The sequence below is a fragment of the Ovis canadensis genome, chromosome 15 (assembly GCF_042477335.2).
Source record: "Ovis canadensis isolate MfBH-ARS-UI-01 breed Bighorn chromosome 15, ARS-UI_OviCan_v2, whole genome shotgun sequence".
Classification (NCBI taxonomy): Eukaryota; Metazoa; Chordata; class Mammalia; order Artiodactyla; family Bovidae; genus Ovis; species Ovis canadensis.
Genome location: NC_091259.1, coordinates 52,470,400 through 52,542,488, shown reverse-complemented (window position 1 = coordinate 52,542,488; position 72,089 = coordinate 52,470,400). Strand labels below are relative to the sequence as shown.

At 39.1% G+C, this 72,089-nt stretch overlaps 2 protein-coding genes and 2 pseudogenes across 2 annotated transcripts; all 4 read right to left on the bottom strand.

Annotated features, from left to right (window-relative positions):
* Positions 1–40,254: 40,254 nt before the first annotated feature.
* LOC138420748 (olfactory receptor 10A6-like) lies at positions 40,255–41,203 on the bottom strand (annotated as a pseudogene).
* A 12,815-nt stretch (positions 41,204–54,018) lies between these two features.
* LOC138420693 (olfactory receptor 10A3) lies at positions 54,019–54,969 on the bottom strand. The gene has a single exon (XM_069554059.1). It carries the CDS (start codon positions 54,967–54,969, stop codon positions 54,019–54,021), a length of 951 nt encoding a protein of 316 aa, XP_069410160.1.
* A 9,882-nt stretch (positions 54,970–64,851) lies between these two features.
* LOC138420887 (olfactory receptor 10A3-like) lies at positions 64,852–65,776 on the bottom strand (annotated as a pseudogene).
* Positions 65,777–70,801: 5,025 nt separating this feature from the next.
* On the bottom strand, positions 70,802–71,746 carry LOC138420726 (olfactory receptor 10A3-like). Its single transcript, XM_069554150.1, has one exon. The coding sequence runs from the start codon at positions 71,744–71,746 to the stop codon at positions 70,802–70,804; it is 945 nt and encodes a 314-aa protein (XP_069410251.1).
* Between the last annotated feature and the right edge of the window lie 343 nt (positions 71,747–72,089).

Here is a 72,089-nt window from a genome sequence, read left to right as displayed (position 1 = left end):
AGTGTCTATCCCCTGGCCTATTTACATTTCCCTGTACATTAAATTTTTACATCCAAAGAATGCTGTGCATGTGTGATCCCTTCACTAAACCTGTAACTGACTTCTGATAACATCTATAAATCCACATTTGGGAACTAATAACAGATGCTTTCATGCCAACAAAAGAGAGGGCAGGGGAGAGAAGCTGATGAGTCATTTCTCAGACTCCATGGACATGCAGACTATTGCTTTACTTCTTTAAGGAAGAGAGTAAAGTCTTCAAAGTGCTTATGAACTACCCAGGAAAATGCAGTGTTGCCTGTTACATACAGTAGATGCTAAATAAAAGTTAACTAATTCTAGGCTTATTCTATTCTCTCATTCTTGCTCTCTGTCTCTGTCTGTCTGTCTCTTGCTCTCTCCTACACACACACACAGACACAAACACATATATCATCACCATCATCACATTCATAGAGACGCTCTGCTGGGACCGCAAACACAAAATCTTAATGATCAAGTTGATCATCTACTTCACAGCCGACTTCTGCTTTTCACAGTTTTATACAGGAGACTTTCCCTCAGTCACCTGAGTTCAAAAAAGCTATAATTACTTTGACCTCTCCTTATCATCTTCACATTTCAAAAAAGAGAGATCTATCCATTATTTATCGGTGCATTGATGCAAGATTGCTTATATTAATCCCCTTACTTTCCATTCCTATTACCATTCTTTTTTTTTTTTTCCTATTACCATTCTTATCATTACTTTGCACCTGGACCTCCCTGTGTCTTTGCTTCGAATCTCCCAACCTCAAAGACTCTCAGTAGCTTCACATATGTATAAGTATGATGTATGATAAAATCAGCATTCAGACCAGTAGGGAAATGATAGACTTATCAATAGATTAGTGCAAATGCAAACCATGAACACACTTTTATGTCATACATCTTGTATTAAAGTAAATTCAAATTAACCTGATCTTAATGTTATAAATGGAAACAAAATTATTTAAACAAAATATACATAAATATTTGCTGGTCTGGGAATAGGAAGAGCTTTTCTAAGAAAAAAACTAAGGTCATAAAATGTGAATAAAATGTATGACAGTTTCAGTTAAATAAAAATTTTAAATTTCTTTTACAATAATCAGTAAACACAAACATCAAATGAGAAAATATTCTCAATGTATATATGACAAAATTAATATAGACAAACAAGATAAATCAATGAGTACACATAAAATATGAAAGACAATATCCAAAATAAAAAATGTGGAAAAACTACACCTGAAAGATGTTCAATTTCATTAGTAATCAAGGAAATACAAAATAATACAACAAAGAGATCATTTTACATCTATCAGATTGAGAAAGATATTAAAGAATAATAATGACCAGGTGATAGTGTAGAAGAAGAGGCATACTTACAGGCTGCTTTGGGGAGTTTAAATTGGTATAAAATATTCAGAGGGCACTTTGATGATATTCACCAAAAGCCTTAAAATTAAATCTTTTTGACTCATTTTGATGGAAATGCTCCAAGAAAAGCACAAAATACCTATGCATTTTACAATTGACTATAATAATGTTTATAACAGTGAGAAATCTGTAGCATTATAAAAATACATCAATGAAGGACTGATTAAGTAAATTAATGAATAGTAATATACATAATAATATATAATATACATAATAATGTATTGATTAAAATATGCATTATTATGTGCATTATATGTAATGTAGATATACTTATTTTCATGAAAATGCTCATGATATATGCATAAAGCAAAGTACCCATATGACATCATTTTTTTTTTAAGAAATATGTGAAATATATAAATACAGACACGGATTGTTGATAGTAGGTGGTATTGTTTATTTCTAGTTGATAAGATCACAGATGCTTTTTACTGATTTCTTTATTTTGAAATAAACAAAAAAATAAGAAATCAATCCTATTCCAGATATCCATAGCCTTTATGTTTACCAAACTTTTTCTGCCTTATATATTTAACTCTAAATTACCTTCTTAATCCCAGGTGCCAAGCCTAGAGGCAGGAACTCAAGATAAAAGGATGCTACCACAACCCAGATGTATAGTTAGTGACTAAAGCTAGTGGGAAAAGAGGGGAAGAATGAGATGATGAAGTAAAAGATGATGCTGGGATTTCAGATCTGTCTGAGAAGCCACTGACCAAAACAGGATATGCTTTAGCAAAAAATGTGGGATCTTTACACACCCAACACAGAGCCTTGAACATAGCAGTGATCTGATACTTTTTAAATGGGTGAATGTGAATTCATGTGATCCTTGTTTCAGTTATATCAGTGCTCTATCCAAAATATTTTCCGGCGATTCCAAGAAGGCTCTAATGGAGGCAGTGTGATGCAATCGAAGAAGCATTAAAATAGGCATCATGAGACTTCTTTTCCCGCCAACCAGCTACATGTTACTTCGTATTTTCCTCTGCCCAGCAGTTCTCTTGTTCTGTATAAATGCCACTTTTTCAAAGAAGTCTTGCCTGACTTTCAGGTCTCAAGAAAAGGAAAGAAGTCAAGTCCTCTTGCACTTATTTCTCTGGTTGTCAGAATTCAGCTGATGGCTAGAAACTCATAAATCTCTGCCTTTCCTGTCTAGACTTGCCACCAACATATTTAATCTCTTAATCTCAGATTGGATTTAGGTAACATAAAGAATGCACCAAGAAGTCTGCTCAGACTATCCTGCAATATCAGCCCAAAAAAGCTAGTTCCCTATCACGGGTCTTAGTCCCTGTACTTAACATACATTGGACTCTGCTCCCCTTCAAGCACTGCAGGAGATGTATGCAAAGTGATTTGTTTACATGGGAATATTTTACATCATCATCACAATAACAGATGCTACTATGATTAACCATAAAATAGAAAAGTAAAGCAGAATCTAAAAAAACTAAACAACATATCTTAGATCACATAGTGTGCAAACGGTGGAGCTCAGATTCACCCATGGAGAGGAGATGGGTCATCTGCTATTACTTACAGAGGTGCAGGCGCTGCTGCAAGATCTGAGGCACTCCTGAGATGTTCTATAGCTTTCTCCACCAAATTTTTTTTCACTTTCCTTTTAAGAAAAAAAAAAAAAAGAAATACAGTGATCTGGCTTGCATGTTATTGGAGCAGGGACTGGATATAGCACAAAAGCCTTCTAGTTCATGCTGGGTGTTTAAGTGATGGAGCTGGGTTTGGAGGCCAAACTGCTTCTCAGAGGTGCTGTAGTGGGCTGTAACCTACTGTTCCTATGCCCACCAGCTTCCCCACTGTTCTCACCACCAGGAAGCCCAGAGCTGGGATTAGCAGGAAAGTCAAGGACAAGCTGGCCTGGATGTCAACTGTTCACAAGAGTTACCCTAGCACAGCAAGGCTACTCACACTCAGTCTGCCATCAGCACCAGAGGCCGAACTTGCTTTTGTCCCAAGTGTTCTTGGGTTCAAAAATGTAACAAGGAGCAGAATAAAGCACATCTGTAGGAGCCTGATGACTTTACATATTCTCTTCCAAACAACACACACTTACAGGCTCCCAAGGACAAGAGGTAGCTCTCTTCCCAGGGGCCATGCTGGTAAATCATTTGCATCAGAGTAGATGTCTGAGCGCCATAATTCCTTTTACTTCCATATTCTCTATAATTCTTAAACTACAGGCTCAGATTACTGGCATGATTGAAAAATCATTAGAGTGGACTCAATTTTTTTAACAGTTCAAATCCTATCTGAACCTCTCAGTTTTGTAGTGAAAACAAGTTTTTGAGATGTGATATACGAGGACCTAATAATTGCTAAAATTCTGGAATAAGAATTTAAAAAAGAGGGAACAGCCTCTAAAATATTACAAACCTTTGCTTGATTAGTAAAAGAGGAACAAATAATTCAGAAACCCCTGCAAAAAAAATAACTAAGAAGAACCATTTTCATTAAGAAACTCTAAAAAATAATGTTCCCAATTATAATACCTTAAAAAAATTTGCAGAATTCAAGCATATAATAATAAAAATATTGATTTTTAAATATTGATTTAAAATTCAAGTTGAACTAACCAGTTAGATGTATTACATATGCCTTTTGATGATCTCAAGTCCAACTTTTTAAACTTTCTTAAGACAAATTTAACACATGTGGATTATCATTTTTAAATAACTTTTCAAAAATATCTGAGGCTTTGCAGCCAGAAGTCACTTACTTGCATGTTTTGTTACCAGGTTCGTACTGTGGTATAAATGGGGGCAGTTTGTGGAGTCTGAATTTTAAATAACTTGAGAAAATGGTTTCTTGCAACTTTCCCTGGGGATTTAATACTAATCCTGCTATTGAGAAAATTACAAGGATGTTATTAGCAAAGTTTACAGCACATGTACCCCCTTGGAAAAACTGAGAATTATGGTTATAGCTTAGTCTAGGCTTTTCAGCCTTTGTAAACTCTATATAAGTCACATGTTATTTCTGCTTTCCATAGATGATTTTATTTGTGTACCTTTTTTACTTATAAAAGCAGTGATAGCCTAAAATTACAAACCTGGAAGAAGTAATACAGAAAAAATTTTAGGCCATGCTCAAAGGAAATTGCTGTTGTCTCTTTCACAGGCTTCCTCCATTGCAACCAACACCTATGTTGAAAATGGTAGTTAGGTGTCTCTTGCTGTCAGTGGACTTTAAGCTCCTTGAGGAAAGGAAATGCATCTTAATCATCTCTGGATGCTCAGCTTCTCTCATTTTGGTTGGTGTTCATTTCATTTTCCACTTATATACTATGGCCCTGGTTTTTGTAGAATAGTACACAGGATTCTTCATACTTCATATTCACAGAACAATTTAAAAGGGGAGTGTGTCAGCAAAGGAAGCAAGAAATTTGGCAAAACAACAGGTAGCAGTGCCATCTGAGAACCAGATGGCAGGAGAGGAGCCCTGTGGGTCCAACCCAAATACCTGGTCCTCCTGATTTGGAGAATGGATGCACCAAGACACCAGAACCTTCTGCTAACCTTTGCTACAGTCAAACACCCCTACTCTAATTCCAGGCTCACTAGAGAATCAAGAAAAGGAGTGTTACCAGGTCATCTGAACTTAGATTTCTAATTTTTTTTATTATAACTGAATAAAGTGGCATTGGAATGTATCTATAAGTCCCTTGTGAGCTTTGTGAGGGTGACTCAGAATCCATGAATCAGATCAGCTCTGGGACAAAGAGAGAGTTTCTGTGCATGGATGAAGCTGAAGTCACAAGATGGCCCCTGTTGGACGGCACATCTACCTCCAAACATTTGCTTTTGCATTTTCTCAGCCTGAGGCTTGGTGCTGCTTAGACAGGCTGAAGTAGACATAACCCGCGTCTAATTCATTCACAGTCTAATAAATGAAAAGAATATGGCAGGGTGGGGAGCAGAGAAGACTATAGTCCTGTGCGCTAAGATAGAAGATTGTATGGGGACAGTAGGAGCAAAAGAAGGGAGCTGTCAGTTCTACCTGTTGTGTCAAGGAGGAGCCTTGGGTGTTGTGGGAGAAAGCTGTGTTTTCATAAATATCCTCTAGACATGGGATAACATTATTAGAAAGCAGATGGGAGGAGGCACTAACTAAAGAAAACATCAGGGAATCTTGAGGTTGACCAACTTTATAGGTTAAGTAATGTATTTACAAGGCTGTCTGATTGAAAGTAAGTGCTTTAAATAACAAGCTGGAATCAAGATTGCTAGGAGAAATATCAGCTACTTCAGATATGTGGATACCACTCTAAATGGCGGAAAATGTAGAGCAACTAAAGAGCTTCTTGATAAGGGCGAAAGAGGAGAGTGAGAATGTCAGCTTAAAACTCAACATTCAAAAAACTACGATCATGGCATCTGGTCCTATCACTTCATGGCAAATAGAAGGGGAAAAAGTGGAAGCAGTAACAGGTTTTATTTTCTTGGGCTCTAAAATCACTGTGAATGGTGACTGCAGCCATGAAATTTAAAGACGCTTGCTCCTTTAAAAGAAAGCTATGACAAACCTAGACAGCATATTAAAAAGTAGAGACATCACTTTACCAACAAGAGTATGTACAGTCCAAGCTATGGTTTTTCCAGCAGCCGTGTATGGATTTGAGAGATGGACAATAAAAAAGGCTGAGGGCCCAAGAATTGATGTTTTCAAATTGTGGTGCTAGAGAAGACTCTTGAGAGTCCCTTGGACTTCGAGGAGATCAAACCAGTTAATCCTAAAGGAAATCAGTCCTGAATATTCATTGGAAGGATTGATGCTAAATCTCCAATAATTTGGTCACCTGGTACAAAGAGCCAACTCATTAGAAGAAACTCTGATGCTAAGAAAGATTGAAGGCAGGAGGAGAAGGGGGCAACAAAGGATGATATGGTTGGATGGCATCACCAACTCAATGGACATAAGTTTGAGCAAACTCATTTCAATTTCATGAAATAGGGTCAGTGATAGTACCAACTTTGTAGGTTTACTGAGGATAAATGAGAAAGTATGTATAAAGCACTTCCAGCAGCACCTGGCACATGATAAGCATTAAAAAATGCCCACTCTCCATGTACGTGTGGCCACTCCAATCTCACAGATTGTAGAATAAGAGATCAAGCAATTTAGTGCATGGGCTTCCATTTTTTCTCACTCACTGAGGCTCTTCACAGCCAGAAAATGGAATGGAATGAAGGAGGGTGGGGAGAACGGCATGAAAAGAAAACATTACCGTGCAAGTGAAAAGAAAAAAGAATCAAACAAAGAACAAGGAAAGAACAGAGAAAGGAAAACCAAAACAGAGAGTAAAGAAGAGAAATGACCCAAACTCACTCTGAATGGGACAAAAATGACGAGCAGGGATTGTGTAGTGACAGAGGCTAAAGAAATGTTTTTCCTCTTTCTTCTTGGCTTTACCACACCCAAGCCCCTCAGTTACTCTGAATTCCTTTTCTATATTTCTCAAAGTTTTATCTGTCAAGTTAACCATGCTCATTAGAGAATACCTGAAAATATAAGAAAGTATTTTAAATAATATAAATGACCTGTAATCTCATCAGGCCATAAGAACCCATTGCAAATAATATTGATTCATCCCTTCCATTTTTTCCCTAAAATATGTATATGACATAAATAAAATTAAATTTACATTTCTGGTACAACATTAGATAAAACCAGCTGAAAGGAGTTTTATAAAATTAGTAATACTTGTTTGGAATAGTCTAAGATATTGACTGTGTGGTTCACATAAAATTCACTTTTGAGTGAGCGACTCACAAAAAGTGAGAAAGCATCTCAAAGACATAATCAACCATTCTCTCTGCAGATATGACAGGCAGTGGAGTAGTTTTGTCTAAGTCTGAGACTCTGTGATGTGTTTCAGGATAAGAATAATATATTTATTCATTTATTTATATTTAGTATAGTTTTCTACTTTTATATCTATTGAGAAATTCAGGAAGACCTAGCAATGCTATAGTCCTAGAGGGAGGGCTCAGTTTTAATCAGAGGAAGTGACTGTCAGCTCGAAGCACAGATTAGGTGACATATAAATTTATGTACTCTTTTATATCCTGCTATATTACTTTACCGGAGAAGGCAATGGCACTCTACTGCAGTATTCTTGCCTGGAAAATCCCCTGGACGGAGGAGCCTGGTGGGCTGCAGTCCATGGGGTTGCTGAGAGTTGGACACGACTGAGCGACTTCACTTTCACTTTTCACTTTCATCCACTGGAGAAGGAAATAGCAACCCACTCCAGTGTTCTTGCCTGGAGAATCCCAGGGACAGAGGAGCCTGATGGGTTGCCGTCTGTGGGGTCGCACAGAGTCGGACACGACTGAAGCGGCTTAGCAGCAGCAGCATATTACTTTACACAATGTTGTGAAAGTGAAATTGCGAAAGTTGCTCAGTTGTGTCCGACTCTGCAACCCCATGGACTATACAGTCCGTGGATTCTATCAAATCATGAAAAAAATTCTAAATGACTGCATTATCTATCCATTATGTAGATTTTTAAAATTTTCATATACCAATTATTATAATTCACTTAGTTCATTTCCATCTCTTCCACTGTTATCAATAACATTGTAGGGTACAGATCCTCATGAATAATTTCTGACTTTTATCCTTAGTTTGGATTCCTAGAAATAAAGTTCTGAGGTTAAGATGTGCAGCTATTTTGAAAGGATCTTTCACACGTACTGACATTTTTTTCCAAAAAGAATATAGCAGTTTACATTTGGAGCAAAACAGTCTGGGAATAACTCACAGGCCTCAAGAACTGCCATTTGCCTTAATAGAACTCAGTTTGATGGATTTTTTCTTTAAAAAAAAGTTCTTTTTTTTTCACTGTGTGAAATGATGTGGTTAGAAAGACTGAACATTTCCCAAACTTGGGGTAGCGACTTGCAGAGTTTTACCCACCTGTATCCTGTTTCTCACTTTTCGTTTCTTTCTTGCATAACAGCCAAGATCAGGAAGGACACACAGAGAATGGCTGAAGACAACTCAATGAAGGCAGCTGTACAATGGTGGTGTGGGCACTATTAAGAGAAAGCAACAAGAGATGGGGCACACACAGGGCTAATATCACTGGAGAGTTATCACATCCCAGAAAAGCATGGGGGTGGGGCAGAGACTCAGAATCCGGCAAACTCAGTAGTGACACATACACCATCATTATCATATATTGATTGTATATATATAGAGAGAGAGAGAGCTCAGTCTCTAAGCTATTAACTTTTTTTTGCCATTAACTCTTTGTAATGTTATATAAATGTATTAAAACTGAAGATCTTAGCATACATGTATAATAACGATACACACATATTTCAAAGTTACCCAGGCACATGTTTATAAGCAAGAGTTCTTTTAATTCACCACTTTTCTATTACTCAGAAGCAATCATTTCTGTTTAAGCTACATTTCTGGTGACTAATATCATATTTCTAAATAATATATCTATACTACCATTTATTAATTTATCCGTTTTAAGCATTTTCTAGGAACTTCTGCTCTGACAATAAAACACACTTATCCCAATTATTGCCTTTTTCTCCATCCTCCACTGATATTTTTGTAACATTGACTAAAGATTTTATTTCTTGCTTCACATCCTCTGATGCTTCATTGTTTATTGAAGATATTGACACCCCTGTGCTCCCTCCCTCCATTCTTCCTCCCCAAAAAGATCATCTCCAAATTTACCCTTGCATTGTCAAAGTCCATAATATTCACATTCTATTCTAATATTTTACAGTGTTGTTCCTAAGCGCAAGTTTCTTACCTAAAGAATCATTTCAATTGGAAAATCCACATTCTTACCATTGGGATTTGCCTGAATCATTTCTGAAATAATTCTTCCTCCTTGTTTTCTGTTTCTCAAATTGGTATTGAAACAGTTGCAACTCATCATATGGTTCGCTATCACTATTCTTTTTTCTTAATTGTCTTTCTGCCCTTCTTCCTGAAAAATTTACTCATCTTTATTTTTCAATCTTTCTATTGATATTCTTTTCAATGATTATTAATTTGTAACAGGTTACTCTTATTCTCAAGTCATTACTTTTAAAAAGTTTTATGTTCTTATTTTGCAGATGCAATATTGTCTCAGTTTCCCCTGATCCTGCATCATCTCCATTTCCCCCAAAGACTTTCTTCCTATTTGTTACTCTTGACTTCTCCTTCACAGAGGATGGTCTCGTGTGCCTGAGTGCCCACTAAGGTCCGTCCTTAAAAGTTAGGCACTGCAATGTTGGTTAGCAACTCTGCGTACGTAGGGAAGGTTTTCAACTGATACGCTTTATGGTGATCAGCGGAAAGCCAGTCCTTTCTCTCTGCTGCTGCTGCTGCTAATTCACTTAAGTCGTGTCCAACTCTGTGCGACCCCATAGACGGCAGCCCACCAGGCTCCTGGACCATTAATATCAGAATGAAAATGCTTTTTTTTAAAAACTCTAATAATATTAAATTTTCAATATTTTACCTGGGAGCTAGAAGCCTTGCTAATGAGAACATTTTGTAAACATAATGAGAGTCAGGGAGGAGATCAGGTGCCTAGAAAGAGGAGTATGAAGATCTTATAATTAATCTATTTTCAGTCCATTTACTCATTTGACAAATATTTGAGTTCTTCCTATATTCCAGGCACCATTCTATTTCAGCTCCCTTGTCCCTCCAAAATCAACAAAGATCTCTTGGACTTTGTCTGCTAATTGTGGGGGTGAGGGGGGTGGGGGGGCAAACAATAAATAAATACATGGTTATAAGGACTAAGAAGAAAAATAAAATAGGATAAGAGGACAGAAAATGGTGAGGTTCAAGCAGCTATTTTAGATAGGATGGTGAGGTAAGGCCTCTCCGAAAAGGTTGTGTCTGAAGAGAAACCTGAAGGAAGTGAACAAGGAGGACATCTGAATAAAATTCTCCAAGCAGTGGGGAAAGAAAAAGTACACGGACCCAAAAACAGAGCATTCGCGGTATACTGGAGGAACAAAAGGATGCAGACATAGTTAAGTGGAGTAATATAAGCAAGATAGCAACAGGGAATGAGACAGAGACATAGCAGGGATCAGAGCATGTATGGCCTTGTAGGCATGGTAATGATTCTGAGTGAGCATGGAAACCATTGGAAAGTTTTGAGCAAAGAGGTGTCCAGTAAGTGAGTATGTGGGTGCCATTTACACGATTCAGCTAGTTAGCTGTTACACATCCAAGACACCTCCTCTCACCACTGACTCATTTTTTTCCCATCTATCTTGCATATCTATCATATTTCATGGCCTTTACTTTTTCATCTTTCCTATATTAATAATTTCCACATCTTCATAATGATCAGTGGCATGATGTCACATGGCCTTTTCTTTACCCCGTTGGTTTTTCAGTTCCCAATGTGGTCTGACTCAGGTCATTTGGACTAACTCATTTTATCAAACCAGGTCACAGGAAGGGACGACCTTGGTTTGTTGTTTAATCGTTAAGTTGTGTCTGACTTTGCAATCCCATGGACTGTAGCCTACCAGGCTCTTCTTTCCTCCACTATCTTCTGGAGTTTGCTCAAATTCATGTCCATTGGGTCAGTGATGCTATCTAACCAGTTCATCCTCTCCCATTCCCTTCTCCTTTCATCTTCAATCTTCTTTAGCATCTTTGCTTTAGGATCTTTTCCAATGAGCTGGCTTTTCACATCAGTTCAGGGGCTCACAAAAGCAAGCCCATTGTTCCAAGAGAAGAGGTGAAGGAAGATGCAGAAGGAATTGTTGATCCACCTACAGTGGAGCAGATCCCTCAGAAGTCTGTGCTGTCCACTAGATCCTGCCGCAACCTGTGCCACTAGCAGTGAGTGAATCCTGTGCTACTCTGTGTCTTTGTATTAAGAGCTTCTGGTGCAAAGTCTGCATAAGGTATGTTTGTGATGGAATACAGGATGCAGGTCTGGGCTCTAACTAGGAAGTTACAAAAATACCTGGTATTTCCCACCTCTGTAGTGGAAGATGTATTCTTCCTCCCACTCGAATGCAAAAGACCACAATTTCCAAGGTACTGGAAGGGGATTTGGAAGCTAAAAAATAAAAAAAATAATAACCAATGTCTATTAAATATGGCTACAAATTCTTTTTCTGAGAATATTTTTTGGCTTCAGGTCATGAACTTTGATTTGTATTTCTATCATAGATGATCATTTAAAAATAGTTTACTGGAATTTTTATTTTCATGTTGACCCAACAATAAATCAGAAGAATCTTTTTACCAGTTCCAAGTGGTTAGATTGTTTTTAACTAACATTATATCAATAAATCTGGCTTTATTGAATTATAGTCAGAGTGTATTATGTGTCACACTTCTACTTCATGGAATTAATTACATATTCTATATAGCTATTACATTATCAATTTTCAGGAAATATTTAAAAAGAAGTGTGTTATGTACTTAAATGGCAAATTTTTTATAAAAGTATTCAAAGAAAAAATGTTAAATTATTCAAATATATCTTTATTTGGCTTTGGCTAACTTATGAGTCAAATATTATATTAAAATCTCTCATCATTATTCTGAAAGCTTTCCTATTTTTTATTTTGCTTTATATATTTTGATCCTATATATTTTTCCCCAGAGGTGTTCATGCTAATTAACTTGCTGATTGTTGAAGCTGGGGGCTGGGTACATAGAAGTTCATTACCACATTCTGTCTACTTTTGGATCATTGTGAACTTTTTCATAATAAAAAGAGAACCTCACTCTGTATTGTACCATTAGTCTGTATAAAGAGAAGATTGGGTTTCCCCAGAGGCAGACACTGAGACAAAGGTAAGTAAGTACACACTAGTTATTTTTGAAATGCAGGGAAAACCTTTGTGTATTCACTTATGTGCAAAGAACAGATTTATTTTAGTACATGTTCTGAATATTTGAAAATTAAAAGTATGTGATTTCTGCAAGAGGTGGAACTAAGGGTGTAATAGCAATGATGGCAACTACTATGTGTTTAAAGTGCTCTAGAGAGATGCAGGCTGAAATTATAGATTTTTTTATGTATCTCATCATCTCAGAGGATCTGTCAGTACAATATGAAGAAAAGAAAATAAACTCAATGTAAAATAAAGAAGATAAAATAAAATAGAATCTCAATATGGAAAACATTAAAAAGCAATAGTTACAATATTTCTACCACAAATATATAAGCCAAACAAGTTGTATCTAGTTTATGTAAATAAACTTACACTCCATTCCTGCCTCCTTACTGCAGTGAAATCAAAGTTGTATCATGAATACAAATAAGGAAATAAGGGCCCCCTCTGATCAGAGCTGTGCTCTGAAAAACTGCATAATTATTAAAGCTATTATTTTAAAAACCTAGAAAATAATAAACAAATTGCACATTTAACTGAAAATGTTTTAGAAGGAACAAAATATAGAAATGCGTAAATAAGAAGCTATGGTTAAAGAGAGAAAACAAAGCATTAGAAAATAGGAAAATGATAGAATATACCAATAATTCTAGAAAGCTGGGTTTTTATTTAAAAATTCAATAAATAAGAACACCTCTAGAAGATCTAATCAAGGATAAATTTAAACTAGAAAAGAAACTAGGAAGAGGTTGTATAATAAAAACTGACAATTTAACAAGAATATGAGAACATATTCTAGTCCTCTAGATGAAAAGGACATCATGAAAAATGCTGGGCTGGATGAAGCACAAGCTGGAATCAAGATTGCCATGGGAAATATCAATAACCTCAGATATGCAGATGACACCACCCTTATGACAGAAAGCAAAGAAGAACTAAAGAGACTCTTGATGAAGGTGAAAGAAGAGTGGAAAAGTTGGCTTAAAATTCAACATTCAAAAAACTAAGATCATGGCATCGAGTCCCATCATTTCATGGCAAATATTTGGGAAAACAATGGAAACAGTGACAGGCTTTATTTTTTGTGGGCTCCAAAATCACTGCAGATGGCGACTACAACCATGAAATTAAAAGACACCTGCTTCTTGGAAGAAAAGCTATGACCAACCCAGACAGCATATTAAAAAGCAGAGACATTACTTTGCCAACAAAGGTCCATCTAGTCAAAGCTATGGCTTTTTCAGTAGTCATATATGGATATGAGAGTTGGATGATAAAGAAAGCTGAGTGCTGAAGAATTGATGCTTTTGAACTGTGGTGTTGGAGAAGACTCTTGAGAGTCCCTTGGACTGCAAGGAGATCGAACCAGTCCATCCTAAAAAAAATCAACCCTCAATATTCATTGGAAGGACTGATATTGAAGCTGAAGCTCCAATATTTTGGCCACCTGATGTGAAAAACTGACTCATTGGGAAAGACCTGATGTTGGGAAAGATTGGAGGCAGGAGGAGAAGGTGACAATAGAGGATGAGATGGTTGGATGGCATCACCAACTTGATGGACATGAGTTTGAGCAAGGTTCGGAAGTTGATGATGGACAGGGAAGACTGGCGTGCTGCACTCCATGGGGTCCCAAAGAGAGAGACACGACTGAGAGACTGAACTGAACTGAACTGAATGGTCTAGTGGTTTTCCCTACTTTCTTCAATTTAAGTCTGAATTTGGCAGTAAGGAGCTCATGATCTAAGCCACAGTCAACTCTCGGTCTTATTTTTGCTGACTGTATAGAGCTTCTCCATCTTTGACTGCAAAGAATAGAATCAATCTGATTTCGGTATTGACTATCTGGTGATGTCCATGTGCAGTCTTCTCTTGTGTTGTTAGAAGAGAGTGTTTACTTTTTTTTGGTGGGATCCAACATTCTCTTGTTGACAGTTGTTCAGCAGTGAGTTGTGATTTTGGAGTTCTCGTAGGAGAAGATGAGTGCACATCCTTCTACTCCACAATCTTGTGTGCAACTGCTGAGTCAGACCTGCTTTTGAGGGTCTGAGTATCTCCGGTGGAGGTACAGCTCAGCAGTGGCCTGCCGCAGGAGCAGGGGCTCTGGGTGTAACACATCTGGGTCACATAGCATGTGGCCTAAGCCTTCTTGGAGGAGGTTGCCATTAATCCCACCATAAAGCGGCCAAGCAGATGACCCACAAACTGTAGAACAATTTTACCAAATAAATTCTTGCACTGTTAAGAAAATTCTAGGACCTACAACAGATTTCCTAACCTGGGGATCTGGCAAAGGGATTGAGAAGAACCAGGGAATTTGACTTAGGGGGCCAGTGGGATTTGATTACAGAACTGACACAAGACTGGGGAAACAAGACTCTTGGAGGGCACAAACAAAACCTTGTGTGCACCAGGACCCAGGAGAAAGGAACCCACAAGAGACTGACCTAGACTTGCCTGTGAGTGTCCAGGAGTCTCTGGTGGAGGTGTGGGTCGGCAGTGGCCTGCTGCAGTGTCATGGGTGCTGAGTGCGGCAGGGCATGCACAGGACCTTTTGAAGGTCACCATTATCTTCATTGCCTCCACCATAGTTTGGTCTCAGGTCAAACAACAGAGAGGGAACACAGCCCTGCCCATCAACAGAAAATTGGATTAAAGATTTACTGAGCATGGCCCTGCCCATCAGAACAAGACCCAGTTTCCCCCACAGTCACTCCCATCAGGAAGCTTCCTTAAGCCTCTTATCTTTATCCATCAGAGGGCAGACAGAAATGAAAACCATAGTCACAGAAAACTAATCAAACTGATCACATGGATCACAGCCTTGTCTAACTCAATGAAACTATGAGTCCTGACATGTAGGGCCACACAAGATGGTGGAGAGTTCTAACAAAACAGAGAAGGGAATGGCACACCTCTTCAGTATTCTTGCCTTGAGACCCCCATGAATAATATGAAAAGGCAAAAAGATATGACACTGAAAGATGAACTCCCCAAATTTGTAGATGCACAATATACTACTGGAGGACAGTGGAGAAATAACTCCAGTAAGAATGAAGCGATGGAGTCAAAGCAAAAACAATGCCCAGTTGTGGATGTGACTGATGATGGAAGTAAAGTCTGATGCTGTGAAAAACAATGTTGCATAGGAACCTGGAATGTTAGGTCCATGAGTCAAGGTAAATTGGAAGCGACTTAGCAGCAGCTAAGTGGCATGATCTTAGCAAATCAAACTAAGATCTTGGCATTAGCTGCTGCTGCTAAGTTGCTTCAGTCGTGTCCAACTCTGTGTGACCCCAGAGACGGCCGCCCACCAGACTCCCCATCCCTGGGATTCTCCAGGCAAGAACACTGGAGTGGGTTGCCATTTCCTTCTCCAATGCATGAAAGTGAAAAGTGAAAGTGAAGTCGTTCAGTCGTGTCCAACTCTTAGCGACCCCAAGGACTGCAGCCTACCAGGCTCCTGCGTCCATGGGATTTTCCAGGCAAGAGTATTTGCTAGCAGTTCCCTAGAATGAGAAGAAAATATTAACATATTTCAATTATTGTTTAAAAAACTACATGTATTGTTTAAAATATTAAGCATAAACAAGTAAATAATTGGAGAAGGAAACAGCAACCCACTCCAGTATCCTAGCTTGGAGAATCCCATGGACGGAGGAGTCTGGCAGACTACAGTCCATGGGATCGCCAAAGTTGGACACCTCTTAGCAACTAACCTACCAAACCACCACTAAGTAATAGGGTTTCCCTGGTGACTCAGTGGTATAGAATCTGCCTGCCACCCTGGGCGTGGAAGATCCCCTGGAGAAGGAAATGACAACCCACTCCAGTATTCTTTCCTGGGAAATCCCATGGACAGAGGAGCCTGGTGGGCTGTAGTCCATAGGGTCACAAAAGTAGACCACAACTTAGCAACTAAACAACACCAATAGCACAAAGTAAGTAGGCCTCCCACAGACTCACTTCTTAGAACCACTATTAAAATTTTATGTATTTTCCTCCAGGGCTTTTTTCTTCAAACTTTAAAAAACTATATTAATTAACACAGTGTTGTAAAATTAAAATATTCTAACTATACACTGAGATAAAAAGTAAAAATTTCTCTTACTCCCTCCTACTATTACTTCACAAGAGTTACTTTAACAAAAGTTCACAAACTGATATACATATTTCCTTTATATAAACTTCTGCTTTATATAAATATGTACTTGATATGTAAATCTAATTTTGTTAAATATATGATATCTAATATAATCTGTAAATGTGCAAATATACACATAATGTATATATATATACTTATACATGTCTTGCTTTTTTCACTGAATTTTGAATCTGAACAGTTTATAAGGCAGAATTAGAGAAGCCCAACTAAATATACAAAGCCAGGGAACTCCTTGGTGGTCCAGTAATTACAACTCTGCAGTTTCATTGCAGGAGCCCAGGTTTGGTCCCTGGTCCAGAAACTAAGATCCCATAACCCACAAATATGTGTCAAACATATCTGGCACAGCCAAAATATGCTAAATACATACATACATACATATATATATATATATACATATATGAAATCAGTTAGACCCCTGCAATTCTTTCCCACAGAGGAAGAGCTTACCTAGAAGACTTACTGCAGAGATACAAGAGAACACGCATGGATCTAAGAAGGAACAAATAAAGGATTAATCCAGTCTTCTTAATCTCAGTTCAGTTCAGTCGCTCAGTCATGTCCGACTCTTTGTGACCCCATGATTTGCAGCATGCCAGGCCTCCCTGTCCATCACCATCTCCCGGAGTTCACTCAGAATCACGTCCATCGAGTCCATGATGCCATCCAGCCATCTCATCCTTGGTCATCCCCTTCTCCTCCTGCCCCCAATCCCTCCCAGCATCAGAGTCTTTTCCAATGAGTCAACTCTTTGCATGAGGAGGCCAAAGTACTGGAGCTTCAGCTTTAGTATCATTCCTTCCAAAGAAATCCCAGGGTTGATCTCCTTCAGAATGGACTGGTTGGATCTCCTTGCAGTCCAAGGGAATCTCAAGAGGCTTCTCCAGCACCACAGTTCAAAAGCATCAATTCTTCGGCACTCAGCCTTCTTCACGATCCAGCTCTCACATCCATACATGACGACAGGAAAAACCATAGCCTTGATTAGACGGACCTTAGTCGGCAAAGTAATGTCTCTGCTTTTGAATATACTATCTAGGTTGGTCATAACTTTTCTTCCAAGGAGTAAGTGTCTTTTAATTTCATGGCTGCAGTCACCATCTGCAGTGATTTTGGAGCCCAGAAAAATAAAGTCTGACACTGTTTCCACTGTTTCCCCATCTATTTCCCATAAAGTGATGGGACCGGATGTCATGATCTTCGTTTTCTGAATGTTGAGCTTTAAGACAACTTTTTCACTCCCTTCTTTCACATTCATCAAGAGGCTTTTTCACTCCTCTTCACTTTCTGCCATAAGGGTGGTATCATCTGCATATCTGAGGTGATTGATATTTCTCCCAGCAATCTTGATTCCAGCTTGTGCTCCCTCCAGCCCAGCGTTTCTCATGATGTACTCTGCATAGAAGTTCAATAAGCAGGGTGACAATATACAGCCTTGACGTACTCCTTTTCCTATTTGGAACCAGTCTGTTGTTCCATGTCCAGTTCTAACTGTTGCTTCCTGACCTGCATACAGATTTCTCAAGAGGCAGGTTAGGTGGTCTGGTATTCCCATGTCTTTCAGAATTTTCCACAGTTGATTGTGATCCACACAGTCAAAGGCTTTGGCATAGTCAATAAAGCAGAAATAGATGTTTTTCTGGAACTCTCTTGCTTTTTCCATGATCCAGCAGATGTTGGCAATTTGATCTCTGGTTCCTCTGCCTTTTCTAAAACCAGCTTAACATCAGGGTGTTCACGGTTCATGTATTGCTGAAGCCTGGCTTGGAGAATTTTGAGCATTACTTTACAAGCATGTGAGATGAGTGCAATTGTGCGGTAGTTTGAGCATTCTTTGGCATTGCCTTTCTTTGGGATTGGAATGAAAACGGACCTTTTCCAGTCCTGTGGCCACTGCTGAGTTTCCCAAATTTGCTGGCATATTGAGTGTAGCATTTTCACAGCATCATCTTTCAGGATTTGAAACAGCTGAACTGGAATGCCATCACCTCCACTAGCTTTGTTCGTAGTGATGCTTTCTAAGGCCCATTTGACTTCACATTCCAGGATGTCTGGTTCTAGGTGAGCGATCATACCATCATGATTATCTTGGTCTTGACGATCTTTTTTGTACAGTTCTTCTGTGTATTCTTGCCACCGCTTCTTAATATCTTCTGCTTCTATTAGGTCCATACCATTTCTGTCCTTTATCAAGCCCATCTTTGCATGAAATGTTCCCTTGGTATCTCTAATTTTCTTGAAGAGATCTCTAGTCTTTCCCATTCTGTTGTTTTCCTCTATTTCTTTGCATTATATAGCAATATAGCGATAGAGCCTTTTAATAGCTTCCTTAACATGGCATTAGGATCCTACATCCCTAATCCCTGTTACCTCTCCAGTCACATACCACACACTGAATTCTGGATTCTTAGCCTCGGATTGCTTCTTGCTGCCATGGAATCTCTGTTGCTTCTGTCCATCACACACTCTCTACCACCTACCCTCCATAAACTCCCTGGTTAATTCCTACCCAAACTTTAGATTTTAATGTAAATTTCACTTTATTGGAGCTGTCTTTCTTGACTTCTCCAGTCTAGGTCAAGTTCATGTATACATGTATATATGTGTATATATATATATGTATATGTATGTGTATATTATATATATATAATTCATTTGCATTATATATTCCTTTAAACATATATCTTGATTTGTAATAATATGCTAATAATTCATTTGTATTATATATTCCTTTAAACATATATCTTGATTTGTAATAATATGCTGATTTGTATATTGTTTGATTTCTGTCTTTTGCCTTTACCATGATAAGCTCCATGTGGGCAGGAACAGTGTTTGTTTGGTCTCCCTATTTCAGGATCTGGCATGGAGAGATTCCTCAGTAACACTAGCTGAATGAAGAAGTAAATGAGACATGAGGAGTGTAGGTTATGGTCAAAAACTTGGGACTTGGAGTTAAAGGACAGGTGCTCTATTACCACTCCTGCTGCTTAGTTTTGGACGATGTGGGTAAGCTCCCCACAACTAGGTGTCCTTGGGTAAAATGAAGGTCATACCTGAACCCAAGCTATAAGACTCTAAAGAATATTAACTGAACAAGTACAAAGCACTCACACAGTGCCCAGCCCATAGCAGGCACTCAAAGTATTATTTATTTTATTATCTTATTTTTCTTCTTCAATGTTGCAAAATTTTCCTGCTGAAATGTTCTCCCTGTCTGCTGCTCTTTTGAATATAATTTGATAATCCCTTAGGTGCTACTGAAAGTGCTTAGCATTTCAAGACATCTCTCAAGCATGAGAATGACAGGATGAGCTAAGAGGACAGCACCACCATTCTGTCTCAGAGCTGCCACTCTCTGAAAGGGGCTGAGCGCTGCTGGTGCAGAACTGGATCCACGGGCTGCGGCCCTGAGCAGGGAATCCTCCTTGGAGCGACAGGATGTGTCACTGAGCTGGAGACCTTTTGCTCTACCTTTTGCTCATTCCTTTCACTTCTGTTGAGTTCTCAGCATGTTTTTCCCCAAGGAAAATAAAGCTGTGTTCTGCTTATAGATGTGTTTTGTTTTCACCTTAAATTCATGTGCTTATATTAAGCAAGTCTTAAAAGCCTCGGAGTGTTAGCTAGGAAAAAACCCTATTGCTTTTTACTCAGAGGTGAGACTGATCAAGTTGTCAGAAATTCACAAATGCCTAAGATTGTCTGAAGTTGAATCAACTTTTCCAAGTTGAACAGCCTGTGTTACTCTTAATTAAGTCTGTGATGGCCAAATTGGGTCAGTGATTGGGAACACTGGATTTAAAGTAGACTTTAACTACAGCTCATACCTCTGCTCTAGACCGATTAACCCCAGGGAAGGGCTTCAAAGTGTGCTTTCATTAGAAACTCAGGAGTCATTTTAGCTTAATTGCTCCCTCCTCACTTCTTAAAACTGACACCTAAACCTTTCAGAATAAACTCTTAGTCCCTGGCTCCTGATACTGTTCACCCTTGGTAAGTGCTCCCCAGAGGACCTGAACATTCTTACTAATTTCAGTAAATGTTTTCTTGATCTTGACTGTAGAGTTAATGCTAACAAGTTCCAGAGGAACCAATTTCCTGCTTGAAGAAACTTCTTTACCAAGTCCCCTAATTATTCCCAGATAGTCATTGCCCCTGTGAAATCCAGTGGGCCAAGGGAGGTTGTTAATGGGCCACAGGTGGCAGTTATAGTTGAGTTACCAAGGAAACAGATCAACTGTACAGAGAAGCATGTTTGACATGGAGAGACCAGGGACCTTTAAACGCATGTATTTCTGCTTCCTCTCATTTTCTTTTAGCAAAAGGGGAGTTGTGCCCCATAGTCAGTATATACATCCTCCTCTTAAAATCAATGGAAAACAGTCTATAGTGAATTCGATAAACCACTATTCTCAAACTTTTTCAGTCTCAGGACCCCTTTGCACTCTAACAATTCAGCTCTAGAAAACCTCAAAGAGCTTTTCCTTATACATACAGATTATATTAATTGATATTTACTGTACTGAAAATTAAAACTATTTTAAATATTAATTTGTTTTAAAATGACAATAATAACCCACTATAATATGCTAGCAGAAATAACATATTTGATAAAAAATGATTATATTTTCAAAAAATATAGAGATTTTTGCAAATTTCTTTAGTGCTGGCTTAATAGAATACAGCTGAATTCTCATACAATTCTGCAGTTGACTTCTGCACTCAAACTGTTAGGAGATGTAATGTACAATAAACTGCAGCATGTAGCTTCTGGAAAACTCTACAGTTCTAGAGAAAGAGATAAATAATATTTTAATGCTACTATGAAAATAATTTTTGATCTCACAGTTCTCCTAAAAAGGTCTCAGGGTCTTTTTAAAGTCCCCAAAGCAACTGTAAGAACCTCTACTCTAAACAAAATCACAGTTAAGAAATGGTCATTGAATATATTTATATTGGAAATATAAAGAAAACAATTAACCAAAAAAAAAAGTTGTAGTTATTAATTGAAAGTATCTGTGCCCTATTCTTGATATTTACTGCTTTAGGCCATCCTAACCGACTGCAAGGAGATCCAACCAGTCCATTCCGGGGAAGATCAGTCCTGGGTGTTCATTGGAAGGACTGATGCTGAAGCTGAAATTCCAATGTTTTGGCCACCTCATGTGAAGAGTTGACTCATTGGAAAAGACTCTGATGCTGGGAAGGATTGGGGGCAGGAGGAGAAGGGGACAACGGAGGATGAGATGGCTGGATGGCATCACCGACTCGATTGACATGAGTTTGAGTAAACTCCGGGAGTTGGTGATGGACAGGGAGGCCTGGCGTGCTGTGATTCATGGGGTCGTAAAGAGTCGGACACGACTGAGCGACTGAACTGAACTCAACTGAACCTATAAGGAAGTCCATCCTCATGCCATTGTTGTTGTTGTTCGGTCGCTCAGTCGTGCCCAACTCTTTGCAACCCCATGGACTGCAGCTCGTCAGGCTTCCCAGTCCTTCACCATCTCTTGGAGCTTGCTCAAACTCATGTCCATTGAGTCGGTGATGCCATCCAACCATCTCATCCTCTGTCATTCCTTTCTCCTCCTGCCCTCTATCTCTCTCAGCGTCAGGGTCTTTTCCAATGAGTCAGCTCTTCAAATCAGGTGGCCAAAGTATTGGAGCTTCAGCTTCAGCATCAGTCCTTCCAGTGAATATTCAGGGTTGATTTCATTTAGGATTGACTGGTTTGATCTCCATGCTGTCCAAGGGACTCTCAAGAGTCTTTTCCAGCTCCACAATTTGAAAGCATCAGTTCTTTGGTGCCGAGCCTTCTTTGTGGTCCAACTCTCATATCCATACATGACTACTGGAAAAACCATAGATTTGACTAGACAGACCTTTGTAGGCAAAGTAATGTCTCTGCTTGTTAATATGCTATCTAGATTTGTGACAGCTTTTCTTCCAGGGAGCAGGTGTCTTTTAATTTCATAGCTGCAGTCACCATCCATGGTAATTTTAAGCCCAAGAAAATAAAGTCACTCACTGTTTCCATTGTTTTCCCATCTATTTGCCATGAAGTGATGGGACCAGATGCTTAAAATGGCACATAGGATGACCCTGTTTCTGGATGATAATGAGAAAAGCAGAGAAATTGCCCTAACACCAAAAAACAAATTTGCTATCATTTTATTTTGAAACATGACTTGATAAATGCAAACTATTAACAAAGGTCACCATTTTAGGAGACATGGGTTCAATTCCTGGGTCAGGAAGATCTCCTGGAGAAAGAAATGGCAACCCACTCCAGTATTCTTACCTGAAGAATCCCATGGACAGAGGAGCCTGGCAGGTTACAGTCTATGGGGGTCGAAAGAGTTGGACACGACTGAGTGACTAAGCACAATGTTAGGGGAAAAGGCAGATAATACTTGGAAACAGTAATAACAAAGATTGAAAGAATTTTTATCTTTTCAATTTTTATTCTCTTAACACCTAGTTAAGAAGTCAAAGAAAGGGGGAACAAGAACTTTCTAAGAAGAAATGCCTTTTTTAGTTCCCCAAAGAAACTGTCTTAAACTCAAATGATTCATGTTGGTGGGATCATTTTGATCCCAGAAGAGCTACATGAGGATACATGATGATCTGGGGTGGTGTTTCTGTGCTGCAAGGATAGTCGGTGTTGATCTGCCCACAATCTCTGCTCAGGATCTATTTCAAGTTGATAGTTCTATCGGATGTGGCTGCCTCCAGGAGGGTCCTCCAGCTAGGGATGTACGGTGGCAACAACAGCTCAGTGCATGGCCACAACAGAAATGCTTGGGGCCCATAAACCTGATTTGAGCATATTTCCGGGTCCTGTGTTTCTATCATGCAAGATACAGTAAAGCAAGCACAGGGGCCAAAAGCATACACTCTGAAGTCCAAGAAACCTGTGTTCTAATCCCATCCAGCCACCAAACAATTTTGAATACTTGGACAAATTATTTAGTATTTCCCAACTCCTCTATTAAATGGTATTATTGTGAAGAATAAAATGAACTCATCCATACAGGGAACTTAGCTAGGCATATACAAGTTTCCAATAAATGCTAGATATTTTTTAAAAGTAAGTTTCATTCTATTTTTCCTTTAGGTAACATCCTTCAGTGACTACCCCATAAACCTTCAAAATTTGAGTTCAAACTCCTTCAATTAGTTCATAAAATCATTCACACTCTGGCTTCATTTCCTGCCACTCCTCGGTATTCTACACAGCTGTCACACAATTCTGCTTGAGACCTTATATACAATCATGCTTTTCAGACACTGGTATTCTCCAAATGTAGAGCTCTCTTTTCTGTTTTTACCATAGAGCTAACAATAGTCTTAGAAATTATGATCACAATGAGAGAGCCAATTCCTAGGCAGGTTGATAAGAAGTGCGGGGGTACCCAAGGAGAAAGGGGTCTGGAATTCTCAAGGAGGAGGAAAGGACAAACTTTTTTTTGTCTACATTCCTCAATCATAGTCAATTACACAACTCAGTTAAAACTCTGTGCTAGGGATTATACAAAAATAATGTATCCTGCTTGAGGACAGTTTCTTCATCCTGAAAATCTTCTGGCTAATCTTGTTATCTTAAAATGTAAATTATGGGAGTGGGTCTAGTAAGATCTTTACAATCTCCAGACATTCTTTTGATTCATTGTAATAACTAATTAAAAGGTATATAATTTCATTGCTAACACTGGCGGGGGGAGGGACACTCTTTCTGCATCCTTCTGATGTCTATGTCAGAAGCTTTCTCTATCTCTTTTATACTTTAATGAAACTCTATGTTATGTTAATTATATACCTTCTTAATTTTAATGAAATTAAAAGATGCTTACTCCTTGGAAGGAAAGTTATGACCAACCTAGACAGCATATTAAAAAGCAGAGACATTACTTTGCCAACAAAGATCCGTATAGTCAAGGCTATGGTTTTTCCAGTGGTCATGTATGGATGCGAGTGTTGGACTATAAAGAAAGCTGAGCACTGAAGAACTGATGCTTTTGAACTATGGTGTTGGAGAAGACTCTTGACAGTCCCTTGGGCTGCAAGGAGATCCAACCAGTCCATCCTAAAGGAGATCAATCCTGGGTGTTCATTGGAAGGACTGATGTTGAAGCTGAAACTCCAATACTTTGGCCACCTGATGTGAAGAGCTGACTCATTGGAAAAGACCCTGACACTGGGAAAGATTGAGGCCAGGAAGAGAAGGGGACGACAGAGGATGAGATGGTTGGATGGCATCACTGACTCAATGGACATGGGTTTGAGTGGACTCCAGGAATTGATGATGGATAGGGAGGCCTGGTGTGCTGAGGTTCATGGGGTTGCAAAGAGTCGGACACAACTGAGCAACTGAACTGACTGAACTGAAACTCTATTACCCAAAAGCTCTGAGGGATCAAGCCTCATCTCTGGCCCCGGATTGAATTCTTCTCCGGAGGCCAAGAATCCTGGTGTCTTTCATGGTTCAGCAACAACCTTTCAACAATCACCTCCTCCAGGAAGCCTTCCCTGATGCCTAGTCCTAAAGGACTTACCCAGTAAAGTCTCCCAGTATATGTTTTAACCACAGTTGTAACACTCACCACACAAGGTGGTAGAAGTTAACTTATCTGTTTCAGTATTCAATTATAAGTCCCTAGAAATGAGTGCTTGTACCTGATCTTTGTGATTAACATCTAGCACAACAGCTAGCACATGGTGGCTATCCATTAAGTAACTTTTAATTTATGAACAGATACTCAAACGAGATAATAAGCGGAATCCATGAGTGTGTAAAGTGTCAGGTGCTGCTGCTGATGATGTAATGCTGCTGGTGGTGGTGGCAAAAGAAGAGAGAAATACTGGGAAAGAATATGGGGAAAGAGCGGAAGGAGGAAGAATTCAACTCAGTGCTTCTGCTTCCAAGCCTAACAAAAAGATAGATACATCTACACCTATTAAGGACATGAAACTTGCCGCTGCATTTACCCTCCTTCTAAATCCATTGTGACGTGATTGATTCTAGTATTTCCTGTGAGTTCATCGGGAATGATTGGATGAACTATGGATAAGCTTAGCTCCCTGGACCTGCTGGGGTGAGATTATAGCAATTACATGAATCAGCTACTAGATGGCAGTGAGAAGTTAGTCCATTTTTGGGCATAATTAACCCAACTTCTTCTGAAACTTTCCTTCATTTAGTGCTTAAGGATTGCTTCCCAGATCCACCTTCTCTGTCCCAGGTACCCTGTCCCCTAACCTCCTAAGATGAGTTCCTTGGTCCCTGGAATTCCTGTAACTTCACAGCTTTCTAGTTCTTTCTGTTACTCATGTTATCACTTTGTTGATTTGTGTCTATCTTTTCCTCAAATAGAAACACATCACCCCAAAGCCTGAGCCACAGCGGTTCAGTATCCCTTCTTCTCTTTTGGATTCTTTCCATGGAACTTCATTCTGTGGCTTCTCTATTTTAAGAAGCCCTCTCTCTAGTGCTCTGTAGCTCTGTTTCCCTAATTCAGATCTCCATTCTGAGCCTGACCTATATATCCCTATAAGCTATCTACTTGACTTTCATTTCACACAGACATCTCAAACTTCACTCCTCCAAAACTGGATTTCCCCCCCAAAAATCTTCTCTTCCAGTGTCAAAAAATGGAAGCCCCACCCACTTTGCTCCAGAAATATGAGTTCATCCTTGACACCTCTTTCTGTTCTACCCCTCCCCGACATGCAATCTATTACCAAGTCCTTGAAGTTGATTTCTGAAATATGGGTAGAATGATTCACACAGCTCTATTCCCACTTTGTCCTAGCCCAAGCCACACCATCCTCACATGGGCTAGAGCAATTGCCTCTTCCTTGAGTATTTCCAGTCCTGAAATCTTCCCATGAATTATCTACTCAGCAGCCAGAAAGGCACTTTGAAGTACAAGTATGTCCATGTCACTGCTTTGCTCTACATGTCACTGGTCACCTATCAGGTGAAGTTCAGAGTTCTTACGGTAGTTATCAGACTTGGCATGTTCTGGCTTCTGCCTGCCTCTTCATCTCACTCCTCCCTCTCTGTCTCCAGTCTTCTCCCTTTCCTGGAATGACATCAAGTCCCTTCACATTTTGGATGGTTCCACACTCTGCAGGTGGGCATGGCTAACTCCTGCTGCTGCTGCTGCTGCTGCTGCTGCTAAGTCACTTCAGTCGTGTCCGACTCTGTGCGACCCCATAGATGGCCTCCTACCAGGCTCCTCCATCCCTGGGATTCTCCAGGGAAGAACACTGGAGTGGATTGCCATTTCCTTCTCCAATGCATGAAAGTGGAAAGTGAAAAGTGAAAGTGAAGTCGCAAAAGTGAAGTCACTCAGTCGTGTCCGACTCTTAGCATCCTCATGGACTGCAGCCTACCAGGCTCCTCCGTCCATGGGATTTTCCAGGCAAGAGTACTGGAGTGGGGTGCCATTGCCTTCTCCGGGCTAACTCCTATCAGCCTTTAAATGTCACTTTCTCTGGAGGCTCTCCCTGTCCTCCTCTAGAGTCATTCCTCCCCCCAGCCACTCCCTCCAGGTCGCATAAGGTCTTCCTGTTATAATGTCTGGGTTGCGTGTGCTTTTCCTTTGTAACAGTTAATACAACCATGTATACTTGCATGTGTTTAGTCAGTTGTGTCTGACTCTGCATCCCCATGGACTGTAGCCCACCAGGCTCCTCTATCAATGGTATTCTCCAGGAGTGGGTAGCCATTCCTTTCTCCAGGGAGTCTTCCTGACCCAGGGATCAAACCCAGGCATTGCAGGCAGATTCTTTACTACCTGAGCCATTGGGGAAGCTCCTAATACAACCATAATTATATTTTTATTGTATTTATTTAATAGAGTCAGGAGGAAGGCATTTTTCTCTACCCTTCTAAATGCTTCTGGCTGGTCTAAGAATTAAATTGACGTGAGAAAATCAGAAAAAAATTAATAACATATACATATATGGGAAAGATCCAGGAGAACTGATTAACCCATCACAATAATCAAAGTCCTCCTCTGAAATACTATGCTAGCTTGCTTGCTAAGTCACTTCAGTCATGTCCAATACTTTGTGATCCTATGGACTGTAGCCTGCCAGGATCCTCTCTCCTTGGGATTTTCCAGACAAGAATACCAGAGTGGGTTACCATGCCTTCCTTCCTTCCTTCAGGGGATCTTTCCGACCCAGTGATTGAACCTGCATTTCTTACAGCTCCTGCATTGATCAGTTCAGTTCAGGTCAGTAACTCAGTCATATCCAACTCTTTTCAATCCCATAAACTGCAGCATGCCAGGCGTCCCTGTCCATCACCAACTCCTGGGTTCTTTACCAGTAGCACCGCCTGGGAAGCCCTAAATACTATCCTCAGATAAAGACAAAAGAGGATGTTGAGAGGTTGGGGGAGAGTCAGTTATGGGAGGTTATCAGGAAAAACACAGTAAATAAGGATAGGGTAGGGCTGTTTTGCAGTTTCAAATCCTTGCTTGGTTCATTATAAGAGTTTCAAGAGATTTGCTCATCATCTTCTTCTATATCCAACCAGGAAGGCACCTTATAAATGGAAATTTCCCTTACAAATGTTTCTTACAAAAGGTAACTCCTACAAGGTTTTCCAAGTTTTTCCTGTCTGCTGTTTCTTAGAAAATAACCAGCTTAAAATTTTTAAAGTGCCAAAGAGGTATATTTTGGGGTGGCAAACTCTGTTCCTCTACGATAGCTGTCTTTCTCATTGTACTATCTTCTTATCTTTATGTTCTGAACACCTAACAGTGTATCTGGTACATACAAGTCATTCAACAACTGTTGTTGAATAAATATTAATGGCTTCTTTCCCTCTCTCAAACTGGCCATTCTCCCTCCCACCAATGCCTTTGCGTAAGCTTCACATACACAAAACTGGCCCTATACAAATAAGATAGCACTCATCCTTCCATTCTTAGTTGAAATATCACTCTATCAGTGCACTGATAATGAAACACTAGAGAATAAGGCTTATGGCTGGTTCACCAGGTTCCCAGTCTCAGGCACTAGGATGAGAGTAAAGGGCAGAATCAAAAGGTGTCTTAAGGATACTGCTAATGAAAGCTTAAATGGCTGAGGGAGATTATTCAGGTAGGACTTGCAGACTATTAAAGAGAAAAATCACAGGCCTAAAATGGTGTCAGTCGACCTTAAGCCCATGATAACAAACCTAGACTTACTACCTACCCTAATTGCACTTTTTGACTTTGGCCAGAAACGCAATCTGAATCAGCCAGTTTGAACTTTTCTGGTCAGCACCTATGAGATGCAAGCCCAAAAAGAACATCCTCATCCAGTTATACAAATGGTTGTTGCAAGCAACAGTGCCCCCTAGGGCAATTTTGGATGGAAAGAACAGGATGAGATGTTCTGTGCTCTGGATTAAGCGAGCTCTCCAACCCAGATAGTAACAGTTAAGATGTGTATGTCAGGATGAATCTCAGTGACCCCAGATTCTTTCATTTTCCATACACAAAGCACTAAAATCATTTACTTGATGTATCCATTCTTTGTGATTAGCATCTTTTACCAAGATGATGTGATTAACACCTTTTACCAAGATGTATGCTTGACTACTTTCTTAGCCAAAAATTTATATATATACTGGCTTCTCCCCCACCTCTTTGGAGCAGTTCACTCAGAGCTACTGAGTGGCTGTCTCTGGGCTATTGTCCTCAGTGTGAGCGTGTGTGTGCACTCAGTCGCTCAGTCATGTCTGACTCTTTTCTTGCCCCACGGACTGCAGCCTGCCAGGCTCCTTCATCCATGGGATTTCCAGAAAGAATACTAGAGTAGGTTGCCATTTCCTTCTCTATGGGATCTTCTAAGCCCAGGGATAGAATCTGTGTCTCCTGCATTGGCAGGTGGATTCTTTATCACTGAGCCACCAGGTAATCACCTGGGAATAATAAAGTTATGTTAATGAAGACAATGAAATGGTAAAACCATATACAGGTATACAGTAAGCTCCCTGGTGGGTTGGAAGTTTCACTTTTTTCAGTTTTCATTCTGTATGAAATTAGTATTTAAAAGCTGGCAAAGAATTATACTAGACAAAGTTAAATAGGCAGAAGAGACTTTACTCAAGACTAGTGCAATAGGAATGAGAGACTGACTCAACCTCTGCTGAAACAAAGAGCTGGAGAGATTTTAAAACCTGGAATGAGGGGAATCATAAGCAACCTGTGCTTGTTAAATCACTGCCCCCAAAGAAAAGTAAACTTTCCCATATTTTTATGATGGGATAGTTTCGAAGGAGGTAGTGAAAGAATGCTTACAAATTTTCTAAAGCACTCTGAGAAAAGGAAGGTCAGAGATTATGATCAGGAAAACAACCTGTCTAAAGCTGACTCAGGCTAAGGTGGACAGTGAAGGCCATCTTGGTTAGAGCATTCATGTTATTATAAGTCTAGCTCATGGAAATAGGGAGTAGAATGGTGGTTGCCAGGGGCTGGCTGGGGCAGGATGCGTGAGGTGATTGCAGGGAGATGGGGAGATGTTGGTGAAACGGTACAAACTTTCAGTTACAAAGTGAATAATACACAGCATGGTAATCATGAGGTAATTAAAATAGGAAAAAGAGCCCAGAATGGCAGTGGCTAAAAGATAAGCAAGGGGAAATCCAGCAAAAATAGAACAGATGAAGGTCCAAGGACCAGAGTGAGGACCTCAGGTAGAACAAACAGCACTCCTGGCTATCCCAGTTTACACAGGGCAGGCCCGGGGGAGGAGGAAAGACATATAAAAAGAGGAGCCAAAGGGCCGGGCGTCCCTCTCTCTCTTCTCTTTGCGTCTTTTGGGTCAGCATGCCCTCATGCCTTGAGGATGTATTTTCCTTTGTTTTCTAAATAAAACTGAGCTGTAACATGGAGCTGTTAACATTGGTCTGTCTGAGAGCTGCAACACTGGTCCATCCGAGGGCTGTAATGCTGGTCCGTCGCTTCAAATTTTTGTTGTGAAGAGACAGAACCGAGGAAATTACACACTCCCCCGACATCTATGGTGCTGTGATTCGGATTTAACATGGCTGCACAGAAGGAGCATGACTTCGTGAAACCTCCCGCAGTGGAAGCTGAACACGAAGAAAACCCAGTGCAGGGGAAGTAACAAGAAGCCCAACGTGCTGGAAACTGGGACAGTGAAAAAACTCAGCAGAAAGCTCATGTGGCTCAGTCTCAAGATTCCAGAAGACCTCTGGTTAAGGTAGGAGGGCCTCCCTTCTATGGCTGGAAGGACATATGCCTAACAAAATCTTAATTCCTTTACAATCTCTCATTTCTTGTTTCCTCAAACCCCCTGTGAACAAGCAAGGAGCAGTGGGTGCAACCGAGGGACTCTGGCAGGGTCTACTCTTCAATGTGTCCCAAAGGGTTCATTATCTGCTGGGTCCTAGTACCTGTTACCCAAGCCGGTGGGGCTTCTTCTGTCCTTAATCTTCTTTGCGCCAAGGATCAGGCAAATGAAAACTGTGAGCACAGGTCAGGTATTTAGCAGATTTTCTGGCAGGTTATGAATGGGATTCCCATTTGCTTTTCCTCCCATCCTTCAGCTCCTCTTTCCTAGGACTTGAGCCCAGCTAAAACCCATGATGCTTGGCTTCAGGATCTAATGAAGCTCAGGCTCTGATGTCTCACTGCAAAAATTCAGTGAGAAACACAGTGATAGGTAAGAGGTGGATTTGTTCGGATTCAGAGAAAAGCGCACTCCGCAGGGTGTGGGCCATTGCAGAGAGCAAGGGTTTAGGCCATGGAATTTGGTCTGGCTAGGTTTTGCGAGTTGGATGAATTCATATGCTAATGAGTGGGAGGATCATCCCAACAATTGGGGAACCATCCACTCCTCCATCTTTTGACAGTGACTTGGAACTGTCCTGCCACCTCTGAGTGTTTCATTTAGCTTATAGATTGAGGATTAAGGTTTACTTGAATTTGACTTGTCGTCTTGGACCCAGTTGATTTTAATCAGTTTATGTTATGCCCGTGTACTATGTCATTCTTTCAAAAGTTGTGCCCTGCCCCCTTCCCTCCTGTTTCATGCTCTTTTCCTGAACCCCGTTCAGGCACACAATGTTGCCTCTACAATCTTCTGGAGGGACAACCAGAAAATAGCTGGCCCTTGGGAGGGAAATACTGTATAATATCCAATCCCTCTAGATATTCAGGCCTTCATCTTCCATGTTTCCTACATGTGCAACATCAGCATGAGACAGGCACACGATGCCTGCTAGAAGTCCATCTGCCGGCATCCCTTCAAAGGCAATTGGGCTTCCAGGGATAATGTTTGCCACTTTGGGAGTTAGCCCTGCAGGCCATTTGGGCCCAAACCCTTACCACCCTTCTCCTAAAGTTACAAACACACCCCTGGATCAAATCTCCACTCCACTTTTATGGAACATCTGGTCTGTTGCCTCTTATCAATTTGTTTTAAGCCAATTACTAACTCCTACCACCAGGACCCTGCCCCCTTTGGGGCAACATTGCTCTACCCCGCTTATTATTAAAATATTCTTAATGCCCCTAACAGGGCCAGATAACCCACTCCTTTGTCATTACTTCTGTTATTACCTAAAATGTGTCTATGACAATGAATTGTTTACCGTTGGAGACACCCTAACCTACTCTTATGGGGGACAAGGGGAGGAAATCAGTGACATACATTCTCTCAGAGCAGTAAGTAGTTAAGGCTTATGGCTGCTTCACCAGGTTCCCAGTCTCAGGGCACAGGCTTGGATTTCTTTACGTCATGATATCTATTCCCATCTGCAGTGAACAAACAGGCAATAAGTTAAAATTGCAATCCCTTAATCCTACCCAGCACTGGTCACGCTGGAGAACTTGGGGACACCCAACTCCAGTCTGGGAGTCCCAGGAGGTCAACCTGCCTAGGGATCTGGTCCTCAAAATGTTGTCATGCCTCAACCTGCTCAGGAATCTGCCAGTCCAGGAGTCCCAGGAGGTCTACATGCCTCGACCTGCCCAGGGACCCAATTCTTAGGAGGCAGACATGCCTCAACCTGTCTGGGGATTCAATCTCCAGGAGGCTGTCATGCCTCAGCTTGCCTGGGGATCTGCACCCTTACCCAGGGATGCCTGGCTCTTAGGTTGCAACAGTACTGGGTAGGATAAATTTCAAAAAGACTCACCCCTAAGGAAGTCCACCCATCAAAATTGAAGGAGGCCTATTAGTTCTTTCTTTTCCTCCCTTTCATGACTGTCTTTCAGATGGGAAATAACCAGTCCACTTCCCAACAGATGCCCTTGAGAGGCATCCTTGATAATTGGAAGCTGTTCGATCCTCTAAGGAGAAGTTGCTTAAAATTCTTCTGTGCCACTGTGTGGCCATGGTATCCCCTGGGGGACAAGGAACACTGGGCTGAGGGTGGGGGTGTAAATTACAATACCCTCCTGCAGCTAGACTTATTCTGCAAAAGATAGGAAAAATGAACAGAGACCCCTTATTCCAAACTTTCTTCAAACTAAGAGATATGAAGGAACTCTGTCGTAAGTATGGGATTGTTGTATGCCCTAAAAGTGAGCCTACTAGGCAAATGGTGTTAGGCACAGACAACCAAGAGAAGGAACCCTCGCTCCCCAGGAAGGCTCACAGCCCACAGCTCCTGAGTTTCCTGGTGCTCCTTCCTTGTATCCAAACATGCCCCCATATCCGGGAGCACCCCCTCCACAAAAGCCACCTCAAGTAGGTCCCTTAATCAAAACTGGAGGAGAATTTGGACAAACCCAGGTCCATAAGCCCTTCTCCCTCTTAGAACTAAGACAGATCAAACAAGACCTGGGAAGCTATACAGATGACCCAGGCAAATATATAGATACATTCCAACACATTACCTTGGCCTTTGACTTGACATGGAAGGACATCAAGGTCATACTTAGTCAAACTTTATCTGACCCTGAGCATACCAGGGTGTTAAAGGAAGCCTGAAGGTATGCAACAGGGCTTCACATGTCAAGTGATAAATACCCAGTAGGAGAAACTACAGTCCCCTCCTCAGATCCTAGTTGGAATTATAATGACCCTGAGCACTTCTGGGAAAGGGATCATTTTCTGATCTATGTGAAGGACACCAAAAAGGGGGCATAGAAGTGGTATGAGGGAACCAAGCAACCGATCAGGCAGCTTGTTCTGTAATCAGCAGCATTACAGAACAATGACTTAATAGGGGTTGCCACCTTAGTTCCACAGACTAATTTGCCAGAAACTACTTCATATACTGAAAGTGAAACTCTTAAAGCTTAACATGAGGGCTTTCAAGAAGATCATATGGGGTGGTTCCAAAAGGAGGGACTCCTTTTTCTGCCTGGGAACCTCCAATGGAAGTTGGTTAACTCCTTAAATGCAACCACTCATTTAGGTTAAAAGGCCCTCCAAAGATTACTAGAAAAATCCTTCAGAGGAACAAGCCTCCAAACGACTATAAGGCAAGTGGTCTCCTCTTGTCCCACTTGCCAATTAAACAACCCCCAAGGAGCTTGGGTTGGAAGAAGCACAAGCTGGAATCAAGATTGCTGGGAGAAATATCAATAACCTCAGATATGCAGATGACACCACCCTTATGGCAGAAAGTAAAGAGGAACTCAAAAGCCTTTTGATGAAAGTGAAGGAGGAGAGTGAAAAAGTTGGCTTAAAGCTCAACATTCAGAAAACGAAGATCATGGCATCTGGTCCCATCACTTCATGGGAAATAGATGGGGAAACAGTGGAAACAGTGGCAGACTTTATCTTTTCGGGGCTCCAAAATCACTGCAGATGGTGACTGCAGCCATGAAATTAAAAGACGCTTACTCCTTGGAAGAAAAGTTATGACCAACCTAGATAGCATATTGAGAAGCAGAGACATTACTTTGCTAACAAAGGCCCGTTTAGTCAAGGCTATGGTTTTTCCAGTGGTCATGTATGGATGTGAGAGTTGGACTGTGAAGAAAGCTGAGCGCCAAAGAATTGATGCTTTTGAACTGTGGTATTGGAGAAGACTCTTGAGAGTCCCTTGGACTGCAAGGAGATCCAACCAGTCCATTCTAAAGGAGATCAGTCCTGGGTGTTCATTGGAAGGACTGATGCTAAAGCTGAAACTCCAGTACTTTGGCCACCTCATGCAAAGAGTTTACTCATTGGAAAAGACTGGTGCTGGGAGGGATTGGGGGCAGGAGGAGAAGGGGATGACAGAGGATGAGATGGCTGGATGGCATCACCAACTCGATGGACATGAGTTTGGGTGAACTCCGGGAGATGGTGATGGACAGGGAGGCCTGGTGTGCTGCGATTCATGGGTTCACAAAGAGTTGGACATGACTGAGCGACTGAACTGGATTGAACTGAACTGAAGATCTTGAAGACCCCAGCTGGCCCAGACTGTCCAACAGGATTGGCAGATGGACTTCACCCAGATGCCGGTTCCTCAAGGGTATAAATACCTATTAGTCATGATAGATACAGTCACAGGTTGGATTGAAGGCTTTCCTACCTGGACTGAGAAGGCTGAGGAGGTGGTAAGAAAACTGCTCCATGAAATCATTCCAAGATTTGGTCTTCCCAGGTTATTACTAAGTGACAATGGGACATCATTTACTTCTAAAGTCACCCAAGGGATCTCTAAAGCGTTGGGCATTACTTATCTCCATTATGCCTGGAGGCCTCAGTCTTCAGGAAAAGTAGAAAGAGCCAACCAATTCTTAAAGTCTGTGATAAAAAAATAACCGAGGAGACCTCCCTGGGATGGAAGGAGGTTTTACCAATAGCTCTCCTCCACACCTGTATTGCCCCTAAGAAACAGGTTGGTCTTAGTCCTTATGAGATGCTATATGGGAGACCTTTTGTTTATGTCAATGACCTCTTCCTAGATCCAGAGGCTCAGACCCTCTGCTCTTACACCATGGCCAATGGGCAACTCCAATAAGATATATACTTGTGGGGTGTCAACTAGGACCCAAAAGATTCTAAGGAGTCACCACTATATGCTCCAGGGACTCAGTCCTAATTAAAGTCTGGAAAGATGGGTCCCCAAAGGCTCAACTTCAGCCCACATGGAAGAGCCTCTACCATGTAATACATTCCACCCCCATAGCAGTCAAGGTACCAGGAAATGACTTCTGGATTTACTACTCATGAGTCAAGCTGTGGAAGAAAACAGAAGAGGACACTCAATACACCTGTGAGCCCCAGGGAGATCTCAGACACCTATGCAGGACTACAAACGAGTGCCATTCTAATGAACACCCCCAAAATTAGGGGATAAGATTTCTCAGGACAGCTCTAAAGAGCCAACACAGTTTGGAGGGGGTTGCACGCCAAAACAGACAGGAGATAGATCTTCTGATCCCTGAACAAGGAGGGACTTGAGCCATCTTGAATGAGACATGTTGTTTCTAGGTAAATATCTCCAGCTAAGCTAAAGAAAGTCTCACAGTACTCAAGAAAAACATTCAGATCCTACAGGATCTCAAAGAATGAGCTGCAGAGTTCTCAGGGTGGCTACTATCCCTCTTTGGGGGATCCTCCTGGTGATGGAAATTTGGAGTTGGCTAATGCCCCTACTAGTCCTTGTTATCACTATATTGATGCTGCTCATGATTGCTCCATGTATTATAAATTGTCTAACCTGTTTTGTGTCTGCCCAAGTCAACAAGCAGTGCCAGTTCAACAAGGATATATAAAACTACAGCCAACCACAGAAAATATCACTCACCTTTAGATGGACACCACTATAAGGACTCTGAGGCTTGAGACTAGCAAGATGGGGAGGCCCAATACCCCTCACCATCCCAGTTCAGCAGGAAGAAGCCAGAAAGACCTTGCCGCCCCTATTCCCAAAGAATTGGGCCTCCCATCTCTTGAGGGGGGAGTGCTAGGTAGATAGAATAGGAAAAAGGAGGCCCAAATGGTGGTGGCTAAAAGACAAGGAAGGGACAAGCCTGCAAAAATAGAACAAAAGTAGTTCCGAGAACTGGAGTGAGGCCCCCAGGTAGAACAAACAGCACTCCTGGCTATCCCAATTTACACAGGGCAGGCCCGGGGGAAGAGAAAAAAAAATCTAAAAAGAGGAGCCAAAGGGCCGGGGGTCTCTCTCTCTCTCTCTCTTCTCTTCTCATCTTTTGGGTCAGCATGCCGTCATGCCTCAAGGATGTATTTTCCTTTATTTTCTAAATAAAACTGAGCTGTCACACGGAGCTGTAACACTGGTCTGTGCGAGGGCTGTAACACTGGTCCATCGCTTCAACTTTTTGTTGTGATGAGACAGAACTGAGGAAATTACACGCTCCCCTGACATAACTGTGGTCAGTAATAGTGTATTATATACTTAAAATTGACTAAGAGAGTAGATACCAGGTGTTCTCCAACTCCCAAAGAGGTGACTATGTGAGGTAATGGATATGTTAATTAACTTGATTGTGGTCATCATTTCACAACCTATATGTATGTCAAATCATCATTTTGTACACTTTAAATACATACAACTTTGTCAATTATATCTCAATAAAACTGGTAAAAGATAAAAATTAAAGCATTTAAAAAGAAAAATTGATCGTTTTATTGATTATTATGTAATCAATAAATGAACAAGGGAACTAGAGAATGATTAACAGGAAACTTTTTAGCTTCATTTTCTTATCTGTTTTTAGATAAGTTTTACTTAATTAGTCATTATAAGAGTTATGAGAAAGAAATTTCAGGATATCAGGGGATGAGATTCAATTAAAGTTTTTTGTAGCTGTTTCTTTGATGTCTTACCAGGAACACTATTGTGCAACATTCGTATATTATTCACAAGATTTCAGCAACCTACTAATGAAGTTTCTCTGTTTTGTTTTATTTTGTTGAAAGTTGAAGCTACACTCTACTCCCATTTTTGGCAGGGGTACATATGAGTATAAAGAAAAGTTTTTTCCCATCAAAATCAATGGTTGTTTCATTGGACTTCCCTGGTGGTGCCGTGTATAAGAATCTGCCTGCTAAGGCAGAGCACATGGGTTCAATCCCTGATCCAAGAAGATTCCACATGCTGCAGACAGCTAAGCCTCCATGCCACAACTACTAAGCCCGTGCTCTAGTGCCTGTGAGCCACAACTGCCAAACCCATGTGCTCACCTTGCTGAAGCCCTAACACCCAGAGCCTGTGCTCCGCAACAAGAGAAGTCACCATGACGAGAAGTCCACACATCACAACTAGAGAGTAGCTCCCACTCTTCACAACTAGAGAAAGCCTGCACAAAGCAACAAAGACCCAGTGCAATCAAAAATAAATAAATAAAATTATTTTTAAATGCTTTCAAAAATCAATGATTGTTTCATAAAGATAAAGTGCTCCAACCTCTTTTTTTAATGTCACTTTAAGCTGAAACAAACAGTGGTACTCCTTTGGAGTAGATTCAATGTCAGACACTTTCTGTTGTCTTCTAGCAACATTAAAATAGGAAACAAGAATGAGATAGTATATTTTTGCAGTGTCTAATTATTCTTTCTGGAAAAGATATACATAGATTGATATGATTCATGGATAATAGAAAACAAGCACAATTTATCATGTTTATATTCTACAAGGAAAAAAATCAAATACTGTTTGACAAATGTTGAGGTGTTGAGGGCATTTTTGCTCTATAGCAGAAATTTTGACAAGATTTCCACACCATGGCTTATAAGTGAAAATGAAATATGATAAATTACTTTCAAAAATAGTAACACACTGGAAGAATATATCCTAAAATAACCAAATGAAATACAGTTTTGGATTATAATGTCTGTAGGTCCTTGACTAGAACCAGTGTGGTCATTCTCAATAAAGAGCTGTTTTTTTTCAACTCATGCATGGACATATTTTCACTCAAAAAATAAAAAGCTCATCTTTCTATTTTTTGGTTTTCTGGAGATGAAACTAGTCAGTAGGGCAGAGTGGGCTTTCAGAATCAATATAAAATTGTTAATATCATTTTGTAAAGGTTTGGTAACATTAATGAAAGTTTGCAAACTCAGATTATTTACTCCATGAAAACCATACTGTGAAACCTATACTACAGAAATTAAAGCAACAATGTTTGTGAAAGTATAAAACTAGTTTCTTTATTTAGCATTCTCTAGAGGAACAAAAAATTATCACACACCCATATGGCCACCAATAAACAATTTTTTGAAGAAACTGTGTGACACCTAATATTAAGGAGTATTATGCATCTATGAAAAAAGAATAAAACCATTAATATATAATGATGTTCTACTATATGATCAAATTTGTAGAACTCAAATTAAGCATATTCATACCAACAAATGCAAACAGTCTTTCAGTTCAGTTCAGGTGCTCAGCGTGTCCAACTCTTTGTGACCCCAAGAATCGCAGCATGCCAGGCCTCCCTGTCCATTACCAACTCCCAGAGTTCACTCAGACTCACGTCCATCGAGTCAGTGATGCCATCCAGCCATCTCATCCTCTGTCGTCTCCTTCTCCTCCTGCCCCCAATCCCTCCCAGCATCAGAGTCTCTTCCAATGAGTCAACTCTTCGCATGAGGTGGCCAAAGTACTGGAGTTTCAGCTTTAGCATCATTCCTTCCAAAGAACACACAGGGCTGATCTCCTTCAGAGTGGACTGGTTAGATCTCCTTGCAGTCCAAGGGACTCTCAAGAGTCTTCTCCAACACCACGGTTCAAAAGCATCAATTCTTTGCCGCTCAGCTTTCTTCACAGTCCAACTCTCACATCTATACATGACCACAGGAAAAACCAAAGCCTTGACTAGATGGACCTTTGTTGGCAAAGTAATGTCTCTGCTTTTGAATATGCTATCTAGGTTGGTCATAACTTTTCTTCCAAGGAGTAAGCATCTTTTAATTTCATGGCTGCAGTCACCATCTGCAGTGATTTTGGAGCCCCCTAAAATAAAGTCTGACACTGCTTGTCCTTATTGCCAAATTCAGACTTAAATTGAAGAAAGTAGGGAAAACCACTAGACCATTCAGGTATGACCTCAATCAAATCCCTTATGATTATACAGTGGAAGTGAGGAATAGATTTAAGGGACTCTATCTGATAGATAGAGAGCCTGATGAATTATGGATGGAGGTTCGTGACATTGTACAGGAGACAGGGATCAAGACCATCCCCGTGGAAAAGAAATGCAAAAAAGCAAAATGGCTGTCTGAGGAGACCTTACAAATAGCTGTGAAAAGAAGAGAAGTGAAAAGCAAAGAAGAAAAGGAAAGATATAAGCATCTGAATGCAGAGTTCCAAAGAATAACAAGAAGAGATAAGAAAGCCTTCTTCAGTGATCAGTGCAAAGAAAATAGAAGCAAACAACAGAATGGGAAAGACTAGAGGTCTCTTCAAGAAAATTAGAGATACCAAGGGAACATTTCATGCAAAGATGGGCTCGATAAAGGACAGAAATGGTATGGACCTAACAGAAGCAGAAGATATTAAGAAGAGGTGGCAAGAATACACAGAAGAACTGTACAAAAAAGATCTTCAAGACCAAGATAATCACGATGGTGTGATCACTCACCTAGAACCAGACATCCTGGAATGTGAAGTCAAGTGGGCCTTAGAAAGCATCACTACAAACAAAGCTAGTGGAGGTGATGGAATTCCAGTTGAGCTATTTCAAATCCTGAAAGATGATGCTGTGAAAGTGCTGCACTCAATATGCCAGCAAATTTGGAAAACTGTCTTTACCATTTATTAAATTTAAATAAAGTTCAGTCCAGCAGTATTATCACATAGACCTCTCAGCATAGTCAGAATGTACGTAAATCCACTTTTCTTTGCCATAATTTTATCAAAGCTCTTTTCAGCTCACTGTTCCTCAGACTGTAGATCAGTGGATTCAGCAGAGGTGTTAAAAGTGAATAAGACAAGGACATCAGCTTCTTGGTTTCTGGGGAGTAGCCAGATTTAGGTTGTAAGTAAGTCATACTGGCTGTGCCATAGGAGAGGGTAACAGATGTGAGATGGGAGGCCCAGGTGGAAAAGGCCTTTTGCCTCCCAATGGTTGATGGCATCTTCAGAATGACAAAGAGAATTCGAATGTAAGACAGAATTATCAACATGAAAGGAACCATGATAATTAAAATGGTGCCAGTGAAGGCATAGATTTCAAACAAAAACGTGTCTGCACATGCCAGCTCTAGCACTGCTGGAGTTTCACAGGAGATATGATTAATTTCACTGGGGCCACAAAAGGGAAAACTGGAAACCCATGTTGTTTGTACAGTACCTAACATGAAACCCAAAGTCCATGAGCCTGTAACTAATTTCATAAAAACCCGTTTGTTCATAATCACTGGGTAGCTCAGAGGAGAGCAGATTGCAGCAAATTGGTCATAAGCCATTGCCCCTAGGAGAAAACATTCAGTCCCACCAAAAAAAAAAAGAATAAAATACTTCTGTGCAAAGCAGCTCACGAACGAAATTGACATTTTTTCATTGGAGAGGACCACCAGCATTTCAGGCATAATGACTGCACTGATACTAACATCCACCACCGACAAGTTCTGGAGGAACAGGTACATGGGAACATGTAGGCTCTCTTCCAGGCAGATGACAACTATAATGATGGCATTTCCTATCAATGTCAGCAGATAAAAAATCAAGAAAATCCCAAAGAGCCTGCCCTTGGAGTTCAGGAAAGTTAGAAAAGCCCAAGAGGATAAACTCAACCACAGAGCTTTGATTTTGCCTTCTCATTTCAATAGTGGAGCATATTTTGCATTTATGGGCATAGTATATAAATTATGAAGTCACAATTCAATAGCTATGTTTTCATTCAACCCTAGATATTCTTAGGAGAAGATATAAAGAGAAACTCATTCTGACAGAAATTCAGTTTGGCAATTTTGGAGAGTGCACAATTATTCAAATTAATGAATCTTTTCCCGAAAAAAGGAGGAAGTGAAGAAGTCTGGCTCAGAAATCTTGTCTGAAAAGTACAAAATAATATCAAAATCCTTTTCCAACTTTTGTAGCTTGAAAATGAAAATAGTCTTAAAACAAATATTTTTAAAAAGTATAAAAGTTAACAACTGGAAAAACATACCCGTGAAATTTTTTATAAGTCTAATGATTCAAAGATACAGCACAGTCAATTGTTATTTATTATAACTATTTGTCTAGTTCAAAATCCCTTTTGTGATTTGGTTAAATATGAAAACTCTACAGAAAAACAAAAAGGGACTTGTGTTTCAGATCTTAGGTGGTCTGTAAATAATGTGAAGTGACTTTAGTTTAGTGATTTTTTTCATAGACTGCGAAATAATAGTCAATTATCTTGCAATTGGCCTTCATAGAAAATATTCAGGGTTAATTCTTTATGGTTCATCTTCATCGTGATGATTTTAAGAAAAGTCTAATTTTGATCATTCCGAAATTGTGATTTAAATGTTTTTTCTATTTTTTCTCTTTTACTCTCCCTCTCACCAAGAAGTTAATCATTAATTATTCAACAAACACTGATTGAATACCTACCATTTCTGGGCTTAGTAATCTCAGGTACACGTTTAATCCCACAACTCAACAAAGAGCTGGAAACACTACACAAAATAACATTCTATCCTTGTCTCAGTATTCTCTAAGTCCTAGCTCTATCTTTGTTCATTGTCCATTACCATCAATTGTCAAAAAGTTCATCCAGGCTTTTCCATAACATCTTACAGAAAAGATATATATATGGATTTAGATTATACATATAAATATGAACTCTAACTCCCTCACTAAAATATTAACTCCAGGAGTCAAAGATTTTTTTTTTGTTTTTTGCTATACTCACAATGTCTATAACACCCTCTGGTCCATAATAAATGCTAAACCAACTTTGGATTAATAAAGGAATAAAAAGTGAAGAAAATCCGAAGAAACTTTAAGGAAAAGAGAGTCTAAAAGGAAAGCCACAACACTTTTGGGAAGCAGAGGTGATAACAAATGCTTCAGACATTCCAGTGAGGTATGGGTTACTTCTGATTTGGGACAAAGTACAAAGAAATATAATCATAGAATGTCATTAGTGGGAAGTACCTTAGGTGAGATAAGGAAAACAAAAGGTGGAGAGATGACCTGCTCAGATCAAAGGATTTTGATGACAACTTAGCATCCCATTGAAGGGCTACTGGCCCTTGTGTGGTGACTTGAAAATCATCAGGAAGATGATATGGAACCCAGGAGAACAAAAGATACAGCAAGGTGAAGACATTTAATGTCTTGGGTGTAGATCAGTAGGACATTAGTAGACGCTAGAAGGCAAGTTGATTTGTTCTGAATAAATCATCATTAAAATTGAATGTCTGTATTAACCATAATAATTATGTTTAGGATATAAAAATCCCCTAAAATTAATAAAAATATACTCACAGGATCAAACATTTAAAATAAATTTCTAAGAAAGAATAATGTGTATTCAGTGCCAATATCTAAAATTGGATGGACTTTGACATTAGAAAATTTAGAGTATAATATAAATAAAATGAAAATTTTTTAGGACTGATTTTAAGCATGTTATGAAACAAAATGTGAGTGGTAAAGAGCAAGTGACCACAGATGTTCCACAATATTCAACTAAGACTATAATGCTCTCTTGATAACTCACTGACACAAAATACTTGAGCAGATCACTCCCTTCTCCAGGTTTCATCCTTACAATGGAAAAAAGTAGGTGTTGGACTTGTTAAACAAGTTCCCTTCCAGTTGCAAACTTCTAAGATTTGATTTTAGTGCATGCAAAGTACTTGACACTTCTAATTATTGCCTGAACCTTTCTCTGAAATGAGGAGAAAAATAAATTGACCAGCATCAACATCAGTTTACTGACTCAAACGCTTCATCTGTGTCGTCATTCTTGAGCACTGAGACACCACTTCAGCAGCATCTCCAACTATCAGCGGAAGATGAACTACAAAGGGACACCCACTAATGAGCACACAGCAGAATTTTCACTTTCTTACCTATTGAATCTGCCAATTTAAAGTTCACACTACTTTGTCAGAAGTTTCACCTCTAGTCAAAACCCACTTCCTCATAAATATAACTCAGTGATTCAGTGTACGGATGCTAGAACATTATATGGCATTAAATCATATGGCCTGGGGAGCCCATCCCTGGAGAACTTGGAATTACTTTGTACATGCTTTCTTGTATTTTTGCATAACGAAGGAGACTTGAAATTGGGCCCCTCAGGTGAGAAATCTCAGGGTGACTAACCTGGAGCACCACTCCTTAATATTCCTACAGGGACTAAACACCTCCTTACACAAGAAATTCAATTTCACCATGACATCTCCCAATAGCAAGTAGAAACAGAGGCTGAAAACAGTTGTAAATGTGAAAGAAGAGAGTGGTGGGATAAAGGTGTGAGCAAAAGCAGGTAAACCAGAGTAAGATGATAACTGGATGGAATGTATATTGTGTGCAGTGATGAGAAACAAGGCAAGTAGATTTAAGCCTCTTTGTAATAAGTCTGGATGCCAAATCCCCAGCCCTATTCAAGAAACTTTGATCATTTGTATTACAAATACAGTCACTAAAATATTTTTACCAAAAATGTCACTACAATCAACGTCATAGATAGATCTTTTAAACTAGGAGTCAAAAGCTAGAATAGTTTGTATGTTGTGAACAAGTCATTTAATTTCTCTGATTCTGTTGCTTCCTCTGTAAAATAAACATAACATTAACATTACATATTCCAGAAAAACATCTACTTCTCTTTCATTGACTGTGCTAAAGCCTTTGACTGTGTGGATCACAACAAACTGGAAAATTCTTCAAGAGATGGGAATACCAGACCACCTTATCTGCCTCCTGAGAAACCTATATGCAAGTCAAGAAGCAACAGTTAGAACCAGACATGGAACAATGGACTGCTTCAAAATTGGGACAGGAGTACATCAAGACTGTATATTGTCACCCTGTTTATTTAACTTATATGCCGAGTACATCATGCAAAATGCCAGGCTGGATGAAGCACAAACTGGAATCAAGATTGCTGGGAGAAACATCAGTAACCTCAGATATGACACCACCCTTATGGCAGAAAGTGAAGAGGAACCAAAGAGCCTCTTGATGAAGGTGAAAGAGAAGGGTGAAAAAGCTGGCTTAAAGCTCAACATTCAAAATGCTAAGATCATGGCATCTAGTCCCATCACTTCATGGCAAATAGATGGGGAAAAAATGGAAACAGTGACAGACTTTAGTTTCTTGGGCTCCAAAATCACTGGACAGTGACTGAAGCCATGAAATTAAAAGACGCTTGCTCCTTGGAAGGACAGCTGTGACAAACTTAGCATATTAAAAAGCAGAGACATCACTTTGCCGACAAAGTCCGTCTAGTCAAAGCTATGGTTTTTCCAATAATCATGTATGGATATGAGAGTTGGACCATAAAGAAGGCTGAGCACTGAAGAATTGATACCTTTGAACTGTAGTGCTGGAGATGACACTTGAGAGTCCCTTGGAATGCAAAGAGATCAAACCAGCCAATCCTCAAGAATATCAACCCTGAATATTCACTCGAAAGACTGATGCTAAATCTCCAATTCTTCGGCCATCTGATGAGAAGCATTGACTCATTGGAAAAGACCCTGATGCTGGGTAAGATTGAAGGCAGGAGGAGAAGGGGACAATGAAGATGATGAGATGGTTGGATGGCATCACCGACTCAATGGAAATGAGTTTAAGCAAACTCTGGGAGATGGTGAAGGACAGGGAAACCTGTTGTGCTGCAGTCCATGGGGTCGCAGTGTCAGACACAACTGAGCAACTCAACAACAACAGCAACAACATTACATATGAGAATCAAGGACTCACGGATCATCCTAAATTGATCTAAACAATTAACGAGACCACTGGTGCCAGAAGCCAGTGTAAGGAATCCCGCCCGTGACAAGGTCATGAGGAAGGAAGCTGACATACGCAAGATCGTGATCAGACTTCAGGAGTTCCCCCTGGCATTTCCTGAGCATGTACCCCCAAAACCAAAAATCTGCCGGCCTTTGTACTCTGCTTTTCTACTTTTCTGATATTCTCTGGAAAAAAGTCAATTCAGGGCTTTAGTCTTCTGCATTTGAAAGGGATGTTTCAGTTAAACCCCCTCTGATTGCTCTCTAGCTTGCCTAACAGGTTCCCCGGACCTCTTACAGCTTGTGAATTGGTTGCAGCCCCCAACCCTGAGAGGCACAAAGCTTAAAAGCGTCTTAAAGATACAGAGCCTTTCCTAAAGAGCTAAAAATCATATTGGTGACGGGTTTTCACTGTTGACTCAATGATTGCCGCCAGGCCTCCATATTCTTTACCTTTTAGGCACCTGGGAGGATGTTAATCAATGTAAATGGAATATGGAAAAAGATATATGGTAGTTTTGATGTTAGCAACACTAGACTTTAGAGTTAATTACTTTTCTTTTGTTATAAATCACTGTACTCCTTTCACTTGTTATAAACTGCTGTATCTTTGCTATGTAAGAATGTAACTTTATTTAGTGCTTTCTGAGAATGGCACCAGACTTTGGGAAGATCAACACAAATAAGTCTTCTGGTTGACAAACCCTTATCAGAAAAAAGGCTGTAAAATGTTAATTGGCCCTTTTGGCTGGAAGATGATGTAAATTACCTAAGATTTGTGTATACAACTAGGTATGCAGAGAGAGAAGCCTGGTTTTGATGAGAGTCTGGACTGCTAACGCTGCATAACTTTGTGTTACCCATTGATCTCCATGTTTTATCAAAAGTATAAAAAGCCTTCTGAACAATAAAGGATGGACCAGTTTCTCGGCCTAGTTTCTTGGGAATCTGGCTCCCCCCGTGTCTCTCTCTCTCTCTCCTTTTCTCCCTTTCCCTCCCTCTGCTCTTTACTTTAATTTCAGGCTGAATTCCCATCTGGGGTGTGGAGGCTCACCAAGTCTACTTGGCTGTTAAGACCCGCGCAGCGAAAGGGAGCCTAAGGTGAGGCACCCTTAAATATTCAAGGGAGCGCCGGCGGCCCAATGTAGATGGTGCAAATTCCTTGTCTGGAATTTTATTGGTCTTCCACGTAATCCAAGTTATTCAGCCCTCTTCCTCCACTTAATTTTCCTACTACACGATTTCTTTCTAATCTAATCTTATATAATAAGTAAATAAGTATTTTCCTCGCCGACTCCGTCCACCCTTCGAATTCCCTGGATCCACTGGGGCTGGACCCTGGCACACTGGCTCAGTCCCAACAGAGTGAATAGATGCCTGAATCTGCAGGCGTGGCTTGTCCAGAACTAGGCAATGTGGTCAAAATGCAGCTTGCCTATGTCTACTTCTCATCACTGCAGGTTTTTGGAGCAGGTTCTGCCCTCAAGGAAGCTTTTTCAGGACTTCCTTGGTGATCCAGTGGCTAAGACTCCGTACTCCCAATGCAGGGGAGAAGGGTTTTATCCCTGCTCAGGGAGCAAGATTCTACATACTCGACCTAAAGATTCTGCATGTCACGACCAATAGAGCCCACATGCTGCAACTAAGATCCAGCACAGCCAAATAAATAGTTTTTATTTTAAATGAAGCTTTCTCCTCCTGTCAGCAATAGGTTTCCAACAACACTTAGAGATTCACTCTATTTAATCTGTATCCAGTGGGAAATATACTATTAATAATTATTCTATCTGCTTGTGTGCCATCTGTGTTTCTGATACAGTAAAAATGAAAATCACTACAAGCAGCACATCTTGGGAGACAAAACCAATAATCCTGTTATTGCAACAAGGAGAATTAGATGCAGAAGACATGCTACTATACATAGAAAACCCTAAAGACTCCACACAAAAAATGCTAGAACTGACAGATTCCACAAGGTAGCAGGATACAAGCTTCCCACTTTTGTGAGAAAATGTCTGTTCAGGTTCTTTGCTTCTTTTAATTGAATTATTAAGGGTTTGCTATTGATCTGTATGAGCTCCTTGTTGTTTTTTTTTTTTATATTGACCCCTCATCAGATAGATGGGTGCAAATATATTCTCCCACTCCATAGGTTGTCTGTTTGTTGATCATTTCTTTGGCTATGCAAAAGGTTTTTAATTTGATATTCAATGTCAATGAAATTTTGCCCTATGTTTTCTTCTTGGAGTTTTACATTCTCAGGTCTTGTGTTGAATCCATTTTGAGTTAATTTTTTTGAGGAGTGTAATACAGAGTTCCAATTTCATTCTTGAATATGAATATCCAGCTTTCAGTATTATTTATTGAATAAATTATCTTTTTCCAGTGTAGCATCTGGGCTCCCTTGTCAAATAATGTGTTCATATAGGTGAGGGTTTATTTCTGGGGTCTCAATTCTATTCCATTGGCTTATATGTCTTTTTTTTTTTTAATGCTATTACCATACTGTTTTGATTGCTATAACTCTGGAATTTAGTTTGATACCAGGAAGTGTAATGCCTCCAGCTTTGTTCTTCTTTCTCAGGATGCTTTGGCTACTTGAGGTCGTTTGAGGTTCCATATACACTTTAGGACTGTTTTTTCTATTTCTGTGGAAAATGTCATTGGAATTTTGATAGGGAATGCATTGAATTTATCATTGTGGGTAGTATGAACATTTTAACAATATCAGTTCTTATGATCCATAAACAAGGCATATTTTTCCATTTGTTTGTCCCTTCAATTTCTTTTACCTATGTCTTATAGTATTCAATACATAGACATTTCACCTCCTTGGTTAGATATACTCAGTATTTTATTGTTTTTGATGCTATAGTAAATGGGATTTTCTTTACCTCCTTCTCAGATGGTTTGTTCTTTGTGTACAGAAATATAACTGCTTTGTGAATGTTGGAATAGTATCGTGCAACTTTAATGATTTTGCTAATTAGTTATAACAGATTTTTGCTGGAGTCTTTGGATTTCCCATATATAAGATGATATCATCTGCCAAAAAAAAAACAATTTTACTTCTTCCTTTCCAATTTGGATGCCTTTTATTTATTTGTTGTCTAATTGCCCTGGCTAGGACTTCAAATACTGTATTGAATAGAGGAAATGAGAATGGGGACCCTTCATTTATTCCTGATCTTAAATTTTCAACTTTTCATCATTGAACATGATGTTACCTCTAGGCTTGTCATATAAGAACTGTATTATGTTGAGGTACATTTCTTCAATACTCATATTGTTGAAAGTTTTTATCATGAAAGGATGTTGGATTTTGTCAAAACCTTTCTCTACATCTCTAGAGATTTTGATGTGGTTTTTACCTTTCATTTTATTAATGTGGTATGCCACATTACTGACTTGCATATGTTGAATCATTTTTGCATCCCAGGAATAAATCTTATTGATAATAGTGTATGATATTTTTAACATGCTGTTGAGTTCAGTTTGCAAGTAATTTGTTGAGAATTTTTTTTACACTGATATTCATCAGGGATATGGCTTTTAGTTTTTTATTCTTAAAGTTGCTATATCTGGATCTGTTATCAGGATAATACTGACGGGTAAAATGAGCTTGGAGTGTTCCCTTCTCTTTAATTTTTAGAAGAGTGAAGATTGCCATTTAATTTTTCATTAAATATTTGGTAGAATCTACCTGGAGAAGGAAATGGGAACCCACTCCAGTATTCTTGCCTGGAGAATCCCATGGAGGGCGGAGCCTTGTAGACTACAGTCCCTGGGGTTGCAAAGAGTCGGATATGACTGAGCTACTTCACTTTCACCAGTGAAACCATCTGATCTTGGGCTTGTAGGAAAACTTGTAGGAAAATTTTTGATTACTAACTCATTTTCCTTACTAGTAACTGATATATACAGATTTTCTCTTTCTTTATGATTCAGTCTTGGTAGATTGTATGTTTTAAGGAACTTTTCCACTACTTCTAGATTGTTCAGTGTTGGCTTGGAATTATTCATAGTAGTCTCTTATAACTCAAATATATTTGTATGATATCATTTATAATGTCTCCTCTTTCATATCTGATTATATTTATTTGAGTCCTCTCTCTTTTTCTTCGTGAATCTGGATAAAAGTTTGTCAATTTTATCTTTTCTAAAAATCAGTCCTTTATTTCATTAATCTTTTCTACTGTTTCCTTATTCCCTATTTTAGTTATTTCTGCTCTCATATTTATTATTTCCCTTCTTATATGAACTTTGAGCTTATTTTATACTTCTTATTCTAGTTCCTCGAGGTGTAATGTTAGTTGTTTTGTCTGATATAAGTATAACTATCATTGCCTTCTTTTGGTTACCATTTGCTTGGAATATTCTTTTCTGCTTCTTCACATTCAGCCTAGGTGTGTCATTAAAGCTAATATGAGTCTCTTGTAGGCATCCATTCAGCCATTCTATGTCTTTGATTAGAGAATTTAATCCATCTACATATATTTAAAGTAGTTATCAATCGGTAACTTATTATTGCCATTTTGTTTCTCAATTTTTTGCAGTTCCTTTGTTCTTTTCTTCCTCTCTTGCTGTCTCTTTTGAGATTTGATGACTTTTCCTGGTGATATGCTTTGGTTTCTTTTTCTTAATCTTTTGTGTTATCTACTACAGAGTTTTCCTTTGTGGCTATTAAGAGGCTTACAATATATATAAGCTTACTATATATATAAGAAATATAACAGCCTATTTTAAGTTGGAAACAACTATGACAGCATACAGATATTACACTTTTACTTCTCTGCTCTCACATTTCAGGTTTGGATGCCAAAGTATACCATTTTTATACTGTGTATCCAATAAAAAATGGTTGTGGTTATAATTATTTTTAATAAGAGTTGAAAGTGATTCATAGATCACCATTAGTATATTGGAGAATCTGAAGTTTACAATATACTTAACTTCATTTTTGTTTTTTATATTATGTTCACATTGTCAATATTCTTTCATTTTACCTTAAAGAGGTCCCCTTAGATTTCTAATTTGAATGGTAATGAACTCCCTCATTTCATTTTTTTGGGGGAAAATAAGTCTTCTACATTTTTGAAGGATGCTTTGCTGGGTACTCCTATTTGTCAGTGTTTTCTTTTTTTTTTCTTCTTATAATATTTTGACTATATCATCCTATTCTCTCCTGGCCTGCAAAGTTTCTATTGAGAAATCCATCTTAAGTGGAAAACCTTTTATGCGTCAAATAACTTTCTCTTGCTTCTTTCAAAATTCTCTCTTTGCCTTCAAATCTTGAAAATTTCATTGTAATGTGTCTTGATGAATTCTTTTTCAGCTCAACCTATTTGGGTACCTTTCATCATCATGAATCTGGCTGTTCATTTCTCTCCCTAAGTTTGAAATGTTTTTAGCCATTATTTAATTAGACTTCCTGTTGCTTTCTCTCTCTTTTCTTACTGTGATTTCTACAACATATATTTCAAATGATAGTCTTTTGAGAAATTTTGGAACAACAGAGACAGAACCTGTTGGAAGAATTGGTATATGCCTGTTTGATGCCCTACTGAAAAGTATACAATATTCAAATATTATTCAAATTAATCTCAAATATTTGATGATGAAATTTCATTGTGAAAATCCAATCAATTTTATACTACATTTCTGATTTTAATAGAGGTAATAGCAATTAAAACATTTTTTTCACAATTGAGTGACAGCTTTGAATGAAAATAATATATTACCTTTTCATTATCATTCCAAAAACAGAAATTAAGAACTGTAAGAGCTCATATGATGTAGATTCAATAAGTGGTCCCTCTTTATTCACTGATCAGTTCAGTTCAGTCAGTTCAGTCGCCCAGTCATGTCCGACTCTTTGTGACCCCATGAGTCGCAGCACGCCTGGCCTCCCTGTCCATCACCAACTCCTGGAGTGCACTCAGACTCATGTCCATCGAGTCCGTGATGCCATCCAGCCATCTCATCCTCTGTCATACCCTTCTCCTCCTGCCCCTAATCCCTCCCTCAGAGTCTTTTCCAATGAGTCAACTCTTTGCATGAGGTGGCCAAAGTACTGGAGTTTGAGCTTTAGCATCATTCCTTCCAAAGAAATCCCAGGGCTGATCTCCTTCAGAATGGACTGTTTGGATATCTTTGCAGTCCAAGGGAATCTCAAGAGTCTTCTCCAACACCACAGTTCAAAAGCATCAGTTCTTCAGTGCTCAGCCTTCTTCACAGTCCAACTCTCATATCCATAAATGACTACTGATAGAAACATTCAAATATGAAGCAAGCATGAAATGTTTCAAATATTGTAATTTGGGATATAATTCATGCTGAGAAAGACCACACAGTGATGTGACTCAAGAATCATTGAAAATATGCCCAACTAGTTAATCATACTACTTTCACACAATTTTTTTTTAAAACCCACCAATTGTTTATACATAAAGTGTCTAGAGGTAGTATAGGCCTATAAAACCAAATTTAATACAAATCTCTAAAAATAGATGCCTATTAGTGAAAAGGTACCAGTACAATCAAGCGGTATTTCAGGAAAGTTCCCATGGAGTCCTCTGGTCACCAACATTGGATGAGCATCTCGAAAAATACCAAGAGAAATACTCTTCTGAATTATAACCTGTTTCAGCCCATGAATGAGAGCCATGTCTATCTCCCCCAAACAGCTGCACTTTTTTACTTGTTCATGAAACAGCTTTCACTCCAAAAATATAAACCTCATCTATTTATTGATCTCATTAAGCTCTACCTTATTACTGCAGCAAAGTGGGCCTTCAAGTCTACCTGACAGAAGTACAATCATTTTGAAAAGTAATTCTATAATAGCTATTAAAATCTATAAGCACATGATCTTCATCCCATGAGGCACACTTTGAGGAATGTATCATAGAAAAATAAAACATCAATCGCACAGAGTCGGACACGACTGAAGCGACGCAGCAGCAGCATACCTGAACATATGCAAATAGGTGTTCATCTGAGCTTTGTTTAAATGACCATAGCACAGTGATGATTTGGATATTCATATACAGTAACAGATGCCTACTGATGCAAAGAACTGACTCATTTGAAAAGACCCTGATGCTGGGAAAGATTGAAGGCAGGAAGAGAAGGGGACAACAGAGGATGAGATGGTTGGATGGCATCACCCACTCAATGGACATGAGTTTGAATAAACTCCAGGAGTTGGTGAGGGACAGGGAGGCCTGCTTTGTGCAGTCCATGGGGTCTCAAAGAGTTGGACACGACTGAGCAACTGAACTGAACTGATACAGTAACAGATGAACAATTACATTAAATGTCATCAAAAATTATGTATCTATGAAAAATAAGGACAATAGCACATTGTCAAAAGATAAGGATCCCTGCTATATTTTCAGACTTGGAGAACTTTAAATATATTCATATCAAGAAATGCAAACTAGGAGGGTTCCCTTTTCTCCACACCCTCTCCAGCATTTATTGCTTGCAGATTTTTGGATCGCAGCCATTCTGACTGGTGTGAAGTGGTACCTCATTGTGGTTTTGATTTGCATTTCTCTAATAATGAGTGATGTTGAGCATCTTTTCATGTGTTTGTTAGCCATTCGTATGTCTTCTTTGGAGAAATGTCTATTTAGTTCTTTGGCCCATTTTTGGATTGGGTCGTTTATTTTTCTGGTATTGAGCTGCATAAGTTGCTTGTATATTTTTGAGATTAGTTGTTTGTCAGTTGCTTCATTTGCTATTATTTTCTCCCATTCAGAAGGCTGTCTTTTCACCTTGCTTATATTTTCCTTTGTTGTGCAGAAGCTTTTAAAGAAAAACACCAATACAGTATACTAACACATATATATGGAATTTAGAAAGATGGCAATGACGACCCTGTATGCAAGACAGCAAAAAAGACACAGATGTGTATAACGGACTTTTGGACTCAGAGGGAGAGGGAGAGGGTGGGATGATTTGGGAGAATGGCATTCTAACATGTATACTATCATGTAAGAATCGAATTGCCAGTCTATGTCTGACGCAGGATACAGCATGCTTGGGGCTGGTGCATGGGGATTACCCATAGAGATGTTATGGGGAGGGAGGTGGGAGGGGGGTTCATGTTTGGGAATGCATGTAAGAATTAAAGATTTTAAAATTTAATAAATAAATAAATAAATAAAAGAAATGCAAACTATTTTCACCATTATTACATTTAAATAGAGTTTAGTAGCAGTGACCAATATCACATGGCTTCTCAGCACAGTCAAAACGTATGTAAATCCATCTATATTATCTTATATGAAATAGATCGCCAGTCCAGGTTCGATGCATGAGATAGGGTGCTCAGGGCTGGTGCACCGGGACGACCATGAGGGAAGGGATGGGGAGGGATGCGGGAGGAGGGTTCAGGATGGGGAACACATGTATACCCATGGCTGATTCATGTCAATGTATGGCAAAACCCACTACAATATTGTAAAGTAATTAGCATCCAATTAAAATAAATTAATTAATTTAAAAACAAAAACAAGTTACAGACTGGAGAGAAAATATTTGCAAACTATATATCCAACAAAGAGCTAGTATTTTTAATATATAAAGAACCTTCTAAACTGAACATTAGAGATCTCTGTTATTTTTTGTAACTACAGGTAAGTCTATAATTATCTCAAAATAAAAACGTTAATTAAAAAATGTATGTAAATCCACTTTTCTTTGCCATAATTTCATCAAAGCACTTTTCATCTCACTGTTGCGCAAGCTATAGATCAGTGGATTCAGCAGAGGTGTGAGCAACGTGTAAGCCAAGGACATCAGCTTCTTGGTTTCTGGGGCGTAGCCAGATTTGGGTTGTAAGTAAGTCATACTGGCTGTGCCATAGAAGAGGGTAACAGATGTGAGATGGGAGGCACAGGTGGAAAAGGCCTTTGGCCTCCCAGTGGTTGATGGCATCTTCAGGATGGCAAAGAGAATTCGAATGTAGGACAAGAGTATCAACACGAAAGGGACCATAACAATCAAAATGGTGCCAGTGAATGCGTAGATCTCAAACAAAAAGGTGTCTGCACATGCAAGCTCTAACACTGGGGGAGTCTCACATGAAAGATGATTAATTTCATTGTTGCCACAAAAGGGAAAACTAAACACCCATGTGGTCTGCACAGTAGCCACTATGATCCCTGAGACCCATGAGAATATAATTAATTTCATGAAAACCCTTCTGTTCATAATCAATGCATAGCTCAGAGGATGGCAGATTGCAGCAAATCGGTCATAAGCCATTGCTCCCAGAAGAAAACATTCAGTCCCACCAAAAAGAAGAATGAAATACATCTGTGAAAAACAGCCTGTAAAAGTGATCATAGTTTTTTCATTGGAGAGGACCACCAGCATTTCAGGCATGATGACTGCACTGAAACCTACTTCCACCACAGACAGGTTCAGGAGAAATAGATACATGGGAACATGGAGGCTCTGTTCCAATGAGATGACAACTATAATGACGGCATTTCCAATCAGAGTCACCAGGTAAGTAACCAAGAAAACCTGGAAGAGCTGCCTTTGGAGTTCAGGAAAATTAGAAAAGCCCAAGAGGATGAATTCAACCACAGAGCTTTGATTTTGCCTTTTCATTTTGGTAGTACAGCATGTAATATTTTATGGCAAAAAATGTAAATTATGAAGCCACAATCCAATAATAGAGAGTTTAGGTCTCCATTCACCTCCAATAATCCTGGTAAAAGCTGCAAAGAGGAAGCTATCTTGACAGAAGTTATTTTGGCAATTTTGAAAAATGGCCTGTTATAAGAAATAAATGTATCTTTCAAATATAAAAGGAGAATGAACACTTCTGGCTTATAAATCTTATCAGAATAGTACAAAATAATATCAAAGTTCTTATTTTCTAGTGCAATTCATACCCTATACATTTTGATATTTTAGCATAACTTGAAAGCAAACATAAATAACTTATGTCACATTCCTATTACATTGCTGTCAGTTCCCCAGTTTTATATAAGTATGAAATCTAATACCACAGAAAATAAAGTATCAAAAGTAACAAAAGGAAAAAGATACCCACAAAAATTTTATAACAACCAAACAATTTAAAGTTACAGCACAGTTGATACATGTTTATTATAAATATTCATAGGTTAAAAATTGTTGTATGTGACTCGGTTAAATGTGACAACAGTCTACAGAAGCATACAGTGGAGGCTGTAGTATTACTTACATTCAATGATCTGTAAACTAAGTGAATAATTGACTTCAGGTTTATTGATAACTTCCTCAACTGGTCATGGCAAGTTATGTTGATACTAGCTTCACCATGGCCCAGTCTTGTGAACCACAATGACTTAAGAAAAAAACCTAAGTTTTGAAAATTGTGAAACAGTGATTTTAAAGATTCTTTCTTTCTCCCTCCCTCCCTGCTTTTCGCTCTCTCTCTCCCTACTCTATCACTAGGTTCATCAAAAAGTTCATTTCATTATTTCTTATTCAACAAACACAGAAAGAGCATCTACCATTTTCTAGGCTCAGTAATCTCTGGAACTTTTTATTTCACAGCTCAACAAAGAGCTGACAACACAACATAAAATAGCATTTGATTCCTGGGTCAGGAAGATCTGCTGGAGAAGGGATAGGCTACCCACTCCAGCATTCTTGGTCTTCCCTTGTGGCTCAGCTGGTAAAGAATCCACCTGTAATGCAGGAGACTTGCGTTCGATCCCAAGGTTGGGAAGATCCCTTGGAGAAGGGAAAGGCTACTCATTCCAGTACTTTCTGTAGAGAATTCCATGGATTGTATAGTTTATGGGGTCCCAAAGAGTCGGACAAACAGCGACTTTCACTTACTCACTCACTCATATACCTCAGTACCTTCTAACTTCTATCATTTATATCTTACCCAACATCTCCAGTGTGAAAACTCCAGGAAGGCAAAGATTTTCTTTTGTTCTTTGTTGTAGTCACAATACCCATAAGAATACATGACCCATAATATATGCTAAACAAATATGTGATGAATACAGAAAACAGGAAATCGAGACAGTATTTTAAAGGCATAGAGTGTCAGAAAGAAAAATAACATCAGCACACCATCCTATTGGGAAGCAAGAGTAATAAGTGTTTTAGACATTTCAGTGAGAAAAACATTACTTCTAAATGGAAAAGGAAAGTGAATAACCATAATTACAGGTGTCATGTGTGGAAGATACATCAGGTGGAAAGATCAAGATGTGAGTGAGACTGAATTGCTCAAGTAAAAAGGCATTTGATGACAACTTACACTAGAATCAAGACCTACCGGTCATTGTATGATATCTTGAAAACTAGTGGAAGTTCACTGTGTCAGATGAAAAGGACAGAAAACAAGTCTTCAGTACAGATCAGTATCACATAAGCAGACAGTAGAAGGCAAGCTAACTTATTCCTGAATTTGACATTAATCATATATTAACATCAATGTCTGTATTATCCATAATAATTATATTTGTATGTAAAAATTCTCCTAAATTTAGTAATTTAAACTGCAGGATGAAATACCTAAATTTCTAACAGAGAAAAAAATAATGTATATTCAGTTTCAAATATTTTAAAGTGGATAGGTTTTTAAACTAGAAAATTTAGAATATTATATACACAAATGGAAAACTTTTAAAGGACTTTTAAAAAGCATGCTCATGATGAAAAAACCAAATAACCACACATGATCCACATTTTATCTATAATTTAGATTATAATCTTGTCTTGATAACCCTCTGACAGAATACTCGGGCAGATCACTCCATTTTCTAAGTTTGAATCCTCCAACTGAAAAGGTAGGAAGTGGGCTCATTTACCAAATTCCCTTTCAGTTGCAATGTTCTAAGATTTGATTATTAGTGCATGAAAAGTACTTACATCTCTAATTACTACCAAAAATTTTTCTCTGAAAAGAAAAAGAAATTGACCAGCATCAACACCAAAGAGTCTACCAATTCAAATATTTGATCTGTGTCTAGTGATTCCTGAGCACCGAGACATCACTTCAACAGCATTTTCAACTATAAGATGAAGATGAATTGTAAGTGAAAATCTAACAAACACACAGCAGAACCTTCACTTTCGTACCTACTGGCTCTGTCAATTTAAAGTTCACACTACTTTATTAGATATTTTACTTCCAGTTAATAGCCACCTTCTCATAAATACAAGTCAGAGATTCTGTGCATTGGTGCTATAACATTATATGACACTGAATCACATGCCCTGGAGAATCCATCCCTGGAGAACTTGCAATCACTTTATACATGCTTTCTTGTATTTTCACATGATAACTAAGGAGGTTTGAACTTGGCCCTTAAGGTAAGAAAGCCCAAGAGGGCTAAACTGCAGCACCACTCCTTTGTATTCCTACAGGGAATAAATACCTTCTCACTCAAGAAACTCAGCTTCATCAAGACGTCTCCCAACAGGAAGTGGAAACAATGACTGAATAAAGGATGAAAATGGGCAAAGAAGAGAGTGGTGGGGAGAGGGTGTGAGCAAAGGCAGGTGAGCCAGAGGGCAAGGAATGACTGGATGGACTGTACAGTTAGTTCAGTGGTGGGAAATAAGTTGGTGGTGGGAAAAACAGTTAGGGCAGTAGTGGGAAATAAGTAGATAGAAGACTCTTTGCAAAATAAAAAGCCTGGATGCCCTCTCACCCAACAAGAACTTTTTATCTTTTGTAGTAGAAATATAGAGCCACTGAAAATTTTGTGAGAAAAATGTAATTAAAATTTATTTCATTGACACAGTCTTTAAACCAGCACTCAAAAAATCTGGACTAGCTTGTCTACTTTGAGCAAATCATCTGACTTTCCTGATTATATTACTTTCTCTGTAAAATAATCATTAACATTATTGATCCCCACTGCATATTTGTGAAAATCAGGGGACTCAAGGATGAGTCTAAACTGTCTTGTACAATTAAAGCCATTGGTTCAGTCCCAAAAGAGTGAAGAGTGAATGAATCTGCAGGTTTGGCTTCATCCAGAACTGGATGGTGAGTCTGGAATGCAGGTTCCCTTTGTCTACTTCTTATTGTTGCTTTCCTGATGTAGGTTGTTCCATTCTCAAGGAATCTCACCTTTCCTGGCAATTATAAGGCTGCCCTCTACACTTAGAGGCTCATTCCATCTAATCTGTCCCATGGGAAATGTACCAGTTACTCTGAGGAGAAAAGATTTTCTTTACAGAATCCAATCCAAGGAACGTTTCCATATCATTCAGTATAAGGATAACACCCTATTTATGAGCCAGTCATGTGAAGCAGGCATGGGAAATGCTGCTTAATATAAGATTTATCTCATCAATTCCATGGGGGCTTCTGAAATACTGAAATATTCTATTTCTTGCTGTAGGTGATGGTAACACAGGTGATGTGCCGATTGTGAGAAGTCATCAATATGTAGGGCTATGATTTGCACACTTTCCCACATGTACATTAGAATTCAATCAAAACTGTATAGAAAAATTGCAGATACAAGCTAAAGGGGATAAAAAGGAAATAATATTAATATCAAGCTATATCTTAAAGGCAATAATACTAAGTTGAAAAAAATAATAATCTGGAGATTTAACATACCTTCCTCAATGATTGACAGACAATATAGACAAAAAAGACATAGAAATGAGAATATTTTAATAATAAAATTTTTATTTATAAGATGATAATGAGAGTAAATATAAGTCAGAAACAACACATTTTATGTGGCTAACTATATTTTCCTCCTAAAATATTTATAAAATATTTACAAAAATTGATTATGTGTTTGTCATAAAGAAAGCAATCAATAAATCCAAATTCTTGGCACTCACACACATAATACACTTTGCAATAAAACTGCAGAACAACAACCAAATATAATGAAAGGAAACTAAGGTCTTGGAAATTTAGAAACTGTAGGGAACTAGGTTTGAAGAAGGTTGAGAAGTGCTTGCAAACGAGACTCTCAACCAGGGCTGGACATTCTTGCAAACGAGATGTTCTGCCCAGTGTAGGGAACTAGATTTAAGGAAGGTTGAGAAGTGCTTGCAAACGAGACTCTCAACCAGGGCTGGACATTCTTGCAAACGAGATGTTCTGCCCAGTGTAGGGAACTAGATTTAAGGAAGGTTGAGAAGTGCTTGCAAACAAGACTCTCAACCAGGGCTGGACATTCTTGCAAACGAGATGTTCTGCCCAGTGTAGGGAACTAGGTTTAAGGTAGATTGAGAAGTGCTTGCTAACGAGACTGTCAACCAGGGCTGAGCATTCTTGCAAACGAGATGTTCAGCTAAAAATCCTGTTTGTTCCCATGGGAAAAGAACATTGCTTGCACACAAGGATGTTTCTCTGATTCCTCAGAAGGAACAGACCCTGGGACAAAACGGATTCTAAGTTGATAAGGAAGTTCCCCAAAACAAAGTCTTAGCTGCAGTAAATAAGCCAAGGTAAAGGTTATCTCGCCCTGCGCCTGCGCACTGTATAGTCTCTGAATCATAGTGCTTGGCAGCTTGCCCTGTAGGTTGTTGTGCAAGGGATATAAAATAAAGCAGCTGTAAGAAGCAAGTGTTAAAATATAAAGATTTAAACCACTCTGCAGTGTTGGTGTTTCATTCCGTCGCCGACAAGAAACATTCTGAAATTATCTTTTGCTAACTCAAAGTTGGACATGAACTATAGACTATTAAGAAATGAACTTTTAAATTAAATGACCAGATTTTCATTTATTAATGTCTTCAAAACTTTATTTCTAGTCTTGTCCTAAACTCTGTTCACCCTCAGCATCCCCTCATATCAGGTAGTAGTAGCTTAAACTTTCTAGCTACACAAACCAAACACCAAGGAGTCATCCTTGAATTCATTTCCACTGCCCCATCTCTAGCATCGCAGGCAGATTCTTTACCATCTGAGACACCAGGGAAACTCTTTTCCTCCCAGTTCAATTCAGTCGTTTAGTTGTGTCCAACTCTTTGCGACCCCATGGACTGCAGCACACCAGGCCTCCCTGTCCATCACCAACTCCCAGAGTTTACCCAAACTCATGTCCATTGAGTCAGTGATGCCATCCAACCATCTCATCCTCTGTCATCCCCTTTTCCTCCCAACTCATAGTAAATCCATAATCTATCTAAAGTGCTATGTTCTAAGTATGGTGTATCAAATTTGAACATTCTCACTCTTCTTAAAAAGGCTTCCCAGTTGGCTCAGTGGTAAAGAACCCATCTGCCAATGCAGGAGATGCAGGAGACACAAGTTTTATTCCTGTGTTAGGAAGATCCCCTGGAAGAGGAAATGGCAACCCACTCTACTATTCTTGCCTGGAAAATTCCATGGACAGAGGAGCCTGGCAGGGTGCTGTCCATAGGGTCACAAAGAGCTGGACATGACTGAGCAATTGAGCATGCACTCACCCTTCCTAAAGCTAATATCCTGATCCAAGTTCCTTTTGTCTCCCAGTTGAATTATTGCCGTAGCCTCTGAACTTCCCCCTTCTTCCTCCCATGCCTCTGCTCAAACCCTCCTAAAGCACCCTATCCCATTCACTGCAGAAGTCAAACTTACAAACATAGATTAAAATCTGTTTCCCTAGGCTTCCCTTGTGGCTCAGTGGTAAAGAACTTGCCTGCCAAAGCAGGAGACGATCTCTGATCTGAGAAGATCACACGTGCTGCGAAGCAGCTCAGCCCACATGCAAGGACTATTGGGCCTGTGCTCTAGAGCCCAGGACCACTATTGAGCCCACACGCTGAAACTACTGAAGCCCCCACAACCTAGAGTCCATGCTCGGCAACAAGAGAAGCCCCTACAATGAGAAGCCTATGCATCGAAACAACCCAACACAGCCAAAAATAAATTTTTAAAAATTTTTTTTAAAAAAAGGTCTGTTCCCTCATTGCTCTTGGAGCTCATCTCCATTACATCCTCTTGCTTATTCTCATCCAGCCAAGGTCCCTTGCTAGTTCTTGAATCCCCAGATATGTTCTCACCCCAGAGTTACTGCTTTGCTTTTCCTGAACATGGGCTCTTCCTTTCCAAAATGCTTATTCCCTCACGTCCCTTTGCCCAAGGGGTATCTTCTCCAGGAGAACTTCCCAAATCAATCTATTTAAATTGAACCTCAAACCCAACTCTACTATCCTGATTTATTTTTCTCCACAATATTCCTCAGCAGAGATACATCCAAATCATAAGGACAAGTTAAAAATAAAAAGATGGAGAAAAATATTCCAAAATGCTAATCAAAGGAAATTCGTGTAATTATATTGTTGGGTTGGCTACACAGTTCTTCCAATTTCTAAGTAAAATAAAAGACCCATTTTTCATTTTCACCAAGAATTTTTAATGAACATATTCACTGTTTTGTTCTGTTACCTTCTGCCATTTTCATCTTCCTGAAATTTTTTTTTTAGTTTTTTATTATTTAAATTTTAAAATCTTTAATTCATCTTCCTGAAATTTTTATCTTTTTGAGCCAATAACTGTTCCAGGTGCCTTTTATACCCTTCCAGAGAATTGAATTTTTTTCTATTAAGAGAATTTTGTAGACTGAAATAAATGGAAATCTGAAGGTGCAATGTCTGGTGAATACAGTGGATGAATCAGAACTTCCCAGTCAAGCTGTAACAGTTTTTGCCTGGTAATCAAAAAAACATGTGGTCTTGTGGTAGATTATGCATTTTCTGTTGACTAATTCTGGATGCTTTTGTTGAGTGCTGCTTTCATTTGGTCTAATTGGAAGCAGTACTTGCTGGAATTCATCATTTGTTTATCCAGAAGGAACTCAATAGAGGACTCCCTTCCAATCCCACCATATACACAACATCACCTTCTTTGGATGAAGACCAGCCTTTGGTGTGGTTGGTAGTAGTTCCTTTCACTTGCCTCATGATCTCTTCCATCCCATATTGCTATATAGAATCCACTTTTCACCTCCCATCATTATTTGTTTTTAAAATAGAACATTTTCATTACGTTTAAATAGAGAATTGAATGCAGATATATGGTCAAGTGAAAGTGAAGTCGCTCAGTCGTGTCTGACTCTTTGCAACCCCATGGGGTGTAGCCTATCAGGCTCCTCCGTCCATGGAATTTTCCAGGCAAGAGTGCGACCTGGGTTCAATTCCTGGGTCGGGAAGGTCCCCTGGAGAAGGAAATGGCAATTCACTCCAGCACTCTTGCAAACTATGTGGGACCCAAACATCAAAGTGATAAACATAAATAAGCTGGTACAAAACATTTTCAATGCTTGATTTGGACATTTTGAGTGTGTCAGCTATCTCCCACGTGGTACATTGATTGTTCTTATATAATGTCTCGATTTAATCACTATCAACTTCAACTGGTTTATGCAACTCTAGAGCATCATCCATGGAGAAATCTCTGGCACAAACTTTCCAAACCACTTTTGACACATCTCATCTGTCACAGCACCTTCTCCATACACTGCACAAATCTTCTCTCTGCGTTTTAGTTGCATTTTACCTTTCTTAAAATAATAAAGCATAATAAGCCAGTCCATCCTAAAGGAGATCAGTCCTGGGCGTTCATTGGAAGGACTGATGCTGAAGCTGAAATTCCAATACTTTGGCCACCTCGTGCAAAGAGTTGACTCATTGGAAAAGACTCTGATGCTGGGAGGGATTGGGGGTGGGAGGAGAAGGGGACGACAGAGTATGAGATGATGGACATGAGTTTGAGTGAACTCCAGGAGTTGGTGATGGACAGGGAGGCCTGGAGTGCTGTGATTCATGGGGTCGCAGAGTCGGACACGACCGAGCGACTGAACTGAACTGAAGCCAAAAATGTTGCTTTTTCCTTCCATCTTCAGTATTGAAGTGACTACACAAAAATTCACCAATTGTGTCATTTCTTAATGCACACTAATGTGACAACTGTCACAATACAATCTAGCAAAATTGTTTCAAATGAAGTTAAAGACAGCTAAGTGCTACTAGAGCCAGCTTGTGGAAAATATCAGACAAATTTTTCTGTCAACCCAATACTACCAGAAAAAACAAACTGCAGAGCATGAAGTTTTATTAGGGATAAACTGAACTGGACTCTTAAGGACCTTCTTGGATATATTAGCCCCCGCTCTCCACCCTGCATGCATCCCCTGTGTCTTGAAGTAAAAGACTTTGCTCCAGGCCTCCCCTAAGTGTCAAAACCCTGGCTCAAGAGTTAATGATTATGAAATGTGATCATATAGTAACAAAGAATAGCTGTTAGACTGGGAAACTGGTAATAATTTTGACTATAGATCAACCACATAGCAGAGTGATTGAACTCCCAGTTTCCTGAAAGATATAGATATAGCTCTGACACACATTCCTAAGTTGTTTGGACAGAAAGCTGACCCCTACCAGATGAAAACTGCTAACCACAGCACATAGTCCCAAGACCAGTCGACCAGGAGGTTGATGATGCTCAAAATTTCACCTTGATACCAAGCAATCTGAGAATTGAGCACAAGTTGATCATGCACCCTCTGGCCCACCTTTTCATATCACCTTAAAAATCCTTCCCTGAAAGCCATTAGGGAGTTCAGGCAGCATGAACTGTCCATTTCCTTTGCTTAGTGCCTTGCAATAAATGCTGTGCTTTCTTTCAATACAATCTAATGTTCACAGATTTTCATTGCTGTGCACTGGGCAAGTGGACCCAAATCTAGATCCAGTAATAGGAACAAAAGAGTCACTTTATAATGAGAAAAGTTTCAGTTCTCCAAAAATATGTAAAAATAGTAAACCTGTATCTATTAATATGGCTGCAAAGCATATCAAGCAATTATTTCTTTATGAATGAGCACCCAAAACTTTGTTTCTTTGTCCTATCAATTCTTCACCTTGGGCCACTTCTTAGGTCCCATTTCTATTGTAAAAATACCAAGAGAAACTCTATTTTGAATTATAACCTGTGTGAGTCCATGAAGCAAAACCGTTTGGTCTCCTCAAAACAACTGCCCCTTGTTTACACATTCATGGAACAAGTTTTCACTCCAGAAATTAAAATCTCATCTCTTCTTAGTGTCTGAAATTCCATCCTATTAGTGCAGCAGAGTGGGCCTTCGGGTCCATTTGAAGACTTTATAGTGACTGTGAAAACTAATTGTGTAATAGCTACTAAAATCTATAAACACACATACTCTTTATCCCATGAGGCCCAGGCCTATGTTTTATAGAAATAAGATGTTAGTAAATATGAACATATGGAACTAGTTGTTCATCAAAGCATCATCTTAAGGACACTAATCTGGTAAAACTTGAATGTACATGATAGAGGAATAGGCAAATAAATTCTTATATCATATATCATCAAACTTAGGCACCTAGAGAAAATGAATGTGAATATCCTTTAGAAACAGAGAGCTCCAGGACATATTTTCAAACTTGGGGAACTCAACAAATTAAATATATTTATATCAAGAAATATAAACTAGTTCATGATTATTACATTAGAGTTTGTTCAGACAGAGGATATTTATCACGTGGCTTCTCAGCAAGTCAAAATGTATGTAAATCCACTTTTCTTTGCCATATTTTCATCAAAGCTCTTTTCATCTCACTGTTGCGCAAGCTGTAGATCAGTGGATTCAGCAGAAGTGTAAGAAGAGAGTAAGCCAATGACGTCAGCTTCTTGGTTTCTGGGGAGTAGCCAGATCTGTGTTGTAAGTAAGTCATACTGGCTGTGCCATAGAAGAGGGTAACAGATGTGAGATGGGAGGCACAGGTGGAAAAGGCCTTTTGCTTCCCAGTGGTTGATGGCATCTTCAGAATGGCAAAGAGAATTCGAATGTAAGACAAGAATATCAATGAGAAAGGAACAATAATTGTCAGAATGGTGCCAGTGAATGCATAGATCTCAAACAAAAAGGTGTTTGCACATGCCAGCTCTAGCACTGCTGGAGTTTCACAAGAGATATGATTAATTTTACTGTCGCCACAAAAGGGAAAACTAAACACCCATATGGTCTGCACAGTAGCCACTGTGATCCCTGAGACCCATGAGAATGTAACTAATTTCATGAAAACCATTTTGTTCATAATCATTGGGTGGCTCAGAGGATGACAGATTGCAGCAAATCAGTCAAAAGCCATTCAGTCACACCAAGAGTGAGTATGAAATACATTTGTACAAGGCAGCCCAAAATAGAAATCCTCATCTTCTCAGTGGAAAGGATCACCAGCATAACAGGCATAATGACCACACTGATACCCATATCCACCACAGACAAGTTCTGGAGGAACAGATACAAGGGGACATGCAGGCTCTGTTCCAGGGAGATGACAACTATGATGATGGCATTTCCCATCAGAGTCACCAGGTAAACCACCAAGAAAGCCCCAAAGAGCTGCTCTTGGAGTTCAGGGAAGTTAGAAAACCCAAGAGGATGAATTCAGCCACAGAGCTTTGGTTTTGCATTTTCATGTCAACAGTGGAGCATATATTGTTTTTTAAGAACATAGTTATAAAACATATTTTATAAATTATAGTACAAAGTTACAGTCTATAGTACAAAGTTACAGACCTCTGAGTCAGGATCTGCAGTCACACCAAACAATCTGGGCAGAAGATGAAAAGAGAAATCCTGACAGAAATTTAGCTTGGCAATTTTGGAGAATGACCAATTATTGTAGCTTAGAAATCCTATCTGATATATAAAAAATAACGTCTAAGTTTTATTGTAACTTGTATACTAATGGTTTGGAATTTAAATTTAATGTTAAAGTAAGTAGGAACATATTGTAACTTAGATGTCACTTATATAATGTTTCTAAAGGTATCATTTATTTTCCTAATTTTATGTAAATATGAAATTTAACACCACAAAAATATAGTGTCCAGGCTCATATCTGCTTGTGCTGATGAGAAAGTCGAGACATAAATGGAAAGTAAGTGTGGGCTAAGGCTATCATCATTTCATTCAAAAGGCTCTGGACAGAGAAATATTTAAATATTTTCAAAAATGGAAAAGACAAGACAATTTGAACTTCCTTAAATATAAAATTACAGTAGGTTCTTACTGCTACAGAATTATATACTGACAGTGAAACTTATGTTACATATATTTAACCATAATAAAAATATTAACAGATGAAAATTTTTAATTAAAAATATAGTCTTAAGAAGTCACAAAAGGAACAAGATAACCCACATATAATTTTATAAAATTTTAATAATTGTAAGTATAACAAAGATGATATGTAGTTGTGATAACCATTCATTAGTTCAAAATGACTTGGTTAAATGTGACAACACTGCAGAAACACACAAATAGGGTTTATTTCTGAGGTTCCTGCCTTCAGTGATCCATAACTATGTGAATTTGCTTTACATTTGATTTTTGCTCAGACTGTACCTGGACAAATACATAGAAATTCGTCCAGATGAGAAATTGGTGGGGGGAGGGGACAGTTCTCATTGGTATATCCCTATAATCATATGTTTTAAGGAAATAATTTAAAAGTTTCCCTTCTAGTTCCCTTTTGCTGTCCTCTCTTTCTTCCTTCCTATTAAATTTCTCACCAAGGTGTTCAACTAATCATTAATTATTCAACAAACATTGATTGAGCATCTGCCATTTTTAGCCTCCATGCTCCAAGGCACACTTTGGACACCAGAGCTCAACAGAGAGCAAATCACACAACCTAAAATGGGAAACAAGGCCTCACTCTCTAAGCCAGTAGTTCTAACTCCTACCTCTCATACCATGCTCTAATTTTTCATTATCTCCTACAGACATTGTATTTACCACTTTTATATATACATCCATACAGACATGGACACATATACAGACATATATATATAGATAGATAGATACACAATAATTCTTTAATTAAACATAAACTCCAGAAGGGCAAAGATTATGTTTTATAATAAGAATGCCTACAACAGTTTCTGACCCATAACACATGCAAAACCAATTTTTTCTTGAACAAATGAAAACAAAATTTAGGAAAATGCAGACTCCACTTTTAAGAAATATTCTCTCTACATGACAAGTTAAATCAGTATAAACACTATTGGGGAACAAGATTAATTACAATGGTCTTAGAGTTTTCAGTGAGGAAAATGTTAGTCTAAATGAGGAGAGATGAAAAACTACATCACAAGGAGTCAGAGGTGGAAGGGCAATTAGATAGGAGGAAGGCTGACTTACTCAAGTCAAAATGTAATTGATGACAACTTAGCACTAGAATGGAGGCCTTCTAGGTTTCTATGATAGCTTGAAAACCAGGGAGTAACATCTGTGGGAGATGAGGAATCCAGGAAGACAGAAGGAGCAATTGAAAACATAAAATGTTGCCTTGGGTACAGATCATTAAAATATCAGCAGACAGCCATGGTGGGTTGACTTATATATATCTGAATTTGCCTATAGTCTTGTATTAAAATCAAATGCCTGTATCAACCATAGCAATTATATTTTGGTTGTCAAAAATCACCTAAATCAATAAAAATAGGATGAAATGGGAAAAAAGAGAAATGTGAATTCAACTAAAAATTTTAAAAGTGGATAAGAGCTAAAAATAGAAAACTTAGAATATCATATAAACAAAGTGGAAAACCTGTAAAGGACTAATTAAAAGAATATATGAAACAAAATGTTCATGATGGAAAGAGCAACAAACCATTGGTGCTCCACATTTTCTCTGTAACTTAGAACATCAGAATGCTCTCTTGATTATTCTCTGACATGGAATACTTAGGAAGATCATGTCAATCTTCCAGGTGAAAAAGGTTGGAGTTGGACTTATTTACCAAGTTCCTTCCCAGTTGCAGTCTTCTAAGTTTTCAGGATTAGTGCATTCCAAGTACACATCTCTATTGCCGGAACTTTTCCTCTAAAAGAAAAAGGAAATTGAGCAGCATCAACACCAAAGTGTCTTACTTATTCAAATGCTTTATCTGTGTCTAGTAATTCCTGAGCACTGAGACATAACTTCAATGATATCTCTATCAGTAGAAGATGAACTACAAATGGAAAACCCACTAACAAGCACACAGCAGAACCTTTACTTCCTTACCTGTAGACTCTGACAATAAAGTTCACTATTTTGTCAGAAGTTTCACCTCTAGTCAGAAGCCACCTTCCCATAAACACAACTCTGAATCTAGAACATTATGACACCGAATCATATGCCCCAGAGAATCCATCCCTGGAGAACTTGCAGTCAGTTTGTATGTGCTTCCTCAGGTCTTTGCACAATAGCTAAAGAGGCTTTAACATGGGCCTTCAGTTGAGAAAGCTCAAGAGAGCTAACCTGGAGCACCTCATATTCCTACAGGGAACAAGCACCTCCTTACACAAGATCCAGTGTCACCATGACATCTCCCAATAGCAGGTAGAAACAAAGACTAAATAAAGGTTTTAACTGGGGAAAGAAGAGACTGGTGGGATGAGGGCATGTGCAAAGGCAGGTGAGCCAGAGGATGAGGAATGATTGGGTAGAACAACAGTTTGTGCAGGGTTTAATACAAGCTAGATCAAGAAGATGGAAGCTTCTATGTAAAAACCCTGGATACCCTCCCACCCACCCTTTCAATGAAGAATTTTTGATCATATGTACTAGAAATGTACAGCCACTTTAAATTGTCTAGAAAAATATCAGTTACAAATGATTTCAAACAGACCTTTTAAACTGGAAATCAAAAGGCCTAGACTTGTTTGTATAATTTAAGCAAATACTTTAACCTCCCAAATTCCATTATTTTCTCTGTAAAATAATCATAAATTATTGATCTCACTGAGTATTTGTGAAAACCAAGGGTCTAAACTGTCTTGAACAATGAGACCACTGGCTCAGCTGCAAAAGAGTAAAGAGATGAATGAATCTGCAGGCTGGGCTTTGTCCAGAACCAGATGATGAGGCCAGAATGAAGGTTCCCTCTGTGTACTTCTTATGTGTGTGTGTGTGTGTGTGTGTGTGTGTGTGTGTGTTGTATACTTCTTATTGCTGCTTTTCTTAAGCAGTTTGCTCCATTCTCTAAGGAAGCTTACCCCTCTTAGCAGCAATGAATTTGCCAACAACACTTTGAAATTCATTCAATCTAATCTGTGTCCAGTGGGAAATGTACCACTTATGCTGATAAGAAGGGATTTTCATCACAGAACCCAATTCAAGGATCCCTCTCATATCATTCTTTATGGTGGGATAACACCCCAAGCACAAATGTGTCAAGTTCACCAGGCATAGGGAGGCCTGCTTAATAAGTACTTTGAATGATTCATACCCGATCAATCCCATCACAGGGATCCTTTTTAAAAAACACAATCAGGTTTCTATCTCCACAACTCATTTTTGGCAGAAATAGTTGTCCATAAAGACTGTTTTCTGCCAAAATTAAAAAAAAATTTTAATACAAAGGATGTTTTGCCTATTTACTAATATCTCTGGAGCAGAAACTAAGGACAGTAGGAGCTCCTATAACACAATTCAATGAAAGGGTCCTTCTCTGTTCACAGTTGTTTAGTCACAAAGTCCTGTCCAACTCAGTAGCAACATTAAAATTAGAAGCAAGCATTAAATCTCCCAAGTGTTGCAAAATGAGAAATTAATCATGCTGGAAAGGTCACAAGTTATGGTCTGCCTCAGCAACCATAGAAAATATGCTCATTTATTTACCATATTGGTTCCCACAGGAAAAAAAAAATTATCTATTGTTTACAAGAAAAGAATTGGGGGCATTTTAGGCCAACAAAGGGAAATTTAGCAAATGTCTTAAAAACTGCAGTCTACAAGTGAAAAAGATATAAGACTTTAGGAAGTTTCCATGGAGTTCTCTAGTCACCAACATTGGATAAATATGTAGAACAGAAACAAGAGAAATTCTGTTTTGAATTATAACCTGTGTGATTCCCTTAAGTAGAACAGTTTGGTCTCCCAGGATAATTCAACTTTCTTTACATGTTCATGGGATAGCTTTTCACTCTAGAGATTAAATCTCATCTGTTTGTTGGTCTCCTGAAGTTCTATTTCAGTAGTTCACCAGAGTGGGACTTCAGAACAGTCAAAAGGAGTTACAAAGATTTTGAAAAGTTATTCTGTAACAGCTGTTAAAATCTATAACTACACACATTCTTCATCCCCTCAAGCTTAGTTTAAGGAATCTATCATACAGAAATAAAATGTCAATACATATGAACATATGGATCAAGTTTTTTATTAAAGTTTTATCTTAATGACAGTAGTCCAGTAACAACATGGATGTTCACAATAGAGGAAATGATAAATAAATTGTTATATAATATGTCATCAAAGTTATACATCTATGAAAAATGAATGTGAATACACTATCTAAACAGATATGTTTCCTTAATATATTTTCAAACTTGGAGAACTCAACAGATTGATATGTTCATAGAAAGTAATGTAAACTATTTTCACCATAAGTAAATTTAAGTACAGTACAGTCAGACAAGACCAAATATCACACGGTTTCTCAACACACTCAGAATGTATGTAAATTCACTTTTCTTCTCCATAATTTCATCAAAGCTCTTTTCATCTCACTGTTGCGCAAGCTGTATATCAGTGGATTCAGCAGAGGTGTAAGAAGAGAGTAAGCCAAGGACATCAGCTTCTTGGTTTCTGGGGAGTAGCCAGATTTGGGTTGTAAGTAAGTCATACTGGCTGTGCCATAGAAGAGGGTAACAGATGTGAGATGGGAGGCACAGGTGGAAAAGACTTTTTGCCTCCCAGTGGTTGATGGCATCTTCAGGATGGCAAAGAGAATTCGAATGTAGGACAAGAGTATCAACAAGAAAGGAACCATAACAATCAAAATGGTGCCAGTGAATGCAGAGATCTCAAACAAAAAGGTGTCTGCACAAGCAAGCTCTAACACTGGGGGAGTCTCACAGAAGAGATGATTAATTTCATTGTCGCCACAAAAGGGAAAATTAAACACCCATGTGGTCTGCACAGTAGCCACTGTGATCCCTGAGACCCATGAGAATGTAACTAATTTCACAAAAACCATTTTGTTCATAATCATTGGGTAGCTCAGAGGAGAGCAGATTGCAGCAAATCGGTCATAAGCCATTACCCCCAGAAGAAAACATTCAGTCACACCAAAAAGAAGAATGAAGTACATTTGTGCGAAACAGCCCACTGTAGAAATCCTCATCTTCTCAGTGGAAAGGATCACCAGCACAACAGGCATAATGACCACACTGATACCCATATCCACCACAGACAAATTCTGGAGGAACAGATACAAGGGGACATGCAGGCTCTGTTCCAGGGAGATAACAACTATGATGATGGCATTTCCCATCAGAGTCACCAGGTAAACCGCCAAGAAAACCACAAAGAGCTGCTCTTGGAGTTCAGGGAAGTTAGAAAAGCCCAAGAGGATGAATTCAACCACAGAGCTTTGGTTTTGTATTTTCATGTCAACAGTGAAGCATATGTTGTTCTTATGAACATGGCTTGGAAAGTACAAAGTCACAGTCCAATAGCTTAAACCAAACCAATCTGGGCAGAAGATATAAAGAGGAGCTCATCCTGATAGAAATTTAGCTTAACAATTGTCAGGGGATGTTCAGCTTTAAGGAATCCAATATGTTATTCTTTTCTTTTGTGTGCTGTTTCTCAAGGATTCTCTATTCCTTATTAGTTCCTGGAAAACAGGAGCAAGCAGAGCTGCATGCAGTTCTCGGGACTGAGACCATAAGAAGGGGCACCTGCTTGGATTCCCTTCAGTGATCCCCTTCAGCGACCCCCTTCAGTGACCC

Coding starts and splice junctions, on each gene's coding strand:
- LOC138420693 (XM_069554059.1), bottom strand. CDS start 54,969: ATGAAAAGGCAAAATCAAAGCTCTGTGGTTGAATTCATCCTCTTGGGC.
- LOC138420726 (XM_069554150.1), bottom strand. CDS start 71,746: ATGAAAATACAAAACCAAAGCTCTGTGGTTGAATTCATCCTCTTGGGC.